Source organism: Chenopodium album, chromosome 7, assembly GCF_948465745.1.
Source record: "Chenopodium album chromosome 7, dcCheAlbu1.1, whole genome shotgun sequence".
Lineage (NCBI taxonomy): Eukaryota > Viridiplantae > Streptophyta > Magnoliopsida > Caryophyllales > Amaranthaceae > Chenopodium > Chenopodium album.
The window spans coordinates 45100600-45172688 of NC_137840.1; the positions used below are offsets into that span (position 1 = coordinate 45100600).

Genomic DNA, 72089 nt, shown 5'->3' on the forward strand with positions numbered 1-72089 from the left:
TGGGTGGAGGTTGGAGTTGTTGGTGTTGCGTGGTGGTGTGTTGCTGGTGGGAGCAGGGGAAGTGCAGGGGAGGTTAGGTGTTGTTGCTGTTGTGTTGTGGTGTAGGGTAAGGTGAGGTGTGTGGTGAAGGATAAGAGGAGGGCAGCAGCTAGGGGGTGACGTTTTGTGCCTTGACCCTTGACCTCCGAACACAAATAATGACTTTGAAAACCGGAACACCTACAACCAAAAACACGAGGGTATTACCACGAGATAAAATAAAATAAAATAAAGAAAAATAAAGTAGAATAAAATAAGATAAATAAAATAAAATAAAATAAAATAAAATGCTAAAACTAAAGAAATAATAAAATTAAATGAAATAAAATAAAATAAAATAAAATAAAATATGAAACTAAAATAAATAAGAAAACGAGATAAAAAGAGATTTTATTAAAAATAAAAACTAACGACTTAAACTACAAACATTAAAAGAAAGAAAAATAAAATAAAACACGAAAATAAACTAAAAACTATAGAAAATTACAAAAATACTCAAAATAAAGATAAAAGACGAGAATAATAAAATAATAGAAATAAATGATATAAAAGGTGAAATTATTGGAAAATAAGCCGGAATACGACTCAATAAACACCCTAAAAGTGACATAAAAGTCACTTATGAAACTCCCCCAAGCTTACCTTTTGCTCGTCCTCGAGCAAATTAACATGAAACACGGGAGAAGGAGAATGATTTATTCAAGCCAAGCTAGAACACTAAAGGAGACAAGAATGTACACTAACTCACTTTCGTAGGAATCACGGTCAGTTTTAGCAACTAATGACAAGCCCTTTAAACCCCTAGATCGCCCTAGAGGACAAGTGAGCTCTCGTGAGGGTGTCCTAAGAGTTTAACCCACAACTCTAGACAAAACCAAGGGAAAACAAAAAGAAAAAGAAAAGCAAAAACAAAAAGCAAGCACAACCACGACCAACATGACATGACAAGGCTTAAGAAAGCCAAATAAGCTTTTAGATAGAAAATGCTCCATTTGGACTCAAAACATAGAAACATGCACCAAAGAATGCTCACCTTTCTTAATTAAATAAGGGAATACACGTTCCGAGATGCTCATGGTTGAAAGAGACAAACCTAAGCTAAGCATAGAGAACTAATGATTTCACTCTCCGCCCTAGCCCCATCCAAGACGGTCCACGTTCTCTCCACTAGCTTCAAATCATCCCTTAGTTAGCTCCTCATGATTCCTCGAGGGAACCGGAAAAAGAAATTTTTATGTGGAATCATAAGGTCATCCTGACATCTCAACTATGCATACTCTCTCCATAGGGTTGAAATATATCTCCCTCCACCGGTCGTTGACCTCACCCCTCTAAAGTCAAAGGGTCTTTACTATGGTTGTAACGTAAGGCTAAGGGTCAAGGCGGGGCAAAAATTTGAAAATTTTGGTGATATTTCCTAAATGAAGCAAAAGGGTGATCAAACCTCAAAAACAAACTCAAGAAATCACCAAACATCAAACAAAAATACCAATAATGTCATCTCCCCCAAGCTTATTCGACACCGACACTCAATAAAAACAAAAACGAAGTAACGCTCCCCCCAAGCTTGAACAAAGCATTGTCCTCAATGCTTAAACTAGGGAAGAAAACGAAACCAAACTAATTTTAATTTTTTTTTTATATATATTTTATTTGTTGTCCTTGCCTTTTTTTAACTTTAGACGGCTTTTTCTTAACATTTGCTTTATTTCACACAATATATACAATTTACTTTTCTTGCTTGGTACAAAAAGCATAATACTTTCTCATTTTATTACAACACAAAACAAACTCTTAAACCGAAATGCTTCACAAACTAAGGGTTAGAGAAACGAAAGGTCATAAGGCTTGTAATGTGGCTCATAATCAAGAAAGGGAATAGGCTCAAAGGGTTGGCAAGAGGAGCAAATGCGAAATAAAAACAAAATAAGTAACAAAACAAAAAGAAGATAAAGAAAAATGAGAAAAGTGGTGCCCTTTTCCTCCCCTAGAGTTGCTTGGTCACGATCTTGGGAGCTAGAGAACAACACAAGGATTAAGTTATGCATAGTTAAGGATCCTAAATGCCGCTCACAAGAATGATGAAGGCTAGAACAAATGACGCTCACACGGGATAAGAAATAAGCAAATACCAACCAAGGGAATCCTATTCACCATAGAGAGCAACACTATCTTACCACTTTCCCGTGAACTAGGGGTTCAAACGTCCTCAAAAGTTCTAAACCGGGCTACCTTAGCTTACAATGTGTCTAATTCAACCCTAAGCACTCTCAAACCGTGTAAACCCTCATCAACTAGGAAGATAAGCATTCAAAGACACATTATCATGAAAGGCACACAAATCCAAATGAATGAGCAATTCTAAATCAAAATCATTGCAACTTGTCATAGTCATGTTTGTCACACAAAAGGGAAAAAAAACAACACAAAAGCAAGAGGAAGAAGTTAAAAAGGTTTACAAATGAGGCAAGTAATTCAAGTAAATCCCAATCGTCATACAAATGACCGTTGATAACAACATCAACGATCCCAGGTTCCTTAGAACCAATGCAAACAACCTCGAACCATTCAACTTCTTCCTAAACTAACCTTAAACTAAGCACTCAAAGAAAAATTAAGAGAGTGAAAACAAGAAAGGTCTCACCGAGAGGTTGGCTTAAAAGAATAAAGGAGCATAAAATCGAGTTCACCAAATGTCACTCCGCTCCAAGCTTCCAAAATGCAACCTACAAGGCAAGACAAGACATAAAAGAAAACATTAAAAGAAAACAAAGAAAGAAAACAAAAAAGAAAAAGAAAGGAGGGGGAGAAAAAGAGGTAGAAATCCTCCGAGTTGCCTCCTGGGAAGCGCTTGTTTATGGTCTCTAGCTTAACCCTTCACCTCCTTCAAGGTGGAATAAAGAACATCACCCTCATCAACTTGAGGATTGAATCATAGATGCCCCCAAGCTTGAGAACTAGCATTCCTTGAGGTCTCAAATCACCACAAGGGAAAGGAGGGAATGAATCAAGAGCCAATGGTGGCTCATCTTTTCTTTTTCTCTTCTTCTTGTCGTTTCTTCTAAAAGGGCGATGAAGCTTGGAATCCTCGATATTAGGAAGGGCAACCTCACCTTCCTCAAGAGAGCCTTCAAACCAAGCAGGAACTTTAAGAAAGTCATCATACCTCATTGTCACCTTACCATCACATGGAGGTAAGCTCTCATTATCCATCACACCATCGACCACATCAACTCTACATACGCTCACCGCCATAGGGCTCTTCAAAACAACATTCTCAACTAGCCTACAAGGGAAGGGAACCGGGCCTTCAAACTTGTTTGGTTCACTAAAATCTAATGGCTCCTCATTTTGTTCTTGAACCTTCTTCTCAACCACATCCTCCACAACCTTGTCTTCCTTACTTTCATCCTCCTTACAAGTTTCGAGATGATAAGCATATGAAGGGTTAGTAGATGATTGTAAGGGGAGTTTTGCGGTTAAATGGAAAGAAGAAATGTTGGCTAGTTTGGAGTCAACAACTTCATTGTGAGATTTGATCTCTTTGAATTGTTGAGTGAGAATTTGACGTTGTTGAAGAATTTGGGTTTGTGTGTGGTCGGGTGGGGATTGTTCTTCATACGCTTGAGGATTTTGGTCATGATGTTGACCTTGAAAGTTCCCCATTTGGATGGAAGGGTAAGAAAAATTTTTGGTTAGAGGATTGGAAAGAGGTTCATCTTGGAGGTAGGAGTTTTCTTGTTTTGGAGGTTGTTGAAGTTGTTGAGAATGAGCTTGGGTTACAAACTCTCCTTCCCTCAAAGTCAAAGCCTCACCTTGCTTGGGATTGAACTCTCTACAATACGATGCATCATGATCCGTCCCACCACAACAAGAACATGAGAAATCAATGATTTGTGACAGTTTTGAACCCAAACCAACACTTGAGTTCAACTTGGAAAGACCTTCATTCAAGAGTTCAACTATGTGCTTAAGTTGACCGACTTTCTCCAACTCATAAAGATCACCTTGCTTTCCTTGGGACCTTCTTTGACCTCCCCAAGAATAGCTAGTAGCCACCTCTTCAATTATAGCTTCAGCTTGGCTTTGAGGGATCTTAATCAATTGGCCACCAGCACTCGCATCTAGATTGGTTCTTTAAATTGGCTCTAAGCCATCATAAAAGAATCTCATGAGCAAATTATGGTTGAATCCATGGTTAGGACATGCTCTAATCATATCCTTAAACCTTTCCCATGCTTCCCCAAGAGTTTCATCTGGTTCTTGGTCAAAAGAAGTTATCTTCCTCATCATTTTTGCGGTTTGCTCATCGGAAATGAACCTCTTGAGAAAGGCCTTCGCAACATCTTTCCATGTGGTGAGAGAGTTGGGCTTCAAAAGCTTGAGCCATTTCTTTGCTCTTCCGGTGAGAGATTGTCGAAAGAGATGCATACGAATGTAATCTTGGCTCACTTCATTTGTTTGCATCATTGCACACAACTCAAGAAATCGATCCAAATGCTCAATGGGGTCTTCACTTGCACTTCCGGAAAATTGCTCAACTTGTACCATCCTAGCATATTGTGGATGGATTGTGAAATTAGACTCGGTGGTTGGGAGAAGTATACCACTCGTGAGCTCATAGACTTCCGGATTTCCAAACTCCCTAAAAAGAAGGTCATCCTCTTGTCTTGTCATATCTCTCTTTGAATACAACAAAGATAAGCACACGATTAGCAATGACAAGTAGGATTAAAAAAAGGCAAAATAATAAAAAGAAAGCAAATAAAATGAATCTAACAATAGCAAAAAAAATGCTAAACAAGCCGCTTCCCCGGCAACGGCGCCAAAATCTGATCGGGATTAAGTAGGTCGTTAAACTACCCCACCCTAATCAAATTAACAATTTATAATACCTAAACTACCCTAATACGAGTATAGGGGTAAGTAAAGGGTCGAACCACTAAGGAAGCTCACTCGTCTAACATCAATATCACTACTGCAAGAGTCAAGAGGGGAAATGTTTTTGTTGATATATTGGATAAAAAGCACTAAAACTACGAATAAGTAGAGATAAAGATGAGTAAAATCAAGAAAGAACAACGCTAGGGATACGAGGGTGTCAAACACGACTAGAAAGAGGGAAATAATGATAGTTATCAAGAAGAACATGCCAAAGAACACAAGATCCTACCTAAACAATTCATTCTCATGCAATAGTCTAGGCAAATCAATGAAAGAAGTCCATGCTAATTAGGATCATTGTCATGCATCCTATTAGACACAAGCAAATCAAGAGAATAAAGAAACACAATTCATAAAACTCAATTTTAATAACTCATTCTCATGCAATCATTAAAATAGAGGTGATCTTAATCTAGTTCAAATCACTTTCATGCATTTAAACTAGAGGGAAATCAAATAAAGTGTAACAATAATCTCAAGCCATCAAAAATCATATATGTCATCAATTTAAGGCATGTATTCAATCCAACCATCATCATTAATCCAACATTCAACACATATTTTCCACCCCCTTCCCCTAGCTAAGAAATTAGCCTAGAGAAGGGAGATTAAACATAATAGAAAAACCAAAAATATATTCAAGAAACACAAAACAAAACATGATTAAGAACAATGAAAACAATAATAAATAGATAAACTAAAAGGATAACAAAAACAAGCAACAATAAAGAAAATAAATAAAGCTAAAGGAAAGAATTAGAGATTACTAGAGAGAGGATTAATGAAATATGAAAACTTGAAGGAATTGCTTGATTGGAAATTAAACTTGACCAAAATTGATTACTTGGAAGAAAATTGAGCAATAATCTACTTTATCTCTCTAAAAACTATCTAATCTAACCCTAAGAGAGAGAAGCTCTCCTAAACTAACTAAGAAAATAGCATAATGGCCCCCTCTCTAATTACCCCAAAAATGGGTATTCATACAAAGCTCATAAAACTAAGAAAAATAAAAGAAATAAAAGAATGAGAAAAAAAAGGAAAAACAAAAGAAAAATAAAAGAGAAAGGAAATAAGAAAAGGAAAAGGAAAATATAAAAAGAATTAAAAAAAAAAATAAGAGAAAAAAAAATGAAAATGGGAAAAAGAACCAAAAACCCACTAATTTCCCCCTAAAAACCCACGAAACAATCAGACCCCCCCCCCCCCCAAACCCCTTTCACTTTCGGATTCCCTTGCTCCAATTCAAGCAGCCATTCAAGCATCATCCCAAACAACCATCATCACCGTTCATCAGCATCATCGTCATCTAGCATCCAAAATCGTGGCCGTCCAATTCTCATTAAAAATCACGTGAAAAGCTCGTGATTGACCCACGATTGCGCGTCCGCACAGTAGACGCACACACGTCGCGCAAAGCTTCTTCCTCGAATCTGATTTAGGACTCCATTTTGTGCGCTTTCTGACAGGGTTTTGCGTCCGCGTTTGAATGAGGTAAGTAATTTGGTGGTGATTTGGGTGGTTGTTGGTTGTTAATTGTGGCGGGTTGTCGCTGGTGTAGCTTTTGTGATGCGGGCTGCGACTCGAATTGGTAGCCTGGTGGTTGTTGCGTGGCTGATTGGAGTTTCTGGTGAGAGGGGTGGAGATGCGTGGGAGTTTGGTTTGTGGGTGTGATTGTGGTGGTGCAATGTGGGGTTGCGTGGTGGAATTGATTGTGAGCTGAGGGAGTAGGGGAGGTGCGAATTGTTGCTATTGCAATTGTTGTTGTTGTTGGTGTTGGGTTTGTTGCGGGGTGAAGGTTGGTGCTGGTAGGTGGCTGGTGTTGTGTTTGTTGATGCTGTTTGTGTTGGTGGGTGGAGGTTGGAGCTGTTGGTGTTGCGTGGTGGTGTGTTGCTGGTGGGAGCAGGGGAAGTGCAGGGGAGGTTGTGTGTTGTTGTTGTTGTGTTGTGGTGTAGGGTAAGGTGAGGTGTGTGGTGAAGGATAAGAGGAGGGCAACAGCTAGGGGGTGACGTTTTGTGCCTCGACCCTTGACCTCCGAACACAAATAATGACTTTGAAAACCGGAACACCTACAACCAAAAACACGAGGGTATTACCACGAGATAAAATAAAATAAAATAAAGAAAAATAAAGTAGAATAAAATAAGATAAATAAAGTAAAATAAAATAAAATAAAATAAAATGCTAAAACTAAGGAAATAATAAAATTAAATGAACTAAAATAAAATAAAATATGAAACTAAAATAAATAAGAAAACGAGATAAAAAGAGATTTTATTAAAAGTAAAAACTAACGACTTAAACTACAAACATTAAAAGAAAGAAAAATAAACTAAAAACTATAGAAAATTACAAAAATACTCAAAATAAAGATAAAAGACGAGAATAATAAAATAATAGAAATAAATGATATAAAAGGTGAAATTATTGGAAAATAAGCCGGAATACGACTTAATAAACACCCTAAAAGTGACATAAAAGTCACTTATCAGTATTTGGCACCAGTGTATTGGTGACAAACGAATTTTGCAGCTTCCTAAGCTTGAAGGAATCCACCGCTCGACATTTGTTGAACGCTTTCCATGCTTGAGGAAAGCCGAATGAAGAGTTTGGTAGTTTTCTAAGCCTGAAGAAAGCTACCGGATAATACTTTCCATGCTTGAGGAAAGTCGACGAATGAATTTGGTGTCATTCTATGCTTGAAGAAATCCACCGATAATGCCTTCCATGCTTGAGGAAAGCCGACAAAGGAATTTTGCGGTTTTCTATACTTGAAGAAAAATCCACTGATAACGCTTTCCATGCCTGAGGAAAGCCGACTTGGCGGTTTTCTATTCTTAAAGAAAAATCCACCGATAACGCTTTCCAAGCCTGAGGAAAGAAAACTTGGCGGTTTTCTATACTTGAAGAAAAATCCACCGATAACGCTTTCCAAGCCTGAGGAAAGCCGACTTGGCGGTTTTCTATACTTGAAGAAAAATCCACCGATAACGCTTTCCAAGCCTGAGGAAAGCCGACTTGGCGGTTTTCTATACTTGAAGAAAAAATCCACCGATAACGCTTTCCAAGCCTGAGGAAAGCCGACGATTGCGGAAATTGGTAAGTGGATGATGGTTCGGTTATCCCCGAACGTGGGCCGCAGATGATTCACAATTTTAAGCTAATTATCCGACCATATTAAGTGCTTAAAATGCCGAAAAATAGACTTTGATGCTTTCCAGGGGTAAAATGGTAACTTTAGTCCCCTTTAAGTATCAGTTAGAATTTTCCGCGTAATTTCAGAGAAAAATAACTGCCCAATAACCTCGAAAAATCATTCAAACTAGTCAAAAACGCCAGGAATATTCTCTGACAATGTGCAGAGCTGCCGTGCCACGTCACCCTTTTGCCGTGACACAGGAACTTTTCCCGTCAGACGAGATAAAATCCCGTGTCACGGGAATATTTTTTTCCCTTTTTTTTTTGTTGTTTGAATCGGTGAACGCATGAACAATTGTGCTTTTTATCAACGAATACCAGCGCCCCACGTCATAAGTGTACCGTTACACAATAACGGCAACCGTGGCACGGTGAACGGGGAACGTAACGGTTATATTTTTTTTTCTTTAAATTCGCACTTCTGCTTCACTATTTCGCCATTTCTCATCTCCTCTCTCTATACTTCTCCATTTTCATCTTCTTGCTTCTCACAAATCGCCGCGCCACGGTTAAAACAATCCGGTCACCGTCCAGCCTCACCGTGACACGGTAACGGCAACCGTGACACGGCGGTTCCTTTTTTTTCTTTCTTCTTTTTATTTTTGCTTCTGCTGCGAGCTGCTGCTACTGTTATTCGCTGATGTTGTTTGTCGGTGCTGCTGCTGCACAACAGGGCTCCGGCAACCTCTATTCTTCCCGTGACATGGAACTTGGTCCCCGTGACACGTCGATCTTCCACCGAGTCGCGGCAACGCTCAACCGCGTCACTGCGGCTGCGCAGATCTTTGAAGTTTTTTCGAGATTTTGGAGCTCAAATTCCCACCAATTTTGCTCTACTTTCTTGCTATTTTCCTCATTTTTGACCCTCTACAAGCATACATGTAAGTTTTCTTTGATTTTTGTCTCGAATTTGCTTCAAATAAATAATTTCATAAAAAAAACCTTAAAAATCAATTTGGGGATTTTTGATTTTGAGATTTTATGTTGAAATTCTTGCCATGATTTTACTTGTATACGTATGTATGTGTGTTTGTGAGAAATTTGAGACAAAAATTACATGATTTGATGGAGAATTGAGCAAATCACCATTTTTGGGTACTACTTTGTGAAATGATGTTCACGTTACTTCTTCGTACTTGAAATGGTGAAAAAAATGGTGGTAAACCTTGTGAAATGATGTATTGATTCATATCTTGCATATGTACTACATTGTCATGGAGAACATAGTATCATGCGGCTAGGAGAACTGTAGTATTAGTTTGTCATGAACCATAATTTTGCCAATTTTTAGCCTGGAGGTAAAAATTTAGCATATAATTCAATAAATAACGAACTGTAGTATTAGTTTGTCATGGAGAAACTAAATACCATAATTTTGCCAATTTTTAGCCTGGAGGTAAAAATTTGGCATATAATTCAATAGATAACTAAATAACTTAGGAAATGATGCTAACTATATAGATTTTTATTTTTATAAATATGCAACTTGAATTAAATGTCTTAGGAAATGATGTTAAGCATTTAGATTTTAATAATAGCATGCCTAGACGACGAGATTGCGATCTTTCTACCCACGGCCGGCGTCAAGCTTTTCGGGAGGACACTCCCACCGTTCCTAAGGGCATGGACGACGATGTCTTAGAGTCCGAGCCTCGGACTTCTACGAGTAGGGGTAGGTGGGTTCCACCTACGTGGACTCCAGACCAGTTGGTTTTCTACCGTGAAAACCATGTCTCTCATCGCCCACTCTCTGGCATAGCCGATGGCACGCTTCGCCACCATGGTTCTGGAGCCGGCGATTTGATCCCGTGACTTCACCAGATTATTACGAGGGATCCTGCTACGAACGCCCTATGGGAATCGCCTGGCTTAGTAGATTTCTACACGGCGGTTGTAGGGTTTTGCAGCCCCCGAGGTTGCGGCGCGACGGTCGTTCACGCATTTTTGGAGTATTTCTGGGATACTACCAACACTTTTCATTTTGCTTGGGGGGAGATGACGATGACCCCTCTAGACTTCAGCATGATTAGCGGGCTGCGCTTCACCGACCGGGCTGTAGGTTAGATGTCCGATCTATCTTGGGGATCGGCTGAGGCAGCTGATTTGTTGGGTCCGATCGTTCAGCACATCAGGACCCGACCAGTGTCTCGAGGTGGTCCAAGGAGTGGACGATTGGAGCTGGCTTCAGTTTTAGCTCGTGGCTTCTAGATGGAGGATACGACGGCTGAGCAGCGGGTGCGGATCTTCATCCTGATCCTGATCTCTATGACCCTCTCTTCTGATAGGAGTTCACGCGTACTCCTTTACTACCTCCCCTCTTTGGCCAGGATCCCTGAGATAGGATCCTATAGCTGGGCTAGTCTTGGGTACGCGGATCTTCTTTTATCGCTACGTCATGGCTGTCGGCAGCTGAATGACGAGTCTCCCACCACCGTCTATGGTCTGTGGAGAGTCGTAGAGGTGATGATCTTTTCCCTCTGTGTTTCACTTTAGCCTGTTCGACTCATGTGCTAAAGATTACTTTTCATCGCAGCTATGGTTCTACGAGTACTTCTCAGGCTTGGTTCCTCGCCGGCGTCGTGGAGCGGTCCATGATTTCCCTGTCGGGGCCAGCTGGCGTGATCGAGGAGAGTCACGGGTGGAGTCCGTCCCTGCACTACGTGGGCTACTACGCCGAGGCACCTCTTCTGTTGGCGTAAGGATTAGTTTTGTTGCGTTTTTCCTTCTGACGTTGTTTCACGCCAAATTTTTATGGTTTCCAGGTTCCCATTGATGTCCAGTATCGTCCTTGGGCCGAGATGACTGATCTACCTGAGGCCTTGCATCTTTCAGCGTACCGTACCATTTTGGTTGGTACCGGACGCTTTGTCTGGTACTTGGGGGAGCGAGTCGTCCGTCAGCATAGCGGCGATCGTTTTGTGGTGCCCTCATCTCCACCAGAGTCGATGCTGGACTCTCGCTTGATCAGAGAGTTGATCAACAGGGGAGAGCGCTATACTTTTCCATGGCAGGAGCTTGTCTACATGGAGAGTGACTATGCATGGGACTTGCTTCCCTCTCTGGCTCCTCCACCCCGTCTTCTTGAGGTATGATTTCTTTTGAGGATCTTCTTTACTAGTCTCTGTTTTAAATAGTCGAATAACTTGATTATTCGATCATATTTTCAGACGACCATCCGCCTTGTGGGGAGGATCGAGATTCCTCCTCAAACTGTCCGTTATCCAGGGCCGATTGGTATCACCGAGGACCATATTTCCGACGCGCCAGAGGGTTACAGACAGGCGCAGGAGTCTCTGCCCGAGGTCTTTGAGCCGATGAGTTTTCTTTGATGCATTATTCATCCTTTTAACGCCGCTTGTTACTGACTTTTCTTTGTTTTATCCTCTGCCTAACCGCCCGGAGATGATGGGATTCATGAAGCTGGTGGACGCCCTGAAGTATTGAATCATCAAGCTTCAGCGTGGTGCGAGTTGTCGGAGCTCTAGCGGCGTTCTTGAGGTATCATTCATTTTTTTTCACTTCTACCATTTGTTTTATTTTGCATTGTTGACACTTTTGATTTTGTATCTTTCAGGAGCGACGGAGGTCCCGCTCGCGCTCGAGGCCTAGAGGCTCGGACAAGGAGGAGCTTGGTCGTGGTAGACGATCTCCTGAGGTTCACCGGCGTTCTCATTCTCAGCGAGAGCCTCAGACTACTCAACCGTTTCAGGAGGCTCAGTAGCAGCAGCCTCAGTCTTCCCAGCGCTTCCCGGGCTAGAGTCAGGGGCAGCGACAGTCGTTTTCACAGCCTCCACAGCCTGAGCTTGAGTCTGTTCTGACTCCCTTGGATCCTGGTTCATTTTCAGCTCCATTGTTCGGGATTCCTCCACCGATGTCGGGCTTGTTCTCGGTTCCGATGTATGGGACGATGCCTTCACCGACGATTCCAGTGTCTTTGGGCCAGTCTACACCGTTTTGCGGCTGGACGGGTCCCGCCTTGAGTTTGACTACTGCTGGGGTTACAGGGACTAGTAGGGACACTACTCCCCGTACTCGGATGGTGGAGGGACTCTTCGGCTCACCGTTCCCATATGCGCAGGGTGGAGATGATACTGACTCTGGCTCTAGAGACTTTTGACCGAGGGTTTTTATTTGTACATACTATGATGACACTTGACATGTTTATTTATTACGACTCTTTGTACATTATTCACGGTTTATGTATTTATTATTGTGTGTTAGTGTGTGCTTGAAACTCTTTGTGTGTGATTGTGTATTTATTAACGACGCGACGAAAAAAAACATAAGTGGTGTAATGGAGGGTACCGACCTTCCCCAAAAGAAAAAGAAATAAAAAGACAAGGAAAATAAAATTACCTTCCCCAAAAGAAATAAAAATAAAATGATAAAGAAATAAAATAAATGAAATTACCTTCCCCAAGACAAAAAATAAAATGATAAAGAAATAAAATAAATGAAATTACCTTCCCCAAAATAAAAAGAAATAAAAAGACAAAAAATAAATAAAGTGATAAAGAAATAAAATCTTAAAGTGATGAATAAATAAATAAATTAAATAAAGATAATAATAATAACAAGAATATAGATAAAAAAAGTGAGAATTTTATTAGAAATAAAACTCTCAGGTAAACTGAAAAATAGACGGTGAAGATAAAATGCTATAAAAATCCGGATAGATACGGGAAAAGATGAAAAAAGAAAACGCGTGAAGTGCCGTGACACGGCACTGTGTACCGTGTCACGGCAGAACTTGCCGTGTCACGGCAAAAGTTCCCGTGACACGGTGGAACTTCCCGTGTCACGGGACGCGTATTACTCAACGGTGTGTTTTACGCGTATGAAAAGATAAATTCTGGGCAGTTTCGAGTGCTTTTGCTATAAAATAAGACCAGTTTATTCATGATATGCATAATTACGAAACACAAAATAATTTAGAATTTCATATTTCAATAATCATGTCTCAGAATTTTGATAATACATTGCGCGACTAGTCTTATTCTTTGACCAATGCTGAAAAAAGAGAGTTAGAATTATTTCATGTCAAGGGTTTGCTAGCCCTGCGACACGTAGCTATTGAACATGATTTTCTTAGGGCAGCATTAGATTATTGGAGTCCAGAAACACACTGTTTCAAATTTGATTATGATGAAATCTGTCCCTTGCCGGAGGAATTCGGCGCAATCTTTGGATTTCCTGCTAGAAATCTTATTGCCATGCCTACCCTACGTGAATATTATTACCAAGATTTTGAACGCCATCTGAATCTAACAGATCCAGATTTGAATAGAATTGTTTGTGGTAATGAAGTAGACTTAGAAAAACTTGCTAATTTATATTTTAATCGCCCTATCTCTGAGTCTTATCATGTATATCGTAGAAGGGCATATATTTTTTGCATGTTTAGCAAGCTCTTATTTACAAACGGTAGGGTAGGACATGCTTGTCTAGCGTCTGTGCTTGAACATGTCGAATCTGGAAGATCTCCTATGCTGACGTGCCTTGGAGAGACATTTCGTGGCCTTGACGAGGCAAAAGTTGACCGGAAAGCCATTAGGAAGGGCTCTCTGGTACTACTGCAGGTAAAAATACGCTCCGAGTAGCCCCCGTGACACAAAACAGGCACCGTGTCACGGTGGGTGTCTGCCGTGACACGGCAAAACCTGCCGTGTCACGGGAATCTGCTTGATAATTTTTTTTTTCTTTTTCTCAGGGCCACCGTGTCATGTGAATAGTACCGTGACACGGTGGGATGTATCGTGTCGCGGCAATTTCCCTTCTTTTTTTTATTTTTTTTTTTTTTTACTCAGGCCCACCGTGTCACGGTGAACAGTACCGTGACACGGTTAGATGTCCCGTGTCGCTGCAATTTTTTTTTTTTTTTTCGTCGTAACGCAATGCTGAACTGACGCGCATATTTGATCAACAGAGGGAGGATTTTTATTTTAAAGTGGTCGGGCCCACCTTGAGGGGTTGCCCTCGTATCCTAAAAAGGAATCGGGCCAAACGTAGCTCTATTGGGTCATGAACCCATGCGACTAGGCATAGAATTTCTTGAGTTGATCCAAGTTGGTTAAATTATGGAAGCCGTTACCGTCCATGTTTACCAATTGTGCCGCTCTGCCAGACAGGATGGCTTTAACAATGTACGGGCCTGACCAGTTCGGTCTGAATTTTCCCCTTGGATCTAACACATTTTTACGAAGTGCTTTAAGCACTAGGTCACCCTCTTTGATATTTGTGGTCTTGACTTTTTTATTAAAATGTCGTGTCATACGCTGTTGGTAGGTTTGGACATGATGCAAAGCTGCCAAGCGTTTTTCATCAAGCAAGACCAGTTCGTCGTATCTTTCTCTAATCTAGTCGACTTCATCTAGTTGGCTTTCCAATGCGATTCGAAGAGAAGGGATTTCGAGCTCGATTGGTTGTACAGCTTCAACTCCGTAGACCAAAGAGAAAGGGGTAGCCCTCGTTGATGTACGAACAGAGGTTCGATAACCCCAAAGGGCGAAATGTAGCTTACTTGGCCAATCTTTGTAATTTTCTGTCATCTTTTCGATGATAGTTTTCACATTTTTGTTGGCCGATTCGACTACTCCGTTTGTTTGTGGTTTGTAAGGTGATGATCAGTGATGCTTGATATGATATTTCTGTAATAATTCCACGCATTCAGCTTGAAAATGTATTCCATTATCACTGATCATCTCATGTGGTATACCATAGCGGCATATGATATTTTTCTCAATGAATTGAGCTACGTGTTTTTCCGTCAGCTTGGCATATGAGGCAGCTTCGACCCATTTGGTGAAGTAGTCGATTGCTACGAGAATGAATTCATGCCCCCCTTGTCATGGTGGTGTTATTTTTCCAATGATGTCAATGCCCCAAGTGGAGAAAGGCCATGGAGAGGTATACGTGTAGAGAAGCGAAGGTGGAACATGCTGTATGTTTGCGTAGACTTGACACTTCATACATTTCTTGACGTATTCGTGACAATCTCTCTCCATAGTAGTCCAATAGTAACCTTGTCGTTGAATCTTTTGGACTAACATCTTTGCATTCATGTGTGTTCTACATATACCGACATGGAGGTTTTCCATGGTTTTATGTGCTTCTTTCTTGGCTATGCATAAGAGATTTCTTCCCATTGCAGTTCTCTTGTGGAGTTCTCCTCTAATGAGCACATACTGTGAGGCCAGGAGCCTCAAAGCACGGTGTGCCCTTTTATCAGTATTAGGAGGGTATTCTCCTCTTGTCACATAATTAAGAATGTCTGTATACCATGGCTCTTCATCTTCTTCTTGTGGTTCTTGTTCATCGTCAAGTGCATGAACATAAGCCGGCTCATATCTTCTTTCTATGGTCAATGGCATTCTGATTGTATCTGTTGGAATTCGCACCATTGATGCTAATTTAGCTAGTGCGTCGGCGAATTGGTTTTCTTCTCTTGGCAAATACGTATACTCCACTTCATCTAGTTGCTCCGTGAGAGTTTCTAAATGAGCTTGATACATAGCGAGACTTTCACTTCTCACTTTCCATCTCTTGGAGATTTGGTTAATGATTAGTGAAGAATCATCATAGATTCTGAGTTTCTTAATTCCCAAAGCGACAGCTGTTTCTAACCCCAAAATGCATGCTTCATATTCTGCGGCATTGTTGGTGACATCAAAGTCGAGCTTCATGGAAATTGGGATGTGCTCTTCATTGGGTGATACGAGCAAGACTCCTACGCCACATCCCTTTTGGTTTGAAGCTCCATCGAAATAGAGCGTACAGCTATCATCTTCGGTCATGAGTAAATCTTCGTCAGGGAAATCGTACTCATCTTCTTCTTTTTCGGCTTCTTCTAACGGAAAGTCTGCTAATAAGTCAGAAACTGCAGAACCTTTGATGGCTTTTTGTGGCACAAATCTCAAGTCAAACTGAGCAAGATTGACTATCCATCTTGATAATCTGTCGTTGAGTGTTTCTTTTTCGAACAAGTATTTGAGAGGATCCATCATGGACACGACATGCACTGTATGAGTGAGCATGTAATGTCTTAGTTTCTGTGCGGCCCATACAAGTGCGAGACACAACTTCTCAAGTGGTGTGTATCGCGTCTCATATCCTTGAAGTTTCTTGCTCAAGTAATAGATTGCATTCTCCTTGCTTTCGATCTCTTGTGCTAGCATTGCCCCCATCGTTTCTCTTGTGACCGTAAGGTAGAGTCGAAGAGGAAAGTCAGGTATTGCTGGCGCTAGAACGGGTGGGTTTGCCAAATACTCTTTGATATTGTCGAAAGCCTTTTGGCAATCTGTAGACACCTAAAAATGTCTCCCCAAAACCAAACCCGATGATGAACAACCTTTCATCGCCACTATTGGTCGGGTTTAGTATTTAATCCCGAGAGTGCTTAAAATATCATATTTTATTAAATTCATATTTTTGAACAGTCCATGGATTAGTCTTGATGTTTGGTAAAAGCATAGTTTTAATTTCATCCCAAACTTATTAATTAATTTTTAGCCCAAACCTTTTTTATTTTATTGTTTTATTATTTATTTTTGGCCCAAACCCTTTATTTATTTTTATTTAATTATTTTCTTATTTTAGCCCGAATAATAAAAAGTCAGAAAAGTCCCGAAATTGTCAATCGGCACTTAAAATGCCGAAGGAAATTATAGTTAAAAATGTATTTAGACGGAAAAACAGGCAGGAATTTCCCGCGCCACGGCAGGTACCTACCGTGTCACGGGAATCCTTCCCGTCTACCGGTGAGATTTCCCTTGACACGGGAGGTCTGTCGTGACACGAGACATTCCGTGTCTTTTCCGCGTAAACCCTTGACGCGTTTTCTATCCCGTTTTCTAAAAATTTCCCGCGTCACGCCAAAAGTGTACCGTGTCACGGGAAAGTGTACCGTCTGACGATGGAGCTTCCCGTGTCACGGTACAATCTGACCGTGTCACGGGATACTTCTATAGGGTTTTTATCATTTTAGGGTTTCGTGTGCTTCCTCAGCACATTTTCCCTATAAATACCCCCTCATTTCTGATGTACGGGGCACGGAGTAATTCTATTATTTTATTTTTTTCTCTTCTATGCTTTAGCCTAAACACTAGCCTACCCCTTTTTATTTCAAAATTCCTTCTTCAAGTACTCAAAGGAGTCCATACTTTACTCGTGGTTCTATCCTTAAGCCAAGACGTGAAAGGTAGAATTGTTTGAGAGTTTGGCCCCAAAATCAATTTTACTTTATTTAATTTAATTTAATCATCGTTTTATTATTTCCTTGAAGTTACTAACTCATTTATTATTTTGTTGTTGCAAACAAACAGAATCAAAGTAAGAGTCATGCTCCTTTTATTTTTATTATTTTTCTAACGATTTTATGTTGTTGGAATTGTGATTAATTTGGTATTGATATTAATGTTGTTCTATTATTTTATGATCACTATATTGCATGTTTAAAGGGAATATGTAATTGAAAATCACGCCTAATAAGATAATTTGGACAACCGGTTTAGGTTCCTTTTTAATCTTGTTGTTTAATTCAAGTGATCACTAATATTTTAGAATTATATGTTGCATTAATATTCAACCAATTTAGCTTAATAATAGTTTGGAGCGAATTGAATATTTTGTTTGTATGCCTTTGAGAACACATGAATGCTTTTCAATATAAGAATCGAGTGGAGGCCAATACGGGCGAATGTGACTCTATGACTCACTTCGTACCATCATCCCCGATCCTCCTTTCGTGGTTCCAAACCATATGGAGTAAGTAATCTCATGGATTTTGAATGGGGTGTAACCTTCACGGGTCAATCGTTGTTGCCTATTGTTGTCCCTTATCGTGGTTGCCTTTTATGATCCGTGAACGGTTTACAAGTTCCTTAAAAACTTGTTGGCGGCTCCCTACTTTCCTTGTCCCTAATCGTATATGTCAATTCCCACTTCCTATGAGTGTCAAGCATATTCACCACATGCTTTTAACGTAGGCGCACTTCGAGCGACGCCTACATAATCATCATCCCATGTGACTGGGACATTCTTCTTAAGCTTCTTGAATATAGGTTCACATATCGCTGTGAGCTTTGATATGAACCTACTTATATACTGCAACCTTCCAATGAAACCTCGAATCTCCTTTTCGTTTTTGGGTGGTGGCATGGCCATGATCCCCTTTACTTTTGTAGGATCTATTTCAATCCCTCGAGAACTGATCATGTATCTAAGTAATTTGCCTGACGTGACTCCGAATGCACATTTTGCTGGATTTAATCTCATGTTGTACTTGCGGAGTCTTTCAAAGAACTTGCGAAGTGCAACAATATGACCTGGGCGATCTTTAGACTTAACGATCATATCATCGACATATACCTCCACCTCTTTGTGCATCATGTCATGTAACAATGCTGTAGCTGCTCTTTGGTAGGTGGCACCCGCGTTTTTCAACCCGAATGGCATTACCGTATAGCAATATGTACCCCATTGCGTGATGAATGTGGTTTTCTCCATGTCTTCTTCAGCCCTCAATACCTGATTATATCCGGCGTAACCATCCAGGAACGACAGGAGTGCATGGTTTGTTGTATTATCGACCAGAATGTCAATGTGAGGTAGAGGGAACCCATCTTTTGGCCTTGCTTTATTAAGATCCCTGTAATCAACACACATTCCGACCCTTCCATCCTTCTTTGGAATTGGAACCACATTTGCTATCCATTCCGGATACTTGGATACTCTGATGAAACCTGCGGCCAACTGCTTCCTGATTTCTTCTTTGATTTTGATAGCCACATCCGGTTTCATACGGCGCAGCTTTTGTTTGACGGGCTTCATACCTGGAATGAGTGGTATCGTATGCTGAGCTATATCCCTGTCAATTCCTGACATATCTTGGTATGACCAAGGAAATACATCAACAAATTCACTAAGCAAGTTAATTAGCTCCTTGCGTTCATCTTGACTTAGTGTTAATCCAATTTTTACTTCTTTAACGGTCGTATCATTGGAAATGTTAACTGTTTCTGTATCTTCAATAACTGCTGTTTTATTTTCGTGTTCTTCCATTGCTTTTATTATTTCTTTGTCATTTTTATCATTAGCAAAGCAATATTGATCAGGGCTAGGGGAATGGCACACATCGTAAGCAAAGACACTCATTTTATTGAATTCATTGGCTAATACATCAAGAGAGGCAAGGTCGGCTGCGACCTCACCAGAATTATTAGAACTAGAAAGAGAGGACTCAACAAGAGACTCAGGGTTGAACTCTATAGCAGAAATAGGGTCGGCCTCAGACTCTAAGGACTCGTCTACAGACTTAGACTCAGACTCGGACTCGGACCCAGACGACTCAGACTCATCAAACATAGGACCCTCGCCAGCGGTTATTTCCAACTTCTCTCCACTCGGCGTAGTGATCCTCAATGTCTTGCGCCATCCCCTTGAAATGTTGTCAGCTTGGACGATTAACTCGGAGGGGTCAAAATCCTTGTTTGCTATGACAGCTTGAACGAGCTCGGAGTTATCATTGCGGACCGGCTTGGACTCATTTTTCTCCATTCCAAAAAGAAGGTTGATTCCCAGATCATCAGAGTTCAAGCTAGCTGGCTTCTCGGCTGTGGAGAGCTCTTCGTCTTCATCAACAAAGTCACAATCGAGGAACACCTCAAATCCCGGTTCACGGATCCCATAATGGACAAATGGCTTAGGGAATTCATAGCATGGGAAGTCTTCCCCTTCTTTGATGTACTGGCCATTGAGGGTGAACGGATATGGATCCATGGCCATTTCCGTCTTCGTGATTCGAGCATTATTGCGAGCCTTCATCTTCAATGCAGCTCGTTTCAGATCTTCTTTTGTTGGCTTGAATCCCAAGCCAAAAGTATCCTTCTTGAGTGCACCAGGATGGCCCCAAGATTCATCCATTTTCTTCTTGAGTCCAAGGGTCATTCTAGGGAAATGACCTTGCTTCTTCAGAATGGCATTGATACTGGTGTTTGAATAGGGATCGAAGTCGAGATGGCACTTCTCTTCCTCTTCGATCACAAGAACATCATCTAGTGAAAACCCCCAAAGATCTTCATCTTCTTCGTCATGTTCAACATGGACGATAGGAGTATCAATAACTTGAATGCGCATAGAAGAAGCATCGATAGTAATTGGAACCCCTCCAACTATAGCTTTCACTTTCTGGTGAAGCGATGATGGAATCGCCTTTAGCTCATGAAGCCAAGGGCGTCCTAACAACAAATTGAAAGAGGCCTTAATGTCCACCACCTGAAATTTGGTGCGACGTTCAATGACCCCAGTAGTTATATTCAGTATGATAGTACCCACGGCTTGACGGCGAGTATTATCATAAGCGCGAATCCCTTGAGTGGAGGGAGTCAATTCTTCATTCTTTATACCCAACTTCTTTGCAGTACGGAGTGGGTACACATTGACTGCAGAGCCGTTATCAACCAGGCTCATGGGAACATTCATCTGCCTACACACCACAGTGAGGTGTAAGGCCTTATTATGTTGGTCCCCTTCCGGGGGTAGATCCTTATCAGAAAACGAAATCAGATTGCTAGTACTTGGCAGCTCAGTAGTGAGAAAGTTGACCAATCCTTATGGAGGCATGTCATCATCAACTCCTATTTTTACCAGAGCATTCATCACAGCCTTTTGATGCTCGTGGGAAGTGGCCAAAAGCTTCCATACATTCATCTCCACCTTGGTCTTTTGTAGTTGTTTGACCACATCGCTGTTCACAGGGTCGATGGGATCAACTATCGGATGTGATTGTGGTGGAGGTGGAGGTGGGTTAGGTTGTTGTAACCGTCCACTTCTGGTGAGGACCTTGACCTCAAAGTCCCCCCAAACATCTTCACTGGTGCCAAGAGATGAACATGCTATATCCTTGAGATAGACGTTTTCATCATCACTATCCCAGATCTCATTCACTTCTTCAGTACTTGAGATAAATACAACTTCCGGCAGAGGTTCATTCACAAGTCAAATGAGTATTGACGGATCAAAGGAGACTTCATCTCCCATGATAGCCAAAGCATCAGAAAGAGGACATGTTTGAATGTTAGGCTTCTTGCCCCCTAGAGGGATAGGAAGTTGATTAGCATCGATCAGGTCTTGGATTGCATATTTCAGCCTCCAACACTTCTCAATATTATGACCCTTGCCTTGATGAAACTTGCAATAAGCATTGGGGTCATAGCTAGCAGTTCTATTCTCTGGCCGAGGTTCTGGAAATGGTCCGATTGGCATAATCAGTCGTTGACCATGCAAACGGTCATAAGCAGCATCATAAGTCATTCCCAAAGGCGTGTAAACCCTCCTTTTCCTTTGAAATATTTGGGGAGGAGCATTAAGGGCCAGCACATCATTAATATTGATATTATTGGTAGCATTATTGGGCTTAGAAGACGAAGAAGAAGGAGTGTCGTTCTTCTTGTTTTTCCAAGTGCTGTTGCTATTGTTGCTACCAACAGACTTCATCAGTTCATCTTCGATATTGATTCAAATATCGTATACAGCTTCAAAGGTACTCAGAGGCAGAAACTTCAAGTGTTTCTTGTACTTATGAGTTAGATTGGCAATGAACAAGCGAACCATTTCTTTCTCCTTGGGGGGATCCACCAAGAGCGCAGCTGTTTCCCTCCACCTTCTTAAGTAAGTGGTGAAGCCTTCATTCTCTATCTGTTTGAGAATGGAGAGTTCACGTTCAGAAGTCTTGGCCTGGATGTTACACTTGTAACAATTCATAAAGCTTTCAGCAACATCCTCCCAGGTCGCGACATGCTTGGATTCCAAAGAATAGAACCACTGTTGACAGGCATGCTCTAAGGAAAGAGGGAACACCGTAGGGAAGAGTGTCACATCTACTCCCTTAAGAGCCATAGTTGCAGAAAAATCCTTCAAGTGGAAAAGCAAATTATCAGTAGGCTTGAATTTGGGGATGTCAGCAGTGGAAAACTTCTCAGGAAGCTTCTCTCTTATGGACGAAGAGGTGACAGGCTGTTCCACATAAGTGAACTCTTCAGAAATCTTGCTCATCTATTCCTTAATCTTGTCCATTGCAGCAGTAGTGACATTGTTTTGATTGTCTTGTTCTACAGTGCTGACTCTAGTGGTGAGTGTCTGCATCATGTCAGACAATCTTTCGATTGTCCTGTTGAGGTTCTCAATGTCTTCCTTAGTGGCCATTGGTTGAAAGTAGACTGGAGATGGATCTTGTGGAGATGATTGAGGTGGTTTCCTTGTACGCCTCTTTGGTATAAGAGGTTGTTGAGGTATGGACTCGAACCGTAACAATCTACCCCTGCTTCTTGACCAAGTAATGTGACACCGAAACAAACACACCTTTAATGACCAAACTTAACCTTGACCCATCCGGAAAAAAAAAAAAAATATATATATATATATATATATATATATATATATATATATATATATATATATATATATATATATATTAAAAATCTATAATTTTGAAATTCTACTTGTTTATTTTTTTTTTTTTTAGAAAAAAACATATGTGGGAGGATACCATTCGACTTACTCCAAAAAAAAAACGACACAAAAAAAACAAGTCTTCCCTAAAATACTGTCAAAAGGTGGTGCACGACTTTAAAAAAAAGTGTGTGAACATTATGTGTGAGTGATTAAGTGAGGTTATAGACGCGTGTTTTGACCGTATAGCTAGACACGACACAAAACAGGACACAGCATTCGCACAAAAATCGAAAAAAAGACTGATAGGACACTTTCCTGGGCACCGTGTCACGGTACAGATTGTCGTGACACGGTGCAGTCTACCGTCAGACGGCAGACAGCCCCGTGTCACGGCACTGTTCACCGTGGCACGGCAGAAAATGCCGTGACACGGTGCGCAGTTCCAAGTCAGTTTTGTGATTTTTCCAGATTTTAACCGATTTTAGGTCTGTGCTAATTACTATGTGAGAATAAAAACCCTCGGTCATGGGTTAAACAAAAGAGCAAACACATAAAGGTTAGCACCAAACAATCACATAGCATTTAAGCACGATGATAAAAAAGTTCGCAGCCTAGAGTCAAGATCTATGTTCAACTATTGGTCAAGCTTTGGGTGTCAAAAGGGTACCATGGTTAAGAGTTTGGACGTGTTAGCAAGGCAGCCTCCCTTGAGGGTGTATGCCAACGGGCGGCACCGCGAGTTCGTGATAAAATCAAACTCGACTCCATGGTTTGGGTGCATTTAACAACTCGGATGAACCCTTATTGCCATCAGCGTTTTTGGGTTGATAGAGCTTAAATCCCCCGGGGCTAAGACGCATGTAGAACACATACGTTTTTTCAGAAAAATCGAAGGAAGTCGACTGTGAGGAAAGAAAATAAGCCACCGGACTGATTTTAGGACTGCCGTGACACGGCAAAAATTCCCGTGTCACGGTACTGTGCACCGTCAGAAGGTACACTGTACCGTGACACGGCAGACTCTGCCGTGGCACGACAGTTAGAAGATCTAACTGGTGCCCTGTTTTCCTTCGCGCGCAATCAAGTTATCTAATTTTTCCTACGGGACAGACCTGAATGCGGCGTTAAAACGTCTATGCAAATGCAAAAATGCCAAATTAATCACAGGAATATTTTTTAAAGAATCTTTCAAGTCTCATCCACTCATCTTAATTAAATACCGATCACTCAAATCGATAAATAATTAAGAATCCTCCCCAGTGGAGTCGCCAAATTGTAGGCGTCGTTCGAAGTGCGCCTACGTAAAAGCATGTTGTGAATATGCTTGGCACTCATAGGAAGTGGGAATTGACATTACGATTAGGGACAACGATTAGGGACAAATAAAGTAGGGAGCCGCCAACAAGTTTTTAAGGAACTTGTAAACCGTTCACGGATCATAAAAAGGCAACCACGAATAAGGGACAACAAAGGCAACAACGATTGACCCGTGAAGGTTACACCCCATTCATAATCCATGAGATTACTAACTCCATATGGTTCGGAACCACGAAAGGAGGATCCGGGATGATGGTACGAAGTGAGTCATGGAGTCACATTCGCCCGTATTGGCCTCTACTCGATTCTTATATTGAAAAGCATTCCTGTGATCTCAAAGGCATACAAACAATAATTCAATTCACTCCAAACTATTATTAAGCTAAATTGGTTTAAGATTAATGCACACATAATTCTAAAATATTGGTGATCACTTCAATTAATAATAAGATTAAAAGGATCCTAAACCGGTTGTCCAAATTATCTTATTAGGCGTGATTTTCAATTACATATTCCCTTTAAACATGTAATATGGTGATCAATAAAAATTATATAACAACATTAATATTAAAACGGTACACATTCCCGTGACACGGTACATAATTGATGTGACGCGGAAATTTTCAGAAAACGGGATAAAAAACGCGTTAAGGGTTTACGCGGAAAAGACACGGACTGTCCCGTGTCACGGCAGACCTCCTGTGTCACGAGAAATCCCACCATCAGACGGGAAGGATTCCCGTGACACGGTGGCAGTCTGCCGTGGCGCGGGAATTTCCAGTCCGTTTTTTCGTCTAAATACATTTTTAACCCTAATTTCCTTCGGCATTTTAAGTGTCGATTGATAATTTCGGGCCTTTTCTGACTTTTTATTATTCGGGCTAAAATAAGAAAATAATTAAATAAATAAAAATAAATAAAGGTTTTGGGCCAAAAATAAATAATAAAACAATAAAATCAAAAAGGTTTGGGCTTAAAATTAATTAATAAGTTTGGGCTGAAATTAAAACTATGCTTTTACCAAACATCAAGACTAATCCATGGACTGTTCAAAAATATGAAAATATGATTTTTTAAGCACTCTCGGGATTAAATACTTAACCCGACCAATAGTGGCGGTGAAAGGTTATTTATCATCGGGTTTGGTTTTGGGGAGACATTTTTAGGTGTCTACAACTACAAATAAACTCCCTCACCTCACTCACTAATAGCTCCCCCAAGCCAAGCTAGGGACTAGTAACCAATGGGGCAAAATAGGCTTGTAATGCGGCTAATAAACAACACAAGGTCAAGGCAACAACATGGGTAGCAAGAAGGGAACAAATGTATCTACAATATCCGGAGGCTACCTAAAAGAACAAATGCCTTCGTCCTCCACAATGTGCATAATAATGAATCATATAAACATTACTAATAGTTGCAAACCAATACTCAAATTCATTGACGTACCAGGAACTATGGAACTATCACACATTCCTTACCAAATCAACTAGTCAAACACTATATTCACAAGTAGTTAAACAAAATTGACGCAAGTTAAGGTTTCAAGGCAATCAAACATCAAATCATGATCAACTAATCCACAATGCCTATCATCAAATACCAAGAATCAAAACAATTTTCTCAAGTAAGGGGCACAGGAAAGCATAATTTATAATTCATTGGAACGTATTTTTGGATTTTTTTATTTTTCAATTTTTTTTGTATTTTTATATAAATAAGAAAGCAATAAAACTAACCTAGAAAGTAAGAAATCTAACCTAAGAAAACGCACCAAAAATAAAAGGAAAGAGAAAAAGAAAAATACCAAATCAAAATCTCCCCCAAGCCAGAATCAGACAATGTCCTCATTAGCTCGGAAACTAGCCCAGCATAGCTAGTCCTCATCATCCTCATCTATTGAGCCGAAACCCGCACCTCCACTGCCACCTGCACCACCTGCACCAAAAGAGCTACCACCAAAATAATCAGCGTGAAAACTCCCCCCCGCCGGTCCCCCGAAAGGAATGTCCTGCCCGTACCCGAAGAAAGAAGAATAGTCGGTGTAAATACCACGGGCAGTGGGATCCCTATCGTATCCCTGGGGTGGTGGCTGAAACCAGTCAGGGTGAATAGCGTCGTCGAGAATGTTGCCCCGACGAGCATAATCATCGTACATAGGGTAAAGAGCTCTACCCTGGTTCCTCTCTAGATACCCTAACCTCTGGTCTAAGGAGCCTACCATCCTCCTAAGGTTAGTATGTGAATTCTTAATACGTCCTAGGGCCTGACCTATACTCTGAAGATCCCAAACTGGGTCAGAGTCAACATGAGGGACGGAGTGGGACATACGAGGTGGAGAGAAAGCCACCTCGGGCTGAGGCTGGGGTGGTGGAACTGGTGGTGGTTGTGCCTGCCCCCTAGCGTTGGCAACTAAAACATCAAAAGTGTAGGAAGGTTGCCCTGGGGGAAAAGCGGTCAAGTCAGGACTAGGTAAGGGAAAAATAGGCAAAGGTTGCTCGTTCCCAGTCCGAATACACCAAAATGGTGTCTGCTCGCTATCCGGTCTAACCCATCCCACATCCTCAAAATACCTAGCAGTCATGTAGGTATCTGGTCCACAGTTGGTCAGCTGGTGGGGTCTGTCTACTACAAAACCGACCTTTTTCACCGCTATTCGAGTGATAAGGCCACCTAAACGGATAGGGGACTTGGAAGTGGCGCTGGCTGTGGCATGCCTACTCAAATGGTGAGCTATAAACCTACCAATGTTCAATTTCCTGTACCCGTACACATAATGTCCTATGACAGCTAGTTCGTTAGTTTGAGCGTTATGAGGCTCGGCCCTACCTAAAAAACACAAACCCGCAAATCTTTGCCAGATTTTTGGGACAGGGTGGTGAATAGGTTTGGTACTAGCATGTTGGGGGTCGGGGGTAGGTGAACCAGTCAAAGCATAATATAAGTCACCCATTTTATAGTCCGCATGCCACTGGTGAGATAATTCAGAATTTAATTCAAAAATTTTACAAAACTCTACAAAGTTAAACTAATATTTCTATTATTTAAACTGAAAAATAAATTTGGCCCATTTCTACTACTAACAACATGAAAAGTGGACAGGAATTCACAGGTAAGTTCTCGGTATGTAGGATAGTGCATGTCAACAAATTTTCTCATGCCAATGTCATTCAAAAATCGTTTAACAAAATCATACAAACCAAATGATTCGATGCCATGATCAAGAAATGGGTTTGAAAATTTATTGAATTAAAACTGAAAAATTTTTATATGAAGGTGAAGAGGATGAAGAGAGGATCACAAATATGTAAAGAGTTTTGAATTTGGGTTGGTAATGGAGGAGAAATCTTAGAGAGAAGTTAGAGAAAATTTGAGTTTTAGAGAGAGAAAGTTATGGAGAAAGAAGAAATGGAGGAAGAAAGAAGAAAAGAAAGGAAGAAAAAAGGGGCGGATACGCTCGCACCCGGTCGGGCGGTGGGTCACCTGGTCGGGCGATCTGAGATATTTCCTATGCTGGTTCTCGCGCCCGGTCGGGCAATCTGATGTGTTTAAATTCGTAACCTTTCGCGCCCGGTCGGGCGCCACTCGCCCGGTCGGGCGATCTACCGTCCTGATATTCTTCTAGCTCTCGCGCCCGGTCGGGCGGTTTTTAAGTCAAAATTTTCGCCCTTCTCGCGCCCGATCGGGCGAGGCTTGCCCGATCGGGCGGACAATTAAGTCCGTAAACGTCAAGTTTCGCGCCCGATCGGGCGCCACTTGCCCGGTCGGGCGAAATTTCTTATTTTTAGATCATTGCTCTCGCGCCCGATCGGGCGAGCTTCGCCCGGTCGGGCCCGAGACTAAATCGGCGAAATATTAATTTTCTTCTTTTCTCCAAAAATTAGCTAACTCTTTTCCTTCAAACCTGTACAAACACTCATAGAACTCATTAAATTCCCTCATATCTCCTTTCATAAGAAAAAGAAAAGAAAAATTAGACTAAAAATCATTAAAAATACGGGTTGCCTCCCACAAAGCGCTGGTTTATCTAGGTCCCCCACGACCTTCTTACCAAGTACAATTTCTAGGATCCTTGCCCTAACGCTTGATCGGGTGGTTTCTCACCCGATCTAGCGATGTTTAGGCTCCGATGCGGCTTCCTGACATAACCTGTGAGGCACCAAGTCGCCTTATCTGGTGGATCCTCCTTGACTTGGACTGGGGGATCTTCAATGCTACGCACTAAAAATCCTTCTTTGATCGAATGTTGCTTCAAATTGTCATCGCGTTCAACACTTGCAACTCGATCTGGCGGAACACTTACCGTAGGCTCGATTCGCACAACTTGCTCGATCGGTTCCACTTGTTCATCCTCGAAACCAAGACCAACATTGTAGATTGCTCTTTCTATTGCATCGACTTCCTCCTGCCATTTGTCTATCTCATCTGAAAAGGATGCAACAAAAGATACCGCCTCCAAGGGATCTTTTTCAAGAGCTTGGGGCTTGTTAGAATAATTTACAACCACATTAACACTGAAACATTTCTCCTCAGTCATGGAGCTTTTAGGGGTATTATTCAGATTAAAAACAACTTTATCATCCCCTAGTGATAGTGTTAACTTACCACTTCTTACATCTATGACTACTCCTGCAGTGTTAAGGAATGGTCTACCCAAAATAATTGGGGTTTGCAGATCTTCAGCCATATCAAGAACAACAAAATCTACAGGTATATACAATTTACCTACTCCGACGGGGACATCCTCTAAAACACCTAAGGGGTATTTGAAAGAACGGTCAGCCATTTGTAGAGTTATATTGGTGGCTTTTAATTTACCCATATTCAACTTAGAGCACACAGATAATGGCATGAAGCTAACACTTGCACCCAAATCACATAATGCATTATCAATCAAGAGATTGCCAATATGACAAGGGATAGAAAAACTACCCGGATCTTTTAATTTAGGTGGAGACTTATTCTGAAGTACGGCACTACACTCTGCAGTGAAAGCTACTGTCTCTACCTCACTAATAGACCTTTTTCTTGTCAATATTTCTTTCATAAATTTTGCATATGAGGGGATTTGCATGATCAATTCAGTAAAGGGAACTTTTGCCTTCAAATCTTTTACCACCTCCAGGAACTTACCAAACTGCTTATCCAAGTTTGTCTTCAATTGACGATTGGGGAAAGGAAGTTTGATAATTGGCTTTGGAGCATTCTTATTCTTGTCTGGAGTAGCCACCTTATCTGGAGTTATACCCTGCAATGTAGAATTAGATATGTTAGTATTATCCTTTAGCCCTGCAGGGCTATTAACTACATTGTTTGGTTTAATGGAATCAAGATTAGCATTATTTGATAAAACAGGTTCATCAACTTTGGGCATAGAGGGCCCTTCATAGTTTGAACCACTCCTTAGAATAATTGCAAATGCTTGATCCGTAGGCCTAGTCGGCTGTGCCGGCAGGGCTCCCTGTTGGCGGGCTTGTAGAGTAGTGGAGAGTTGCGCAATTTGATTATCCACAATTTTATTATACGCTAGAATTTGATCAATTGTCGCATCTCTACTCTCCATGTGCTTTTGCATATTAACCAATATTGCTCTAATTTCCGCCAGAGAAGGGTCGGAAGATGTGGAGGGTTGTTGTGGCTGGTTCTTCTGGCTAGCATTGGGATGATAATATTTCTGCTGCTGTGACGCCTGTGGTTCTTGTGGTGGTGGTGGATTTTGAACATTAGTGCTCCAGTAGGAAAGGTACGAATGATTCCGATACCCAGGATTGTAGGTGTTGGAGTATGGGTTATTCTGCCTATAAGCTTGGAAGGCATTAACTTACTCCATAGAACTCCTACAATCTTGCTCCCAATGACCTACAATACCACAATTTTCACAGAAAGCCTTATTAGAATTATTATTAATTGCATAAACATTAGCTACATTAGTAGTGCTCAGATTATCTAGTAATTGGCAAATAGAGGTTAGTTGAGCTTGCAAAAAGGATACATAGTCGACACTATGCTTCCCCTTGTTAGCAAATCCTCTGGGATTCCCATATTGGGAATTGTGTATCGCCATATCTTCAATAACCTGACCTGCATCATCAACATTAAGATTCATAAATCTCCCACTAGCTGCAGAGTCTAAAATTATTCTAGAGGAATTTCAAATGCCGTTATAAAAGGCTTGGATTAACTGTCATTGCGCTAAATTATGGTGAGGGCATTCTCTTTGTAAGTCCTTTAACCTCTCCCAAGCCTCATATAAAGATTCATCGGCTTCTTGGGCAAAGTTCTGAATCGCACTCCGTAGTACCGCTGTTCTCTCTGCAGGATAATACTTGTTATAAAAATTCAAAACAAGAGTTTCCCAGTCAGTTATACCAAGTGTAGTTCTATTTAAGCCATTAAACCACAATTTAGCTTTTTCAGTTAAAGAGAAGGGAAAGAGAATCTCCCTGATTTGGTCTTGAGTAACCCCGGCTTGCCTGATGGTGTTGCAATATTGACAATAGTCGGCAATGTGAAGATTCGGGTCTTCACCCTTGGCTCCACTGAATTGCTTCCTCTCTATCATCGTTATAAATTGAGGTTTGATTTCAAATTGAACCCCATCAAGAGCCGGAGTGGGGGTGAGATGTGGAAAATCCGTAAGCTTTGGTTGTGAATAATCACTAAGCTTCTTTGGAGCCGTCATCTATGATTGTGCGTCTAATGATGTCTCTAAGTTGCTAGAATCAGTTGGAGGATCGCGGTGATTATTATTATCACCAGAATCCGCCAGGATTTGCTTGTAGAAATTTTTCTGTCTATGGAAGGAACGTTCGATCTCAGGATCGAATGGGATGTAACTTGATCTAGAACACCTGGGCATAAACAAAAACTAGAAGCAAATATGAGATTTGTCTCAGAGAACTAACGCTCTCTGAGACAAAAAGGGAAATAATCTAGACTACAAAAACAATCAGAGATAAAACTAAAATCGTTTCCCCGGCAACGGCGCCAAATTTTGACAGGGTAAAGTCGTATCCTCTAATCAAAAGTAAATACCTAAATCCTCTAACTAAAGTAGATAGGGAAGTAGGGTCGATCTCCACAGGGAAACAAGTCTTTTTACTCCTAATTAATTATTATAATCTAAATTATCTAAGTAACCAATATTTATGTTTGAGTATGAAACTAAACTACAAAGAATAGGAATAGGGAGAAAACAATATATAAAAGGATCTAGGGCATAGGTTCACCAATAAATAATACTCCAGGGTAAAACATAGCAATCAATCATCGACATTGCATAAATAACACGATTAATAGGCTCTCGCAATTTATTAATCAATATAGATCTAACAGGCTCTCGCAATTTACTAGATCTAAGTTCTTATTGAAAATAGCCTTTAATATCAAATTAACATCTGCTCGATTCATCAATTTAATATTGCTATACTTTTACAAGCCGCAATTGTAAAACGTTAAAACAATTCAATAAGAAATTATCATGCAATACCAGCAATCAATAATAGTCAATCATCAATGCATCAATTAACCAGATTGTAAAGGGCTTTCGCTACGTATTACAATCACACAGTTAATTTTATCGGTATTAAATCTCATCTCTCGAATCTCGACTTAACCATTTATAAATTAACCTGCCTAATGAAACTAGACCTAAACATCAATTCTCATCTCTCGCATCTTGAATCAATATTGTCAAACTCATGCATAAAAGTTAGGCCTAATCTAGTCACAGAGCATTAAATCAATCAATAGGAAATTAATCTAGCATTGATAATTAACAACAATAAATTACCCCTTCATATTATTTATTAGATCCCCATAAACCTTAGAAATTAAACTACTCACAAATCATCATGACTAAACTAATCAAACAAATAAATAAAAGCATAATCAAGGGAGTAAATAAAAATAACTGAAATTAAAGGGGAAGAAATTGTTACCAAAAAGTAATCTGGAATTAATGGAAGAATTAAGGACAAAGGTTTAAAGAGAGAATTCTAAGAGAATAATTAAAAGAGTAAAGAAAGAGTAAAAAGGAGAAGAAGAAGAGATCCTAAAATCGTATTACGAAGGAGTATTTATACTTGGTACAAAAATCCTAAACTAAAACAAATTAGAACTACGTTAAACATCAACTAATAAAACACGCGCCCGATCGGGCGAGGCACCGCCCGATCGGGCGAGCCTTTTTTATCATAGTACAAATCTCGCGCCCGGCCGGGCGCGTCACCGGGCGCCAGACTAAGCTTCTCCCGCCTGGCCGGGCGCGCCTCCGGGCGCCAGCCTCTTTGGCCGGGCGGCTCATTTGGGCCACTATTTGGACTTCGATTGGGCTCCAATTCTTCGGGCCAATCTGGGTTTCCTCTTTGGGTCTTGAATACTCGGTCCAAATGCCCCGGTATCACCTATATCGATCCCTTAATCACCGGTTCGATGGCTCTAACCGGCCCTAGGCTATTAAATCTGGTCGTGCTTCTCCAATGCTCGTGATTGCTCCAAAATATCTCGGGAAAATACTCCAAAAACATAAATTCCTGCAAAAGTCAACCAAATCTACGAAAACACTAGAAAACACCAATTAGTAATAAAAGTGGCTCTAAAGAGCCAAAAACGCTACCAATTATGACCAAGGGACGGGGGTAAAATACTATATAAAATGGACACATCAGTAGGGTGATCTGGTTTAGTATTCGAGCTGTTAGAGTGAGTTATCATAAATTCCTTACCTTTCTTGGAGACAAGAGAGAATGATGTGTTTTGGTTTTGGTTGTTTTGAGGTTTAAAGGGGTCTAAGCCTGTGTTGATTAGCATGAGGATTTTATCCTGCTTCTCAATGGTGACTCTTTCGTTCAGGTTAAAGATAAAGGTGGCTTTATGGTGGTGGCCCAGTAGAATATCCTTTGGATTTTGTTTGTTATCCATGAGGACAAAATCAGGAAGGAAGGAAATGATTAAAGGAAGAGTAAGTATGGAATGGAGGGATGAGAAGATGGATGTGGGTATAAAAAGGATGGGTAAATCATGCTTAAATAGTAGGGATTAAAGTAAGTAAGGTGGTTAGTTGGGTAGCTTATGAAGAACAAGGTTATTAAATATTCACGGTAAACTAAAATAGGAACTAAGCATACTTTACTAGGGACTGTGTAAGTATCCTCTGAACTATGAATATTAAATGCGCATGGGGGGAGGGGAATTACAAGAGATAATGTTCGGGATAGGGAAAAGCAATCTGGAGAAGAGAAAGTTAAGTACCTTTTGGCAGGTGAGAGGAGAAGGGTATCGCCAAATCCGTGAGTCATACTTGAAAATTGGATGTTGCTTATTCTCGAGAAAGGGGTGGCTATGTGATCGAGAAAGAGCTCTTTTCCGGCTTAACGGAAAGTCTAGCTCTTGCATTTTCCGTTTCTTGGTAATGCCAACTGATCTGGGAGCAGCAACGAAAAAAAATGGAGTTTGTTTTCCTTCTTTTTTGAGGGGGATCTGGGTCAAGGAATGTGCTGGTACGTTTAAGGCATGGTTTGGGTGAAGGTCTTAGTCTTTTTCGGTGGTGTTTGGGACAGTCTGGTTCAAAGTGATAGTTCCTTTTTCGATGGATGACGTTGAGGTATGGTGGGCGATGGGGTGGTTTTTATTATGAAGGGTGAGATTAGTTCTGGTTGTTCTAAATTTTTCACAGTTTTTGAGAGTTGCAATTTTCTTGGGTGATCTTCCAAAAGCAGGAGAGGGAAGATTAATTCCCAAATTTCCCTTTTTCCTACAATAAAGGGATTGTTTAAGTCCTACCCTGCCACATAAGGTACAAACCAAGAAGATATTTTCATATTGAATTGGGGCTGAACACATTGACTCAGGTGGGGATATAAGGGAAGTGTCCAAGAGGAGTGGTTTGTTTTAATTGAACAATCATCTTAGCCTTGATTGAAGTGCATGATACTCTGGACAACACTTTGAACACACACTTTTTTGTGAGGGTTAAATTTCTGAGCAAGATATGAGAGTGAGCTGGGGGAAAGCCATTAATCGAGATCCATATTAGATTAAAATATGCTGATTTCCTATGTGGCGCGTGAAGATTGCCCATATAATTTAGGACATGAATCAATCAAAATTCCAAAGTGACTTCTGGTAAGTCCAAAGTTCCAAAGTGACTTCTGGTAAGTCCAACAATCCTTAAAAAAACAAAACCTATGTACATACTGAAGCCAAATTATGGACTAATAAAAACCGGTTAACAAATGTGGCAATCCTCCAAATTTCAACCATTGACATCCCAAGACACATCATACTTCCAAGTTCAAGAATAGGGGTCACCACTTGAGACATTGGCATTGATGAAATGAAGCTAAAAGGTGCATAAAAAAATAATATCCAGCAAAGATAGAAAATAGTTAATTAATACTCATCACATTTAAAATCCTACTGGTTCTCTTAACAGTCCATCGCCAAAAAGGCTCATTAAAATCCTAGAGATAGACGCAATCTCATTCTTCCATGGGAGCAGCACCGAGATCAGATGCACCCTGGTCGGCAGCTGCAGCAGCCCCCTCCTCTGGAGCAGCAGCTGCTTCTTCAGTTGCAGGGCCTTCTTCCTCAGCTGTCTGAAATGAGTTAATCAAATCTTGGACCATCTGCTGATCTAACACTTGGAATGGCTCGTCGACTCCCACCACAGCAACTGTGCATATGGAGCTTGTGAGCTTATCTCCCTGTAAAGTTTCTTTTATTGCAAAGAGTGCATGTTTGATCAGATCTTCTCGTGAAGCACTATCAAACGTTTCAAATTTGCGTTCCAAGTACGTTTTTGCAGCCTGTGAGCGCGACCCAATAGCAAAAGCCTGATACTCAAAGTAATTTCCACTGGGACAGTTGTAGTAGAGATGGGCTCCAGATTCATCCAAACCACCAACCAACAGACCAACACCGTAAGGCCGCTTCCATGAACGTTGTGTGCAGACCTGTCAAAAAGAAATTGGATTTAATCAGTGTATTTTTGCACAATTATGATACAACCAACAATCACAAAAAGTACAAAAAAGGTAGGTTACTACAGTTTATTAAAAAAAAAAAAGGGCTAATTTATCAGCTTCCTCTGCAATGAAGCAACAGGATACTTTAACAAGGAAAAAGCCTGCTTAACTCTTGCTGTTAGAATGGTTGTCAGTAATTTTTTCAATACCATATTAGAGTAGTAGCCTTGTTTTTTCCCCAATCAATCTGACAATGTTACATTTCAATTCTGACCAAAATTAGCTGGCCTGGCTGCTACCATATAGTGATTTTAGGATGTCCATGATGTACTTACTGCTAAGTATGCTAATTAGGCAGTATTTGTACTTGATACATGTAAAAAATTTGTTTTATCTTCCCCTGTGCCAGTCCCTATTACTAGTTTACTACTACAAATATGTCAATTAACAATATTGTTAGCAATAGCCATTAACAACGGTTGACAACTGCTGCAGATGCAAGTGATGTACAAGGGGATCATTCTACAACAGTTGGGAGGAATTTTGTCACTTGTATTCATTTTTCTTTCCTGGATGGCCACTGTCTTCCCTTCCCTATAATTAGTGACAAACTAAGCAACTTAGTATAATCGTTTGTGCAGTACTAGTAGCACTTTATTCTACCATATCAATCTAATGGGCTTGAATGCATGGTATGAAGTACAATATCCAACTCCCAAGTCTGAATACAATACCACAAGTACATGAATAGAGTAGGGAATTATAACCAGTTGTTAAGCTTCAAACTTATGACTAAAGTAAGAAATTGGATTATCATTTTTCTCCGTAGAGAATCGTCTGATGCTAATAGCCTAATAGGGATAGTGTTTGGTCTAATCTAACAAACTAGATAAATCCTCAACACCTACCCTTTCAATTGGGAATTTTAAGCAAGTTGCAAAAATTGGGGATAAATTTAGTAGTAATTGTTCCAATATAAGTGGCCTTAATAGTTTTAATGGGCACTTGTAGGATTTAAAAGGTCGAACAAAAATTCTTCAGCTGCATGATAAAAGCCTATGGAAACTTCAGAATGTTTCGTGGCTATTATCAACTATATAAGCAATATAAATTAGCTATTCCAATCACAAACAGAGAGTTCATAAGAAAAGTAGGTAAGGCTAAAGGTTCTATGCAAGCAAAAAGGTCTCATATTCTACTTGAGTAACTACCAAACAGCAGCAATTATCAAGCATGAACTCCATACAATTGGTACAAAGCAACAAAATTCATGAATCATAACTCCCAAACCACTTTCTTGCCATAGTACTAATGGGTAACAATAAATAAAGAAAGGGTACTGTTTAAAATGCAGAAAGTCATGCATCATGATAAACTAGAAGGGAATATGAGAAATTTAACGACATAGATAAGTTGGACCACCTAGCGTTTTTTTCTGCAATGGAAAGGATTTGGCACTTCAAAAGGTATCTTTACTATTGAGTTTTACACACAATTCAATATTATTTAAAAAAAAAAAATTTAAAAGAGCTAGTTACAGTGTTTGAGCCCATCACAGAGATGGACTATAAGTGAGTTGGGATGAGAAAATTGAAAGGGAAAACAAGGAAAGGAAGACATATGAGGGATCCAGTTTCTCTTTCGAAGGTATGGAAAGTGTGTTGGGATGAGAAAATTGAAAGGTAAAAGAAGGAAAGCAAGTGGAAGGAATAAAAAAACACACAATTCTCCTTTTTAAGTAATCAAATCCTTACACTATTGAAAAGGCTTGGAAGAAAAACAGTACACCCCATCCCTCTCCCCCCCCCCCCCCCCAACTTTCTTCTCTTCCCTCCATAAATGCCAATCAAACACATTATATAAGAAAAAAATATATCTCTTGATGTCCATGTTAGATCTTAGTCAAGTCTAAAGAAAATATAAAAGTTAAGAGATCTTCACAAACGATTGTCGCGTAGACTATAATTGCCCAAAGAGCCTCAGCATATGTTGATCAGCAATCTGAAAGCATAGTAAAGGGTAGTGACAAAAGCAATGGAAACAACATAACATGGTACAACATCCAGATGGTAGCAGGTGGAACACAAAAGCACACTCCTAGTAAATTGTCAATCCAGTAAGCTTCAGATGCAGTACAGGCTTCAAGGCCTCCAAAACCATATGACACTTCACTTACATTAAAACCCTTGTGAAATTTCAATATATAATTATTCATAATGTGTATAGACAGCTAATAGGTCATGTTTCATTACATATTAGTCAGATGATGCACAAAAACAGAGTAGCTTTTACCTATATTCTCACAATTACATCACATGCCCTGCATTCATATGTGGTGAACTACTGTTAGCAACGAAAAAAAGGTTATCAGTAATATTTAAGACAGTATCAGTGACATTCTGACATCTTCCTAGCTAGATTATTAACTAGATTTTATGACTAAGAACTTGGCTTCCATAGATGATAGATCAATCCTCCAGAGTAACATCTATGAGATTACATTGAATATTAATTCTAATAGAGCTAATGATCTTTTCTGCTGTATGCATATAAACCTATTCTTTAACTATGGATTTATATGTATTATAGGTAATTAAAAAAAAAATGAAGATCTACACAAGGGGTGAAAGATTTGAAAGGCGTACTTGTTGATAATAGTCTGATACAAATTATATGCCAAACAAACTCTCTTCCTTGGTTCCTGCTTATGTTACTCTTTTGCCTAGGCTGCATATAACAATGAGAGACCATAGGTAATTGTTCAGACCTCAGAAAATAGCGGTGGTGAGTTGACTGCCACGGTGTAGCAGTGGTGTAAGGAGTAGGTGTGATGAAAACAGCTGATTATGTTAGACCCACCCATCCCCACATAAATTTGATACCGCGAGAGATAAGGCAGCAACATTTTGAGGGAGGGGAAACAAACAATCAAATCTATTTCTTTCCCCTGAAATTATCAAACCAAACAAACTCTAATAGTGGATAGTTTAGTCATTGCGCTGGAGAAAGGCATCATCCTAAAAGCCGGCTACTAAAAATCAAACAAATCCTAAACTACACCATCACTCAGTCGATTTCACGAAACCTCATGCTCAAACATTCATCTTTGCATGAGCCACTTATCCAAGAACAATGTAACAATTCCAACCCTCTTTCCTCTCATCAACAAATTGTTGAAATGGGTTTCCAACCCTATTAATTACACAAATTGTAGTAATGAATATCACTGATTAAACCCAGATTGCAAATTAACACATATTAGGAAATCCCAATAAATACAATTCCGAAATCAAAACCCTAAAACAATCCTGAATACCCACAAACCCATTTCACAATTTCAAATACCCAGAATCACAAAAAACATTCATAATAAATCAACAAACAAATCAATCAATTCAATTAATCGAATCGAAATAAAAACCTAGAAAAAAATCTGAGCAAACCTGAGCCTTATCAGCGAGTTGAACAACAAGGCGACCAACAGGAAGAGAAGATTCATAGGTAAACTTATAGTTAATAGATTCGGATCTCATATATCTGGAAAGAACACGACCATCAGCAGTAAGACCAGCAATTGCAACACCAATATGGTCATCAACCTTAAAGATCTTACGTTGATGAGAAGAGAGTTCGGATTGAGCTTTGTTAACACAAGCAAGAACAACATGGGTCTTAGATCGGAGACCAATCGAAGCAGAACCTTGCTTCACTGCTTCCATGGCGTATTCTACCTGGAATAGCCGACCTGCTGGACTCCATGTTGTAACGTCGGTGTCGTACTGGTTTCTGAACATCTTTAGGAGAGAGAAAGAGAGAGTGAGTGAATTGTGGAGTTTTGAAGGTTTGAGACTTGAGAGTTGGAGGGAGGTTTTGAAGGAAGTAAGGAATGAAATGGGGGTTTGGTTTGGGTTTCTTTTTGTGCAAGGAAATTAAAAGGAGGAGTTGATTACTGGATGGAAGAAAGTAAATTTAAAGAACTGAAGGGAAAAAGTGCTCTGGACTGAGGGAAAAAGTGGTCACTTCCCTTCGTTCTCCAATTGTTTGTGAAATAGGTTAAAGAAAAAAGAAAAAAGAAAAAGGAAAAAGGAAAAATGAAAAATGAATAAGGGTCAGTTTTTTTCACCTATAAAATAAGTTCGGGTTTTTCTATATATTAACCCTGTTTTTTTTACATTTCTACGTTGTGTCCCAACATGTATCACTTTCTACACTGTAACCCCAATATATTTTTTGTTTCCATAACCTTGTCGTTATCTTGCCCTTTAAAAATTCCGTTAGTGAGGCCCACTCTCCATTATTAATAATTTAATTATCGATTTACGCGTTGAAAAATATTCCGGCAAAGGTTTCAAGGGCTACTTAGTTCTTAGGGGTCCAAATTGAGCTCAGATTTGTCAAAAAAATAACGTAAATGCCTCGTTTTGCTTATTAAGAAATGTCTCGTTTTACGTGTTCACATTTGAACACACAAAACGAGGCATTTACATTATTTTTTTTTTGTCAAATCTAAGCTCAATTTGATCCCTTAAGAACCAAAATAGCCCTCAAAACCTTTGACGGACTATTTTTCAACGCGCAAATCGATAAAAATATTAATAATGGAGAGTGGACCCTATTAACAGAATTTTTTAACGGCAAGATAACAGCAAGGTTACCGTGTGGAAACAAAAAAATATATTGGGTTTACAATGTAGAAAGTGATATATGTTGGGGCACAATGTAGAAAAGTGAAAAAATAGGGTTACTATATAGAAAAACCCAATAAGTTCTAATAAGGGTTGTTTATATTCAAATTACAATTAAAACAAGTTCAGATAAGTCAAAATCAGGTGAACATAATACACCCTAAAACATAAAACATGGTATTCAACTTTGGCAATTGTTGTACATTAGGTACTATTATGGTAGATTTTTCCCGAAGCATCATTCTGTTGCGTCGGCATGAAGCGTTAGCAAAAGACGTTGTCTGTGGATGTCAGTGGTTTCAATTGACGTCGCTACAATAAAGGAATGAGCTAGTTCAAGTGAGTCCACCAAGCGTATTTTCTAGGAATCAATAATACCTTGATTAACAGCCAGAGTAGATCAATGGTAAATGATGTTTCCAAAGAGGTTAAGTCAGCAACCGAATTCCGCTCTTCAAGGGAAGGATTAGTGTCAAGTATGACGGCTAACACAAATTTTTATATGTGGTTGGGGGTTACTCGAGTCACTTGGTCAGGGGTTACTCGAGTTACTCGATCAAGGGATACTTTAGTTACTCGGTCAGGGGTTACTTGAGGGGTTCGTTCAAGAGTTACTTGAGGGGTTTGGTCAAAGGTTACTTGGTCAAGGTTTACTCAAGGGGTTAATTAGCCAAGTGTTACTTAAGGAGTTACTCGGTCAACTCGGGTAACCCCTGACCGTGTAACTTGAGTAACCCTATCACACGGTGTTGCTGGTCACAATTCTCCGACGGCTAAATCTAAGGGAAAGATTCATTAGGTTTATTCTAGCTTATACATAAGAGTTGTTTATTCTAATAACCACACACTAATTCATACTCTCAATTATTTTAAGCAATAACATTCAAGATTATACTCTTGTACTGGAATTTTATATTCTCCACATAGTGAAATCAGGGGAAATACTCCCACTCAAGGTTTTTCCCACTTTCATTAGTTTTTTTTAATCAAAATATTGTTTGTTCTATTTTCATTTAGCTTTCAAGCATTAATCATTCAATCATATTCCAACCGTCAACGTCCCAACCTTACATCATCCTTAGGCAATTTTTTGCATAAACTATTTGGTGCCCATCGTGAGGCCGGCGACTAGATCTTAAACCAGAAACATAAACACCTTTCAAATACCGCCATGGTTTCATCTAGAGACATGACTCTCAAGCAAATAAGGGAAGAAATTAAATCCGAAAGACTCAAGAAGAGCTCGCATAGCAAAGGGAAGAAAACATACGGATTGTTAGCAAAAGCCAAAAGGTCGTGGGATCCTTGAGAAAAGAGCTTAAGACCATCCACAACAAGACGTCTAAGCAAAGCAAGAACAACAATGACATCTCCAGCATGATGACCTTAGATTCTTCAGGAGAGGAGTCTGGTCTTGAGGAATAAGATTAGGAAATGAACGAATGGGAAGCCTAAAGACAAAGACACTAGAGACGCTGACCCAACGACCGGAAGGAAACATGATTGTAGCCAAGAACATGAAGCTAATGGGGCTGTAGAAGAGGTTGCTCATAGCTCTAGTGCCAACCGTGATGGAGGACCCCGACGGATTTGACGCTTCATCGTTCAGGGAGAGCATTGCATGGCTGACATCCCCAAGAGGCTCAATATTTTGCCACCTACGACGCTCTACGATGGTAGTACCTACTCGTTAGAGCATGTCAATCACTACAAGCAGAGGATATAGCAGTACTCTATCCCACACAACTTGCTTGAGCTAGTCATACGCAAATCAGTCGGAGCTATGTGTTGGGGTTTGGTGAGTCCGACTCACCGCGAAAACAACCCCAAAAACAAGACCGCACTCGCAATAAATAAAACCATAAACATAATTAAATTAAACACAAGATTAAGATAAAACGATTACCTTTTGGAGCGTGCTACGCCCAGCCAAATGGGCTCTTACTTGAAAGCTCAGCCTCGAAAACACGAGAGCCTCCAACGGAAATCCACCCACAAAAACGACTTTTGACTTTTAGGTCTGTTGCCTCGAGGTTAGCAAGGCCCGACCAAAACCCGAGTATTATATGAGTTTAAGGGTTTTTGCAATTGCAATGCCCTATTGAACTCCTACTCACGCAAAGAATTCTCAAGCCATGCTTTGGCTATTTATAAGGAAGGATAGCTTGTGAATTTCACTCATCTTTCAATGTGGGACTTTTTCACAAAAAGATCCTACATGGAAAGATTGATGAATTCAACCCTTAGTTAAATAAACCAAGGAACAAGTAACAAGTGTCACATGGTTAGGTGAGGACCACTTTCTCACTTGGTCCCCAAGGCATTTCACATGCATTGTGAACTAACCATGTGTTACCCAACCTTGAGCCCCAAGTTGGGTTCGATTGGGCCACTTTCTTTTGGCCTGTGTCCATGACCCATCACCCAAGTCCATGGCCCTTGCCACATGCGCTGCCACTGTGGCGCGCTGCCAACGTGGCACGCTGTCACTAGGTGGCTGCCAACATGGCGGCTGCCAACGTGGATTCCACGCGCGTGCCACATGGCATTTTGCCATGTATGCTGCCACGTGGCACGCTCTTTTTTGGCGCGCTTTCCTAGCCTTTTGTGTGGCTAGGATTTTACTTATTACTTGAAGTATATTCTCGTCTCACCAAATCCTTAATTTTGGCTCCGACATTTGATATTCTCCGACGCTCAGTTTGGACGCTCCAAGCTTGAATTTTCGACGTCTAAATATTTATTACTCGGGCGACTCATTAATTCTTCCGAATTAATTCGTTGTGTCGATTCGTTCATTGCTTGGGCGTGACCCGAAGGATTCAGTCAAGATTAAGCTGTAATATTAATTATACATTAATATTACTGATCGGAAGCGGCCTCCACCTAGGCATTCCGATCACTTGACCTTACTTAATATATTAGCTTTCTAATAATTCTGAACCCAATATCAGAATAATACACTTGTTCGAAGGATACCATTCCTTTCAATCTCCCACTTGTCCTTCCGGACAAGTGAGCATTCAATGTATAGCCTCTTTCCTATGTCTCTTCATGTCTCTTCGTGAGCTACAGGGTAAGATTATTCGTCATCCCTATTACGTCTAGAAGTGTTTCTCGAAATCCGAGTTTGACTGTCAATAAGCAGATGATTTCTAAAATTCATCTGAGCATGGCCATGCATTTTCACAGTCTCGCTCTTCGAGAGGCCTTGTAAACAACAAGACATGTTCCCTATTATTAGTAGGGGACATTCCCAGTCTTGTAATGTAGCTTCTCTTACTAAGAGGACCTAGTCGCCTAATAGCCGTCGTTATAATCCCCAATCACGGCAGACGTTTGACCGACATCAAAAACGGACTAGTACTCAAACAAGAGACCTCACAATACTCATGGTCAAGGAAAAGTGTTCCGATAGCAATAATGAGAAGTATACTTATGACGATTTTTAATCTCTTAAAGTATTCTCATAGGTCGATCCAGTATGGTTCTAAACCAATACCTGTGCAAATGATTCATGACAATCATGTCCTTGTAGCACATGAAACGGTGCTATAAATCAAACTACACACTAATCTCAACTGGTCATTAATCGTCCATCGTTTAAATGACCTTGATTAGGGATAATTTTCGATTATAATATTCAACGTTACCTTAATAGGTGTTTCCTTACCAAGACTGGTCTTGATACCCTATTTTGAATATTCCAAGAATCGAATGGACTCATTATTTAATTCTAAACCACAATTAAATAGCAAACGGAGTGATAAAAAATTGCATGAAATTTTAAATTACTCCAAAACCTGAATGGTTCATCTTATGATAAATGGTTTTTCCGAATGTTTTAAGAGTATCACTCTTTATAAAACTGTAGGGAATTATAGGTACTACGTAGTGGAATAAACATGAATCATATCCATAAAGCCCCTAACCAAGGATCTCATGCATAACACATAGAGAGTAAGAATTATACCTTTGAAGCGTGATTCCACTAGTAATCGAGAAAGAACAAGGGAGACAAAGAACCTCAAACGTGATTCCTCTACTTGGTCCACAGGCACGGATTAAGACCTCCACTAATGCTAGTTAGTCGCGATCGAACTCTTCAATCGACTTTCTACGGAGAAGCATGAACAACGAACTAGTCACGAACCACCATGAACGCCACTAAGAGTGACCGGCCGTAAGTCTAAAAGGGGGAGAGGGGTGCCGTGAGAGAGAGAGAGAGGTTAGGGTTTTTGAGATTTGGTTGCCTTGATTCACAATTCACTGTAAGTTAATTGTGACTTCTCTTTTCAACCCTAGGCATGGATCTTATTTATAGATCACATCTCTAAATAAGAGTCCATGACAAAGCCCAATTCCTAATCCCAATCAAACTACACTAGCCCAATCCTATTCATGATTAGTTAAATGTTCATAAGGCCCATTAATGGGCCTCTTACTTGCTTAACCCAATACCTTTGTGTGTGACCTCATAAGATCCATTCTAGCGAGCTTTGGACTATTTTACTAGCCCAAAGATCATCTCTCATAGTCTAGCAACAGATGATGACGCCCCAAGAGAATGTACTTATTATCTCCATAATAGTGATCCTTGATATATCTAGTAATTGCACTTATTGAAGACAAAACTCCTTTAATCTCCCACTTATCTGAGACAAGTGTGCAATATTCAAATTCCTTAAGTAAATTTGTGTCGATTTGATAATATGATTGCATCTCATGTCGTGATCATATTAGTCTACAAATCTTTTCTTGAAAAACTGAGTGAGATTCACAGAACAAATGATTACTATGTAATGCATTTGAGCACGGCCATGCATTTTTCTGAATTCTCCCTCTTCAAGGGGCCAAGACACATTCCTAATTAAATAGGTAGACTCAATCCAATCTTGTGGCAACCAAAGCTCCCACTCAACTTTTGAAGTAACCGGGAAACACCCTTTATAATCTCCAGTTACGGGCAGACGTTTGAGTGTACCACAGCCATAACATCCATTGAATGAAATCAATGTTCCACTCATGTCAAAGGAATCCACTAATATATCTGGAAGCTCTATACTTGAACTTCAAAGTAGGTCTATAGTTCGGATCATGCATCATTCATGCATATCCATGTGATTAACCGAGCTTCACTACGCTCCTATAGCCCATGAAACTGCGCTATCCAATCAATCTTACATGCTAGTCCATTAATTGAAATCATTTATTTCCAATTTAATGATTCCGAACTAGGAACTTCAATAATATATGAATTTAGTTCACCTGTGGGGTTTCATTCACAAGGTCATTAACCTGATGAGCCCATCAATTCATAATTATTTTGGACATTTTATTTAATCTTGAAACCACGATTAAATAAGATTGAAACTTTGTTTCAATTGATAAACATAATTCTGCAAATGAATGTATTACACATGTAACTTGTTTTTCCCCAAAAACAAATACAACTTCTAATTACATCATTTGCCTCAATCCAATTTCATTAGCATGTTTCTCATGCTTTGGAAATGGAAGGGGTCTAGTAAGTAGAGTTCATGAGACATTCTCATAAACATGAATTTTGCAATTTCTAAATTTTAATAATATTCATCTCCATACACTAAGAATCTTCTTTAATCCCTTTATTAGGAATTTTGAAATTTCTAATTTGTATTCCAACATCACATTGGATTTCAATTGAAACCTATTATCACTTGTTCTAAAAACACGTGAATCAAATAGACGAGTATAGTCCATGGCATGCATGATGAATCCTTTGCGAATTGCATAAGGATTATCACTCAAAACCTTAGTTTCATCAACCTTTCTCAAAGTATTGAATCATTAAGCATTGTGCCATGTTACATGGGATTGAAACTCCTTTCAATATAATGTTGAACCTTATAAGAATCTTATCAATATAAGCTTCTTAACCAAACCCAAACATCCTTCGAGACCTATCACTATAGATCTTGAATCCCAAATGTACTCATCATCCTCTTCAAGGTTTTTCATACAAAATGCACTACCCACCACTTGACTCTTCAAGCAATGAATAATTTGCTCTTTATACTAGACCAAGAAGACTTCATAGCTCCCACTAAACCTCTTGTACACACAAGACCTTTTCTTCATTTTACGAGAACATCAAACAATTTGATTAACTCAAAAGATTAAGAACATTAATCAACTCCATGATGCTAACTTCAATCCATTAAAGGATATTTTATGCATCTTTAGGATTATTGGATTTTCAAACTTTTGATTGTATCATATACAAATCTTATTTCATGAACAATTTCAAGAAAGCGTTTTGAAATCCATCCACCAAATCTTATAAGGTAGAAATCACTAAAATATCTTTAATAGATCTTTGCAACATGACTAATGTAAAGGTTTCATCGTAATCATAGTCATACTATAAATTTGTTGAATCCACTAACAAGTCTTTGCTTAGTTAGAAAACATTTTTCTTTCTTGTCTGTTTTGCTTATAATGGGTCTCACCTAATTAGGCAAATTAATCAAGTGTCATACACTTTCTTACAGACTTAGAATCTATTTTAGATTTCCTGGTTTTTAAACCACTTGGAGTTATAACTTGTCAAATCATCTTTGTTACTTGCATAATCATCATGTTCCAAAATAAATATTTTAGAACTCTTAGTCAATATGAAATTATATTTCTTTGGCTAAGTTTTACATATTCTAGTCATCATTGTGGGTTTTTATGCAACAATTGAAACTCATACAACAACTTTGTTTAGCTTTCAATGAGAAACGACAATAGAGGATTTGCACTTGGAATGTACTACCTTCGACACATGGTTATTATTCCCATTACACTTAATGAGACCACGTGTTGTCATTTGTAACATAAGGTGAATCATGCTCATATTGTTACTTTGATTCGATTACTTCTCAAATTTCTTCAAGATTTTCGAAATCACTTTTCTTGAACTCTTTCAAGGCTCTCAAACATTTCGAGATTATTATACTCCCACTTGCCTTTTGAGGAGGCACATTTAGCATAGGGTGAACCAACCATGGTTTGAACCATGTTTGTTTGTTGCTTTTCTCGAACGCTTCCAAGATTTACATTACTCCCACTTGACCTTTTGGAACAATTTCCATAAGGGCACCTACTTGAGCAACAAACATTTTGTGCTAAGTATTATTTGTGTAGTATTACCCTGTGCTCTGTATAACGTGCATCAAACGATTTAATACATCTCTTATTCATTGCTTTGTAGAAAGACTTAATAAGAACTTTTCTTATCCATATCACATATGAAACCTTTGCTACATTTTGATTTGACCTATGTTTCTTTGTTTAGTTTTGTAGCTTATCTTAAAAGTATATCCCTTGAACAATGGTTTGAAGATAGGTAATTTTCATCCATTATCAAAATATATCTTATATATATTGATAACTCCCTTCATAAACACTTCATAAGGTTTTCTTTCGGAGTTTGTTGTAAAACGATTTCACAACTCTTGGATGTTCATCAAGGTCTTGGCTTAAATTTTCATTATTACGATCATATCGCAATATTTTGAATGTGTTGCCAAGTATATTTCTTGACTTAAATTTTCACAATTACAATCATATTGTAATGTAATCATTATCTTGTCAAGTTGATACTGAACTTCATACTGAACATTTTTGAACTTTTTAAAAAATTTCATACTTATGCTTCAACTAAGCATAAGTAGTGATCGTATCACAAATGAAGTTTCATTGTCCGTCTCTAGCCTTTGAACCTTTGGTTTTCTTACATCGATATGTATTCGACCTCGAGTTTGCATCATCATTTCTCTAAGTGTTGACTTTGTCAATAATTTCAAATTAGAATGATATTTACATATATCAATGGACTCATAATCTAATTATATTGAAAGTCCATCCCTTTGTATTTTCCGCATGCAATGTTCATTTTCGTTCGAATTAATTGACATTTTAGAGACAATTTATATATATAGAAATGGTTTAATTATTTCTATCATATAGAACTTTGAACCTATTTAGCAATCTCAAAACATTATGACTCAATGAAGCATAGAATAACATTTATTCCACATTTTTGAATCTTTGATGCTTAGTCATTACTAACATTGAATGGTGTTTTGATAATGACAAGAATGAATAACATTTATTTAATTCTAGCCAATAACAAGGTAAGGTGAAATATAGGTTCTACTTGTAAAGTTGCAACTTTTGCTTCCAGACTTGTAGATTCTACTTGTGAAGTAGCAACATTTGCTTCTAAACTTGTAGATTTATTTCTCCTTTAACCATAACTTCTTCATGTAGTTCAACCACATTGTGCAATGAGTGATCTAAACAAGACATCATATGTCCAAGAAGTAGCAATATGCTAAATCAATTTCTATAATACACTTCTTAAATTTGGAACATTTCCATTCTTTTACCTTCTAACTATATGAGGTAGTTTCTAATCAATTGGAATTGGTCCATTTAATTAGAAACATTTGCTGTTCATAACAACTTTTAGCATGTAAGTAGTTCTAGGTTTGAGAAATAGCAACTTGTTTGCATTTCTTGGCCTATAACTTCTTAATGAAATCCTCATATTTTCTTAAACCTTTCCATTTGAGCCACTTAGAACACTTCTCTTAGGTTCAAAATGATACTTTGCTTAACTTCTTTAAGCAATTTTCATAATTTTGCTAAGTCTATTCAATCATTATTCATATTAGAGTTTAATCAACCATTTAACTCTATATGAAATGGATGAAGAATAATGGCATTTGATGAACTTTTGATCATAGAGATTTCCAATCACTTTCTTATATTCAATCATATTGAAAATAAGATATTTTATTGGACTTCTATACTTGTCTTTTAGAGAGTTTGTACCTCCCATCTCATTGTATCCCTTGAAACGCTTTTCAAAATGAAGATGTGTTGGCATTTTACTCAAACATTTTGAATAAAACCAACCTTAGACACGTGACATGGATTTCTAAAACTTGCCTTTTAGAACCATCTTAGCAAAGTTGGAATATAGGTTTATGGATTATCTTTTAACCTTTTGAGAACATTTCTCAACTTTATTTTCAATTGAGGAGATTATATATAATAATATAATTAGAACGACATTTTACTTAAAAGTAAACGCAAAATTCAATTATGTTTAATAAAAATTTAAAGTACCATAAGCGGTTTTAAAACTGGTAACTTTAAAGCATTTATTCAATTTTAATTGATCCCTATTGAATAAAATGATTCCAAGATCCTTTATTTGTGCAATGGTTGACCTGACTTTGGTCCTACCATCAACCATTACATTTTCAAGGTGAGTAAACTCTTTACTGATTACAACTCTTTGTAATTCTTGGTTGAATAACTAACCATCACATGTTTAATTATTACCCTTAGCTTCAAGGTTCTAAACTATTTAGGTAACCTTGTTGAGTATAACCAATCAAAATTGTAAAATTTGTTTTACCCCCACTCCCCTAAGATATAATATGACACCCTGCTTTAGCATGACCCATCATAAATATCGAAGGTTTCATCGGGTTTTTGATTGGAAAAGCAACCTCAATATTACTGGGACCTAGATTTATTATGTTGTGATTAAATAGTGAACTCTTGCGCATCATCACAAAACATCAATAAAATCTAACATGCATAAAATACTGAATGCATAAACAAGACATAGCATGACCCCTAATCCTAAGAAAACTAATAAAGTAAATGCTCCCACTTGAATCATCATGGATCTCATCCACCTTGCTCCTTTGGGTCTTCACTTCATGGGCTTCTTGGATTAACTGCAACTTGTAATTTTACTCTATTCTATCTACTACTTAAATAAAATGAAATAAAATTACAAAGGTACTTTACCGGTACGTAGACCGTACTAAGATTACAAAAATACATCACGATGCGCAGATCGTATTTAGTAATCTACTGGGCCATACTAGTCATTATATAGCAATAAACAACATCATATATTATAAAATTGCCACATAATAAATCACTCACCATGCTTTCCTAAACTACAACATAGAATGTTCACAATTAAGGAAACATGGCACCAAAATATCTCATATTTTTAATTAATGTAATTAGATAATATCATATATTATTCATGACCATCAATAAAATATCAAATATTCTAAATTAGTCATGAGATAGAATCAAATCATATTTTAATCTTAAAAGATAGATCATATTTATCCTTAAAGATTATCCTAACAAAGTTAAGAAATTCTATCCTAATTACTAGCCAATCACCAAATTTTAAATCAATTATATCCAATATTAATTATGGGATAATCACATTATTTAAATCAATTATTATCCTTTTGGAATATGCTCAGAATATCCTAACAAATCTTATCCAAATTAACCACTTTAGTTATGGATAATTATCAAAATAACAACTTTAAATATGGATAATATCAAATATAACAACTTTTGAATATTTGATTTTATCCTAAAATAAATGATTTTATCCAAATAAAACCGATTTTATCTTTCAAAATAAAAGATCATATTTTCAAAATATTTTATCTCATCCAAAATAAATCATATTTATCTTGAAATTTTTTTAAAATAAAATAATAATAACAAATTTTTTTTTGAAAACCATGCACCAGCCACCGTGGTGTGGCCAGCCGAAGCCGGCCACAGTGGCCGTACACCATGAGGTGTACGCTGCTTTGCAGCGGTGCACAGCAGCAGTAGTAGTGTCGTGCAACTATTGCACGGTGCTGCTGTTGCTGCACCCCTGACCTGACCTGCTGCCCTGCCCCGCCCCTCCCTCCAGACCACCTGCAGTGGCAGCCGCCGTGGCTGTGCCAACCAGCCGCGGTTGCTGCTGCTAAAAACCTTTTGTTTTTTTTTTAATTTAAATAAAGCAAAACATATTTTGTAAAATTAAATTAATGTTAATGTGGTCCAATTAATTTCAAAATTAAATCACATTCAATCTTGAAATTAGGGGTTCTTCATGAAATTAATCCCCAATTTAATTTAACACTTAAATTAAATAATTTGATCATGAAAATTCATAATTTAGCATGAAATCAAATAGATTTAATTCTTTAAACACATAACTATTGAATTAAATCAAAACCAAAACACAAATTTTACAAATTAGGGTTTAGGATTTCGAAATTTTCAAAAAAATAGGGTGGGGGTTCGAAATTTTTGAGTGATCTAGGGCAAATTTCGGATCTCTTCATGGCTATTTTGAGCATTATTAAATCACATTTAATCAATTCCAAGAGTTAAATCACATTTAATATAATAATTGACCAACCCATAATTAAATTATTCTCCCTCCTAATTGAATTAATATTATGGACTATCAAAGAATTATAGTCAATATGCGTAAATGCAATAGGCTAACTGATACCACTGTAGGGAATTATAGGTACTACGCAGCGAAATAAACATGAATCATATTCATAAAGCACCTAACCAAGGATCTCATGCATAACACATACAGAGTGAGAATTATACCTTTGAAGCGTGATTCCACTAGTAATCGAGCAAGAACAAGGGAGACAAAGAACCTCAAACGTGATTCCTCTACTTGGTCCACAGGCACGGATTAAGACCTCCACTAATGCTAGTTAGTCGCGATCATACTCTTTAATCGACTTTCTACGGAGAAGTATGGACAACGAACTAGTCACGAACCACCACGAACGTCAATAGGAGTGGCCGGCCGTAAGTCCAAAAGGGGGAGAGGGGTGCCGTGAGAGAGAGAGAGGGAGGTTAGGGTTTTTTGGGTTTGGTTGCCTTGATTCACTATTCATTGTAAGTTAATTGTGACTTCTCTTTTCAACCCTAGGCATGGATCTTATTTATAGATCACATCTCTAAATAAGAGTCCATGACAAAGCCCAATTCCTAATCCCAATCAAACTAAACTAGCCCAATCCTATTCATGATTAGTTAAATGTTCATAAGGCCCATTAATGGGCCTCTTACTTGCTTAACCCAATACCTTTTTGTGTGACCTCATAGGATCCATTCTAGCGGGCTTTGGACTATTTTACTAGCCCAAAGATCATCTCTCATATTCTAGCAACAGATGATGACGCCCCAAGAGAATGTACTTATTATCTACATAATATTGATCCTTGATATATCTAGTAATTGCACTTATCGAAGACACAACTCCTTCAAAAACATCTATAGAAATCACACCCATATCTAATATGCTTGATGCAATTGTGAATGTTGTCGTTCACTTATTGCATAGGTTTAGTTATAAATACGTTGCTAATCTTAGCATCTTCATTACTAATCACTTTCATAATAAGATGATAAAATTTGAGAGTGTCATGGATTATATGTGATTTAGGATTTATTGTCCAAGTGATGGCTCCCACTCATTTTCATGATTGAGATCTTCAACTTGACAACCTACAATCATTAATGTTCAACAACGAACTTTCCATACAACATCTTCTTTATTATCGCCTTTAAGGCAACAATATCCTCATCATATATTTTAGTAGACTTCCCGATGATGTTTTGCTTGGATTTCACACCAAATGACTCACAATGATTTGGGATACCCCAATCACTTGTGATCATGGAAATTTATTTTAAATTCTCGCACATTACACATGGATGCACATCCATGTTACCATTTTCAAGCCATGACTCATTGCTAGCTCGTGCTTATAAACGACTTCCTTGTTAAGGATCTAATCCTTGTTAAGGTTTGTTCTTACAACATCAATTCTAAAATTGTATTTATTTCCACAAGTCAAGAACTCATCCTGTTACTTATCTAAGTACTTTGGATGTTCTTGGCCACAATCTAACGATCTATTACATAGATTCAGGTTGATTGGTACTACATACATACTTCACATGCTCTAAGAAAGTATGTCGTGCGACAATTCCATATCATAGCATACATGATGGATTAAGTTGCAGAGTAATTCTCAATCTTATTCCATCCATGTGACATTTTAGCTCATTTAGTTTCACCGAGTCTTGCTTAAATTGTTCGCTATGTGATACGGTTGAAAGTCTCTTACTAGAGTCATTCTTGTTTGACTTAGTATTTAGCCTAGCTTATACTTAATTCAAACATTTACTTAGTTTTATACATACGGGTTGAAAGTCTTTTAAAGTCCTTCAATTCATGTTTAACACGGTAAATTCCTTTACACGTTCAAACATTTTATTAGGTCTATACAATAGATCTTAATACCAATATGTACTAAGTATCGTCTTTTGCTTGGTCCTTTGTCGAAAGTACTTTCAAATCTAAGCATTTAGCATTTGATAGTTATTTCACAATAAAGTTCGTAATCTTCTCGTTGGTCCTTTTCTTTTGCTCCCACTAAACTTCTTATTCACAAGAGTTTCTATGTTTCTCCATAAGTCAATCCTCTTATTAACTTCATGAGAAAACATGTTCCAATTCTTATATGCAATGCTTCCTTTAATCCCATAATGGATTCCTTGAGTTTGATTTCAAATCTAGCATTTACTTAGATTTTCAAAACCCTTAGACTATTTCCATAGTCACTTCCAAAATCCTATTTTAGGAAGGCGGTTTATTTTGGTTTCTATTTTGTCATATTTCATATGTGCAATTTTGCTAGAACAATCACGAAAAGACTTTATCATTCTGATTGGTGAATAGGTTTTTATTAAAATCAATTCCGTTAATTTAATTGTATCCTTTTCAACCAATCTAGCTATGTATATATATACATTATTTCTACATTTGTTAGTTTTCCCCTTGAAAACTTATTTGCAATAGATGGGTCGTCGTTTCACCCTTTATGCAAATTAATCAAGGTTCAAACATGGAGTCTATCTCGGATTTTTATGGCCTCTAACCATTATTCGAAATTTGGATTTGTCGTAGCTATCTTACAAGGAATTATTCCTTTACTAACTAATAGTAAATAGTATGCTTGTAAGTCTTAGTTTTATTTCTAACTTAATAGAAAATTTATAGGATTTAACCCAAGCCTTTGGTGAATTCTATACGGGGTTATTGCATCAAACACTAAGTTTCAAGGCGCTTTCAAAGCCCTTTAATTTTCTTGATCTTACTCTAACTTTTCAAAAGTATTGTGAGAAACGAATTATCTTTTAAGGCACTTGTAAAGTCCTTTTGAGTATTCTTGATAAAGTATTCTCATGAAGCCCTTTTTAAGGTCTTATGAGATTCTCAGTTCTATTTTGTTGCTAAGCTCGATTGTCATCGAGTTCATTTTCCTCCCACTTGTCGTTTTGGAAATGTTTTACTTTCCAGAAAGACACCACTTAGAGAAACAAACACTATGTTCTCAATTAGGCTGTGGAGGTAATGCCCGTGGTCTCACTTGAATGCTTACAAAGAGACTTGTATATTGTCTTTGGGTAAAAGTTCGTTGTAAAAAAATAAAACAATTAGCTCCCACTTGAGCTATCTTAGCCTTTAATGATCCATTAAGCTCCCACTCAACCACCTAGATCTTGCTAAGCCGGTGAGCTTTCACTGAGTCACTTAGCTCCCACTGAGCCAGTGAACTCCCACTGTGGCTAAGAGTTTTAGACATATACTTGAAAAGACATTTAGAAGTTAATTATATCCATAACTGAATATGGCGTCCTTTCTTAGCTTCGACATTTTGTTTAGTGTAACATTAATCCTTCGTGCAAATCTTAAGAACATTATAGGAAGGGATGTGATCCATCATTGTGCGAGTCATTTTAAATGGCATCGAGGTCTCCGTGAAGACACACTATGTTCTTCGTGGAGTTTATTTATTCAATTTCATAACTTTGTGATGGTCACGCTTGGCTCAAGCAAACATCGCTCGATCTAATCTAGACGCTTTGATATCTTGCCAAGTCGATTCTGTACTTCACTGAACTCTTGAACTATTCAAGGTCAAGTTTGTTCACATTTGATGAATATAGCCATATTCTTTCAAATTCTTTGTGAAACGTTGAAGTAAATGAATCTTCTTTAGCTTTCGGAGTCAATTTTCTATACCAAGAACAATAGCTCTTTACTTTGTCGGTTTCAACAAGTAAGACTTGCTTGTCTTAGAACGATTTCGAATCGATCAACTATCAAGAGCATATCTAATAGAGCCTTGAGTATGTTCTTGTCGATGTGACATTGCTTAAGATGTTTTGAACGCAAATCATGCCCATGACTTTGAGCTTTTGCCAGTTTATCATGTTAAGAAAATATTTGTTTATAATCAAGCATTCTTGACTCATGGTTAAGACAACCATGCCATTCAAATAAATTTGCAACTATTGCTCATTGCTTTGAATGTGAGTCTTTCCATGTGTAAACAAATCAATTACTGATTATGGAACATAGTAACCATTTATTTTATTCAGCCTTAGCTTAAAGGTTTTTAAATAAAGCATACGACCTTACAACTGATGTAGCACCACTTGCTTCATTCTAAGCTTGTAAGTCGATAACTTAGCTTATCTTCAATAGTTTGAGGTCACTTTCAAAGTGGTACACTCAAGCAGTATCCGATACTTTGTGAAGATAATGAGTTGCTAAGTTAACTTCAATAACATGAATTCTAGAGTAAAATGGAATCTCATTTCTTTTCTTTTTTCCTTGTTTCCTATATTTCATATCATACTTTATCTCATAATCTTTAAGAACCATTTCTTTAAGAGTCTTTGACTTTTATAATTTGTTAGGCATAATTAAGCATCTAATGCACCATAAAACAAAGTTCCATCTATCTTTTCCTTTAATTTACGCTCGAATTACTAAATCAACGAGTCCTACTCATCTATGTATTAAGCGAAAAGATATGTTGGTTGTCAATATTGACAATTTGAGTTTACAACTCAATACTTCATGTTTTATCAAAACTACCTAGTATTTTGAATACATGTTGTCCAACCGTCCTTAAAAGTCATTTATGAGAATTGTATTTTAGAAATGCTTCACTTTTCTTTGAGAACCATTCTCAAAGATTTCCTTTACCAATCATGGAAAACAATATAGTTTGATTTGGAGTTCTACAAATATAAGTGCAAAGTATAACCATTTATCAAGTAAATAACATAATAAGTTTGAAAATTAAAAGGTATTCATGCAAAATTTTCAATCTTATTAAACGTCTTATCCACGCACTAAATTTGTCCCCATTTGGCGAGAATGAGACGATTCCAAGATCCAAGGAAATAAAGAGTGGCTAAGCATGCTTTGGCTTGTCTTAGCACTCAATATCCCAAGGTAAGCAACGCTTTGCTTATGGCTCTAAGCCACTCTTGGTTGAAATAAATAATTCATATATAAATAATCATGAATATGTAAAGCATAAGCATTTTGATGCATATTGGAAACTAGCATGACCCCTTGAATTCTTCAAGTCTTCAAAAGGTCTTCTTTTGCAACTTCATGGCTTTGTCTTCCAAGAACCTCCATCTTCAAGACTTGACCATAATTATGCAATACTAGTATCTACGATTAGGACTAATCTAAATATTAAGGTACAAAAATACTCAACGGTACACAGACCATATTTAGATTTACAAAAATACATCCCGGATCGCAGTTCGTATTTTCTATCCTAATCGGGCCCCACTAGTTGCCATTTTTATAAAACCTGTGAGAGAATATACATTCCATTCACCCATTCACTATATGTGAAAGGCCCATGCATTTTACAACAATAAACAAGTAACAATGCATAAACACGTGATAACTAGTAACTAATCTAGGCGGTTAATCCAATTAACACGCCTAATTAAAACTAGTCAAAGTTGTTTTAACCGATTATGTAAATAGCAATTAATAGTTGAAGCTCTCACTAAATTCCGCATCCATCTTAAATAATCCAATTAATTAAGCCGGTAGAACCCAAAATTTGTCAAAATAAATTTTGCCAATGTCGCTCAAAAACCGAGGCCTAGCCTCCAAAAATTGTAATTAAAATAAACAAAATTAATTTAAATGATTAAAAAGGCTTAAAATGCAAAACGTAGCCCAATGATTTTGTGTGTGTGCCTAGCACCAAGCAATGAGGCTTGGTTTGCTAGGCACTAAGCCTCGGCAGGAGTGCAAGCTGCTGCTCGCACGAATTTGCTGATGTGTCGGGCTCGTGCTACCTTGCAGCCATAGCTCGCACAGCCCATCGCATACCCCGCCTACACGCACCAAGCAACGCACTACCTCCCTTGCACACATCGCACGCACAGACTGCTGCCCATGCGCACAGCAACACGCACACACCATCGAGGTGCCCAGCAGCCTCGGCAGCCCCATGTGGGTTGCGTGAGCAGTCCAGCTGGCCGAGAGCTTTCTTGGGGCTCTTAGGCCTCGATTTGTGTGCTCATGCCTCGGGAAAAATTCTCGATATTGTGTGACATTATTAATCAATTCTAAATTAATTTTAGAATTAATTTATTGAGGAAAAATGAAAATAATAACAAGTCTAACTTAAAGAAAATTCATTCAAGTGCATTTAACCAAAATAATTTCCAAGAACCATTCTTTAATTAAATTGGTTTAACTTGGTGCAACAAAATTAATAAGGCAATTTCTCATTATTAATTTAATTAATTTAAATTAATCTTGAGTTTTTGACAAAATAAAAGGGAGTTGGAAAAATGAACATAAATTCAATAAAGATTCCAACTTTAATACTTGTGAATTTTTGAAAAATTATATCTATCACAAGTTTCAAACTTTATGATTCCAATCAACTAAAAAATGATTAAATCAACAAAGTTTAACAAAAATTCATGGAATTTAGTAACTCAAAGTTTCAATCACTTAACATAATTAAATATTGAATCTTTAGTACTTGGAAGCCTCAAAGAACAACAATTTCACACTTAATGCAATTAATTTGTAATTATGTGAAAAATAAAACCAAGCTTTCAAACACAATTAATTTTCATGAATTGCGTAAAGAGGTTTAAAATTGCATATAAAATATGTATTGAACCAAATACATAACCACCATAAATATGCAATTAATTTTCAAGGTTAGAAAGACTTAAAATTTTTCGTAAAAACGAAAACCCCCTCGAGAAATGCATTTCTGGTCGTTTTTTTGGCTAAAAATCGAGTCCAAAAAGGGTAGAACCATTTCTAGAATGCCTTTTCCACCCAAAATTCACTATTTTTAGGTCGAAATATGGGTTCGGAACCTGAAGTCAGCTTTAATATGAAGTTAAAATGGAAAAAATGAGCTACTAATCTAATTAGCAACTTATAACCAGAAAAATTAAGCCATAAAAATACCTTGAAAAATATTAAGATTTTAAAAATAAATGAGCGAGGCTCCAATACCGCCGTTGGGGTTTGGTAAGTGATGAGGGGAAAACTAGGTCGTTATCTAATCTTCCCTCAGTCAAACTAAATTTATAAACACTTAACAAACCTAAATACGAGTATAGAGGCAAGTCAAGGGTCGAACCCAAAGGAACGGTAATGTTCAAGCACTTTCAATTATGCGCCTAAGCTAGGTCGAAGACGAAGATAAGAGAGAATACTAACAATAACAAAACAAGTAACCAAGGAAATAAAACACTAGGAACGGGGATTAACAAGTAATCATGTCAATTGCAACAACTTGGGAAGAGCATGCCAATCAAAGGTTGTGAGGACTAATGATAAGAGCAATCAATAGGAATCAAAGAGCTATCTCCTAATTGTTAAGCTAGGGTTCACTATGAATAACAAACTAAGAGAATCACAATCAAAACCAATTGATAATTGCAATTCCTAAATCAATTGTTCATGTCATTAGCAATTACAATGCAATCTAGCATAATTCTCAAGGCTTAATTGAATTACACACATGAAAACCTTCACTAATCACTTTAATCTCAACAATCAATCAACATAATTACCAAATTAATCACAATCAATCAATCATTTCACCCAATTCCTAGCCAAACAATTATTCAAGAATCATCATCTATCAACTAACAACTATGGAAATCAAGAATCAACAAAATATTAAGAACAATTACACTAATCAAGCATCAAACATCAAAATTAAACCAAACAAACATGAAATTAAACAAAGCATTAAGGAGAGATAGAGTTAAGAATGCTCATTGATAATAGAGAAGATCTTGAACACAATTGTCACCCTTGTATCTTCAATCTCTCAATCACCATTGAAATCCTTCACTTTCTCTCTCTAAAACTACTCCTAATCTAGCCTAATCTAGAGAGAGAAGCTCTTAACCTAAGAGAGAAAACTATTCTAAGACTAAGAATTATGTGAATGAATGATAATAAAAACCTCCAAAAACAATATATAAACAAAAGGAGAAAAGAAATTTAAAATCGTAAAAGACCTAGAAGTCCGCGCCCTCGGAAAAATTAGCCGTGCCCGCGAACACCCAGAAAGCCACGCCCGCGGCCAAAGCCCGCGCCCGCAGGGCCAAGGCCCGCGGCCAGCCCGCGGAGAGTTACTGCCCAAAATGGCAGAAATGGGTTACGACAGATTTGCAGGGCCAACTTTGGAAAGCTGTAACTCACTATCTAGGAATTGTATGAACACGTGCAATCTATCATTGGAAAGCTCTTCAAGTCTAGTTTCTAACCCAACTTGAATCACCTGAATCCAATCTGTAGAACACGAGATATGGCCGAAACAATGCACAAAGGTCCTTTATGATACTTTGTAAGCCTTCATTTCCCTTTGTTTCTTGGATTAGCTAGACTTGCGTGCTTGGCTTCCCTAACTTGGATCCGTTAAATTCCTTGAATGCAATTGAGCTCCCTCCTTGATGATTAAATCCCGAGAAGCTCGACACACCTACAAAACAAGTCAAACAAACAAAGAAGCGAGGGAAAAAGCCGAGAAATGAATAAAATAATAAGAAAACCACTAAAAGCACGCATTTCTCTAAACTAACACACAAACACGCAAATCAAGCATTATTCCCTAAAAAAACGACATAAACGATTAAAAACGAGCATAGAAATATAAAGAAAACATAGCCTAAAGGTGCCATAAATGGCACGGATCAGTAAGTCTGACTCACCGCGGAAACAAACCAAAAAACAAGACCGCACTCGCAATAAATAAAACCATAAACATAATTAAATTAAACACAATATTAAGATAAAATGATTACCTTTTGGAGCGTGCTTTGCCCGACCCATTGGACTCTTACTTAAAAGCTTAGCCCCGAAACCACGAGAGCCTCCAACGGAAATCCACCCGGAAAAACGACTTTCAACTTTTAGGTCCGTTGCCACGAGGTTAGCGAGTCCCGACCAAAACCCGAGTATTATATGAGTTTAAGGGTTTTTGCAAATGCAATGCCCTATTGAAATCTTACTCAAGCAAAGATTTCTCAAGTCAAGCTTTGGCTATTTATAAGGAAGGATAGCTTGTGAATTCCACTCATCTTTCAATGTGGGACTTTTTCACAAAAAATCCCACATGGAAAGATTGATGAATTTAATCCTTAGCTAAATAAACAAAGGAACAAGTAACAAGTGTCACATGGTTAGGTGAGGACCACTTTCTCACTTGGTCCCCAAGAAATTTCACATGCATTGTGAACTAACCATGTGTCATCCAACCTTGAGCCCAAGTTGGGTTCGGTTGGGCCACTTTCTTTTGGCTCGTGTACATGACCCATCACCCTGGTCCACGGCCCTTGCCACATGGGCTGCCACCTTGGCGCGCTGCCACTTGGTGGCTGCCAACGTGGCGGTTGCCACTTGGCGGCTGCCAACATGGCTGCCACGTGCGCTGCCACATGGCGTTTTTGCCATGTGTGTTGCCACGTGGTACGCTTTTTTTTTTGGCGCGTTTTCCTAGCCTTTCGTATGGCTAGGATTTTACGTGTTACTTGAAGTATTTTCCTGTCTCACCAAATCCTAAATTTTGTCTCGACATTTGAGATTTTCCGACGCTCAGTTTCGACGCTCCAAGCTCAAATTTTCGACGTCTAAATATTTATTACTCGGGCGACTCATTAATTCTTCCGAATTAATTCGTCGTGTCGGTTCGTTCATTGCTTGGGTGTGACTCGAAGGGTTCAGTCAAGATTAAGCTGTAAAATTAATTAGTCATTATTATTACTGATCGGAAGCGGCCTCCACCTAGGCATTCCGATCACTTGACCTTACTTAATATATTAGCTTTCTAATAATTCTGAATCAAATATCAGAATAATACACTTGTTCGAAGGACACCATTCCTTTCTGATGAGTGTCATTTATGGCACTCATTTGGTTCTTTTTAGGGTGAATTTCATGCTTTTCTATAGCTCTTTTACTTAGCTTTTCCTTAATTTTACTCTTTATTTCTTTTAGTTTGCATTTTCTTAGTTTGATTCCTTTCTTTATGCATTTCTTGATTTATTTTGTTATTTTCTCTTTTATTTGCTTGTTTTCCTTTATTTTTCAAGTTAAGGTCGGTATCCAAGTTTCCCGACGCCTCTTCCCAAGTTTGGCATTGATTAGGATGTTTAGTGTTCTCCATTTGAAGCTCAAGCATGGAGAAGTGCAAGTTTCTAAAGACCTTAAGCTATGCATTCAAGCCGAGGGAGCATGATTTCTAGTGTTGAACCCACAAACATGGAGTTTAGAAACTGCAAGGTCTCGTGTTTATCAAGAGCATTAGGTGGAACGCACGAGGAGCAACAGAATGATAGGGAAGATAGCTGCCCTGCTCCCAGGCGCGGGCGCGCACGGCTTGGGGGCGCAGGCGCGCCTCTCTCAGGAGTGGGCGCGCTTCTCTCGGGCGCGGGCGCACCTGTTCAGCTCCCTGTTCTGTACCCAAATTTGTGCGGCCGCACTCTCTCTTATAGTTGGCCGCGCCTATTCGGGTTTATTTAGGGATGATCTAACTAATTTCTCCTAGTTAGTTTTACTATATATAGATTTTCTTTCTCTTTTTAGGGGGAGTTCAACTTTTCAGAAATTAGAATAAACTTGGGTAAGATTTTTAGAGACAGAAACTCTAGTTTGTAGAGAGAGAAGTTCTTGATTGATGATTGAAGATTGATTATTCCAAGTGTTTTTCTCCATTAAATTGAAGCAAGTTTGTAAGGATTTCTTAACTTTAATGCAATCTTAGTTTTGATCTCAATTTCTTTGTTAATTGTTCAAGTTGATTGATTTTTGAATTGGTATTTTTTTATTAATATGATGATGAATTTGTTGTTTAGTTTAGTTTTGATAATGATTTCCATGAATAATGAGTAGTTTTCTTGTTAGGGAATTGGTGAAGCATATATGAGTAATTGATTTATGCTAATTGGGGGAAATTGATGGAGTTGATGTTGTGATTAAATTGGTTGATTGATTATGTGCATGTGTGTGTTCAATTTAGGAGCGATCAACCTAAGTTTCTCATACTAGATTGCATTGTAGGTTCGCATTAATACGGAATATTGATGTGTGACTTACATTTGTCGATTGAGTAGGTTTGCAAGTTTCCTAGCTAGAGTCTCTCGTAGTTGGCGCTAATTTGACCTCTAGGAGATTAGCCTACTGTATTCTCTTGATTGCCTAATCGATTTTCCCTTGCAACACTTGACTTAGTCATCTACAATCCCAATTAGTTTAATTAATTACGAGTATATGTGGATCCATACCCTAGTGCTTGATAAATTTGATTTTTGTTTCGATTGTTTGATTAGTAGAATAGACACACCTCACCTCATTTGCTTGAAAATAGCTTAGCTTTGACTTTAGCATTCACCTCCCATTCCTACTGGTTCCGACCCTCAACTTACTCTATGCTTTGTATAGGGGTGTGTAAAGAGATTATAAATTTTGTTTTAACCAAGGGTAGATTAGTTTTCAACGACCTAGTCTCGCCCTAGATCACTTTCACTACGTACATTGGTAGGCTTGCCCTTTGGATGTGTTATATTAAATAGGGTTCCATTATTGTAATACCCCGTATTTTTTATGTATTATGTAAATTATTTATTTATTTATAAAGTATATTTTTAGTCAACTTATATTAGTTATTGGATATTATAGGGAATATTTCAAGCATTACCCAAAAGTTGAACCCCACTGTGATCATACACTTAAGCATAGTGGCGTCTAAAGGGAAGGAAGCTAGAGCAAAAGAGTTGCCAACAAGTTTTAGGAACTTGTAAACCGTTCACAGGGTGAAGGTTACACCCCTTAACGATCTAGGAGATCGTTAACTCCAATAGGTCTGGAGCCAAGACTGGAAGTTCGGGGACGAAGGTTGTAGACACCCATTTGTGTCTCCCCAAAACCAAACCCGGTGATGAATACCTTTCACGTCGAATCATAATCGAATGAAGTGAAAGTGTGGAAAGTATAGGGTTGCGGTTAGTTTTTATTAAAATTCTCTTCTTTCTCTCTGTTTTTGAAAATCTATTTTATGAAAATATCCAATCCAGTTTAGTTTAGTCCATGGCAAGGTTCCAATAATAGTGTAGTTGGATTGGGTTAAAAAAGAGTTTTCCTACGATATATTATAAGCCCAATTCCGAGGAATAATAAGGAAGTTATGGCCAAATTACTAAACTGGGCCCGGTTTGATTTTTATATGCGGCCCAATGATCTAGAGGAGGGCCTATTATAATTTATAATTTCTAATGCAATTAGGATTGATTATAGTCTTTTAGATCTTCTAGAAGGTTCTTTTGAGTCCTAAGGTGATTAGCATTGATAATTGAATTTGTTGAGTTTTTTTTAGAATAAAAGAAGTAGTTTAAATGAACGTACACTTAATTTTATCAAAAATATGAAAACGTGTGAAAAAAACTACCTGCAGCGCCGCACCGCAGGCTGTCGCGCGGCGACAGAGGCGTATGCGGCGCCAGCGTCGTGTTTTTTTCTTCTTGAAACTCTGATTCTTTTTTATCATATTCTGGCTTATTTTCGTTATAAATAGCCTCCTTAAACCTCCGTTTTGAATTACAAACTCTCATCAAAAAATTCTTGATACTCTCTCTCTTTTTGTAAACCGACTTTTCGCAAACAAAATTCTGCATTCACAAGATCTAGACACACCTAGCCAAGTTCGAAGTTGCCTTCGTCCTAGACGTGAAAGGTTTGATGTTTCTTAGGGTTTGGTCCCAAATCTAGACTAAACTTTCTCAAATCTCTATTTCAATTATTTAATTTAATTCTTTAGTATTATTATTTTCCTTGAAGTTACTAACGTGTTTATTTTGCTATTAGAAAGAGATACGAGGCATCCAAGTAAGTGCTTTTATTGTTTCATTGATCTTATGATATAGAAATCATGTTTAGGTTGTTATTTTGATTTCTAGTATCATGTTAGGATGCTTTTCTTAGTATGATGTTTAGGGTAAAGAATAAGTTTCTTAATTATATCAATTATGATTTCTATGAAGCTTCCTATTTTCTTTCCTAATAGCATGTTAATATCATGTTAGGGTTAAAGCTTGGATTTTTATTGTTTAGTGACATGCTAGGGTTTGTTATTAATCTTGTTAGTATCATGCCTAGGATTTTACTATTATTATGCTTTAACATGATTATTTTAATTATTATTATTTACATGATTATTTTTATTATGATTATTATTATGTTGTTGGATATATATTTTTTGTTATTGCTTGATCACGCCTTTTATGCATGTTTAAAGGGAATTTGTACTTGTAATCACGCTTAATGAGATAATTAATAATCTTGTTTAGGGTTAATATTATTATGATTCAAGTGATCGCCAATAATAGTTTTGTTTGCGCATTAGTACTCAACCAACATAGATTAAACAGGTTTAGGGTAAACCTATTGATTGTATGTTAGTCACAAAGCGCACATGAATAGGAGAAGAACAAAGTAGAGGCCTATTATTAGGGAAGGTTCTTTCTCTTTTAGATTGGATTTGTACCTTCATCCCCGAACTTCCAGTCTTGGTTCTAGACCTATTGGAGTTAACAATCTCATGGATTGTTGAGGGGTGTAACCTTCACCCTGTGAACGGTTTACAAGTTCCTAAAACTTGTTGGCGACTCTTTTGCTCTAGCTTCCTTCCCTTTGGACGCCACCTTACGGTAATGCTTGAAATATTCCCTACAGGTGGGATTCCACCAACACCTTCCACTTTCCATGGGGAGAGATGACAGTTACCCCTTTCGATTTCTCTATGATTAAGGGTTTTCCTTTTGGAGGCGAGCCCGTAGCCATAGTGATCGTTAAGGGGCCAGACGAGAGACTGCACGACCTTGTGGGGGACCGTCTCGTGATGGCCCTTCACGTGTACGCGGAGTATTGTCCGTACTCGGTTCTTGCCAATGAGTTATCGGCTAACGAGCTTGATCGACAGTGTACACCTAAGCAGCTGGCTCGGATATACATTGCTCACGTTCTTTCCGTCAGTATCTTGAGTGATCGAGGAGAACGTTTCGCTATTGGCTTACTTATTTGCCTCAGTGATTTGGGGCAAGTAGCTAACCTGAGTTAGGCGGAGGTGTATTATGCCCGTATGCTTACAGCTATGGGAAAGGCGACCCGGGTGATGGATTCCGCGGCAGCTACTGAGGTTCCTCGGATCTCCCTTACGTGGCATGGTTGTATCCTTGAGGTACGTACTTTAAGCTTTTTTCAATTTTTTTTGCTTTTCTCCTTTAAGCTTATCATTTTTCGGTTTTAGGCTTGGGGATACTTGTACCTGCCTTTCTTAGCCCTCAGGATGCTTGGGGCTACCTGTTTTCCTATCGGCCATCGATTAGTCACAATTAAGAAGAGACGAGCCACTTCAGCCGGCGACTTTCTCCAGAGGATCCTTTCGGCGACTCGTGTGTCAGTAAGTATTCCAACTACATGTGCATCTTTTGATTTTTTTTATTATTAATTTTCTGATGATTTTTCATGTGGTTGTGTTTATAGATCGATCTCCGTCCTTGGAGTTTGATCGTCGGAGTTCCTGAGGCTATCTGTGCTGGCATGATTCGTTGTCGTTTCCAGGCCCTTTATTAGGGACTTCCAGTTTTACAGAGAACATACGCTTGGTTTTTAGGCGAGCATGTTCTCTGGCAGTATGCATTTAAGGAGCCCAGGGTTCCTGTGGATCCTCCGATCCGGATGTTACGTCCGGATTTGCTGTCTACCGAGGATCCAGCTCAGGCGACCCTAGGTTATCCAGCGAAGCAGCTGGTGCTACCGGATACATTGTATACGACTTTCATTGCATCTAGGCTGACTCCTTTCCCAGCTTTTGTTCCAGTTAGTACTTTAATTCTCTTTTGTTATTTATATTTATTTTTCCGGAACTTTGACCCTTTTATTGTTATTTATTTTTCAGTGGGTTGAGCTAGGTGATGGGTGCCTCCTACAGCGGAGATCACGTATACCGAAGCCGTTGGGTCGGTAATTAGTGAGATCCTTCCAGCTGAGGAGGATGAGGAGGGGATACCGTTTGTTCCTGAGACGGTTGAGTCGGTATGTTCCTTATGCATATGTATTGATATATATATTTTTTCATATACATTTTTTTGCTAACTGTCCATGTATTTTGGAACAGGTTCCGCGAGAGACCGCGAACGGTATGGTGAGGACTTTGTGCGCTTTCCGAGGCGCTTATCGAAGAGCTCTCATCACTTTGTCATGCCGTGACCATCGGATGGTCACGGTAAGTTTATTATATATTTATTTTTTTTTAACGAAGTTATCACACATTTTATGTATTAATCTTCGTTCGGATTTTGAAGGATGTACAGTAGCCGTCTGGGAGTTGCCGAGCATCATGACCTCCTTTGTACACATATTTTTTTATTAGGAAACAAATGTATATTTTTTATGTTGTACATATGACACGTTTTTTGTATATATATGTCATTTTTATTTGTTTCCATGGGTACATTATATATATATATATATATATATATATATATATATATATATATATATATATATTGCAATAATTTTCCGAGGGAGGGAAGGCTTCCCGACTTACCTCCTTCGAAAAAATAACAAAAAAGAAACAAAAGAAGGAGAATAGGAAAAAGAAAGGAAAAAAGGAAAGAAGAAAAGAAAAAACTACAGGAAAATAAAAAAGAAAATAAGAAAAATAAGAAAATATCAAGGAAAAGGACACAAGGGTTAGTAAAAGGTAAGCGTATGATTTGTCTTAAGATCTCGTGGGGGTTCGTCATTATGTAGTCCAAAATACGGAAATAATCCTAACTCACATGCCGCGACAGAGCAGACGCGCGCAACTGGAGGAGTTGCGCGCGGCTGTCGCGCGCATGTGAATTGGTTTCACGTGGACGTCGCGCGTAACTCATGAGTTGCGCGCGCCACCTGCTGATGAACTTTCCTTCGAGCGAAAGTTGCTAAAATTTTGCCCCTCTTGGGTCTATTTAAGTGTGGTTTCGTGTAGGCTTTTGAGTATCTCGCATTCATTTGTTAGTAATATCATAAGGTACTAAAAAGAATTAATCTCTCTAAATTCTCTCTCTCTCTCTCTTTTTTTTTTTGAACAATGGTGAAAACATTTGAACAACGTTTGAAGCAATGGGTCACTTCCCTCTCAACCGAGGACAAACTAGCTTTCATAATTTACCACCTAGACCCTCTATTGAATTATATGCAACAAGTAATTAATTCTGAATTTCTTCATGCCACTGTCAACCATTGGGACTCTAACCATCATCTTTTCTTGTTTAAAGGGGACGAGATTGTCCCACCTGCTGGCGAGTTTGAGGCCTTGCTAGGATTCCCTACAAATACTCTCCCTGTGACATATGCGCCTACCTTGTCGGATCCCAAAATTATATTCTAAAGATTTTTTGGTTTGTCTGACTATGATATGACTAACATTGGAACAGAAGAAGGCATGAATTTGATCCAATTTATTTAACACTTCGTCGCCCCTCGTGACAACATGACTAAACAACGCTTTAAAATTCGTGCTTTATGTTATTGTCTTGTTGTTAATTGTTTTCTTACGACAGGAAAAGAGTATGGAGATTATTCCATGGTGTCCATAGTAGAGCAAATAGAGGGATGTCATTCACCCTTTCCTTTGGCTTTGGCGGAAACTGTTCTATGCTTGAATCGCCTTAGGGGAGACCGTAACGAACACGATTTCACGGGAAGTCCACTCCTATTACACGTACGTTTTTTTTTGTTGTATTTCAGCGCAAGTCATGAAGTTGCGCTGGCATGACCAGTATAATCTTCTGCGCTGCGCGCAGTTCGCGTGCGCAACTGATTTTGATGCGCGCGCCACCTACTTGTGTGAAATCGCAAACTAATTTTTTTTTGCTTTGGCTCATGGAGCGTTTGTGAATTGTTGATCAGCTACAAAACCTTGAGGCTAATGGAGTGAGGACATTCCCTGGACATTGAATCCTTTATAAGCATAAGAATGAAGAAGAATGGACGTCGTTTTTCTATCACGAGGTTCCCAACATACGCTTTGTGATTCCTTGGTGGAACATAAGTAGTATGGTTGGAAATAGTTTTAATTGCCCTTATATTAGTCTTCTAGGCCTATCTAGTACTACTTATATCTTTCCTTGCAGGGTAATGAGACAATACGGGATGAAATAAATTATTCCCCTGTGTGAACACCTAAAAATGTCTCCCCAAAACCAAACCCGATGATGAACAACCTTTCACCGCCATTATTGGTCGGGTTGAGTATTTAATTTTTGGAGTGCTTAAATCCATATTTCCATTTCATAAACCAACCCTATTACTAGCCCATTTCCCAAAACCATAACTCATTTTCCTCTTTTCGTGCCTTTAAACCCAAAATCATTCATTTCGTGTCCTTTTTATAAAAACGTTTAATCCAGTTTATTTTGGTCTATAATCTGGGTCCAATGATTGAATTTTTGGATGGGGATTTAAAATAGATTTCCAACGATATATTATAAGCCCAAATCCGAGTTATAACGAATAAGTTATGGCCAAAATATTAAACTAGCCCAAACCGAACCTAAGCCCACCTTACCTACGACCCAATGATCATGTGGAGGATCCAAATTATTTAATCCCATTCCTAAACCAATTAGGATTAATTGGAAGCTTCTATAAGTTTCTAAAAGATCTTAATTATCCTTTTTGAAAAGATAAGATTAAATAATTTGAAATTGAATAAAACTCCTTTTTTTGAAAATCCTATTTATATCCGAATTGAAAGACGTTCAAAGATAGACAGATATTATTTTCGTGTATTATAGTTTTTATCCAAATTTTATATGGTTGGATAGCCCTTGAAATTATCTTTCCAATGATATATTATAATATCAATTCCGAGCTATAACGGAAAAGATATGAATAAAATGTCAAACTCTATCCAAAACTGAAACCGTCTGACTATTTCGGCTATTTCTTTTATTCTACAAAATATTTTAATCTGATTTTAATTGGGTTAGAAAGTAGACTTAAAGATCTTTCCAACGATATCTTATTAATTTTATTTCGATTTTTGAATCAAAAGATATGATAAAAGCAATAACCGCAAAAACTGCTGTCTATCGCAAGAGTTTTAATCCGATTCGAACTCGATATTATCTTGATTCTTCGACCTTCTTTTTTCTCTATAAATAGAGGTCATATCTCCCCTTTTCCAAGGATGAACAAGCTTGATCATCATATCATTCTCTTCTCCCTCTTTAGCCTAAACACTAGCCTCCCTATTCTTCCAAAATACTTCCCTTAAGCACTCCAAGGAGTTCATACTTAACCCAAAGTTATATACTTAAATCAAAGGTGTGAAAGGTATAAATAATTGAGGGTTTGGACCAAATCAAATCTATATTTATTTAATTTAATTTTCATTTACTTTATTTTTTTTATTAAAGTTACTAACAATTTATTCATGATGTAGCAATTTAAAGGAACGCGCGGAATGTGAGTAATTAATTAATTTAATTACTCTTATTTTATTTTCCTATTGCTAGTATCATGATTAGGGTTATTTTATATTTGATTTGACTAAAATTGTTATTGTCCAATTGCTTCCAATATCAATGTTGATTCTATTATTATTATGATCACCATATTGCATGTTTAAAGGGAATATGTAATTGAAAATCACGCCTAATAAGATAATTTGGACAATCGGTTTAGGTTCCTTTTTAATCTTGTTATTTAATCAAGTGATTACAAATATTTTAGAATTATATGTTGCATTAATATTCAATTAATTTAGCCTAATAATAGTTTAGAGCGAATTAAATTATTGTTTGTATGCCTTTGAGATCACAGGAATGCTTTTCACTATAAGAATCGAGTAGAGGCCAATACGGACGAATGTGACTCCATGACTCACTTCGTACCATCATCCTCGATCCTCCTTTCGTGGTTCCGAATCATATGGAGTTAGTAATCTCATGGATTATGAATGGGGTGTAACCTTCACGGGTCAATCGTTGTTGCCTATCGTTGTCCCTTATCGTGGTTGCCTTTTTATGATCCGTGAATGGTTTACAAGTTCCTTAAAAACTTGTTGGCGGCTCCCTACTTTATTTGTCCCCAATCGTTGTCCCTAATCGTAATGTCAATTCCCACTTCCTATGAGTGCCAAGCATATTCACAACATGCTTTTAACGTAGGCGCACTTCGAGCGACGCCTACACCCTGCAAGATTGTGATGCCCCTAAAGATTTGATCTTTAAACCCGAACGAATTCCTCGTGGGTTGGAATATTGGTCAAGTCTTCCTAGATGGGTAGTACAAAATCCTACCGCGAGTATTGTATTATTTTCCTTTTACAAAGCTTGGATGGATGCGGTGGATAAGGGCGAATTAAAAAAGGCTCGATCTCAACTTCAAGCCGCCACAGCTCGCAATCCACCAAAGCCTTTGATGCATTCGGCCACTACTACTCCTCCTAGTGGCCAAAACAAAGGAGTGAGAAGAAAATTAGACTTCTCATCCCCTAAGGCTCATTCAAAGGAAACAAAAAGGAAATCTCCCTTGAAACCCGCGCAACAAGGTGTGAAAATCAAAGAACCTTCACCAAATACTCGCAAGAAAGCTCCAATTGTCAAAGGGAAAGGAAAACAGGTTGCAAAGGCCCCAATCCCTAAATTGAAGAACAATGTTTGGGCGAAAAAGAAGAGTGCAGGGGAAAGCTCCAAGGCTTATGAAAATACTGCGATGGAAACTACTCCTCCATCATCCGTGACAATCGAGGACATAGTAAAACCTTAGAGTGTTACTGTAGAATCATTTGTGTCTCCCCAAAACCAAACCCAGTGATGAATACCTTTCATGTCATTTGATTATTGAACAAAGCGAAAGTGTGAAAAGTCTAGTGATGAGGATGTTTTTATTAAAATATCTCTTCTTTCTGTTTTTGAAAATATTTCTTTTATTACCCTATTTTTGCAAAACGTGCATTTCAGTTTAGTTTGGTCCATTATATGGGTCCAATAATAGTGTAGTTGGATAGGGCTTGAAAAGACCTTTCCAACGATATATTATAAGCCCAATTCCGATGAATAATGAGGAAGTTATGGCCAAAATACTAATTTGGGCCCATACCGGATTTTACCTACGACCTAATGATCATGTGGAGGGTCCAAAGGTCTAATCCTATTCCTAAACTAATTAGGATTAATTAGAAATTCTATAAGTTTCTAAAAGATCTTAAATATCTTTTTTGAAAAGATAAGATTAATGAATTTGAGTTAAATAAAAACTTTCATTTTTTAAAACTTTCCTTTTTCTTAAATCCTAATTCTATTCGAATTTAAAGATGTTCAAAGACAGTCAGATTTTATTTTCGTGCCTCATAATTTTTATCCAAATTTTGTATGGTTGGATAGATTTGAATTAATCTTTCCAAAGATATATTATAATATTAAATCCAAGCTATAACGAAAAAGATATGAATTAGATATTAAACTCTATCCAAAACTGACAAACTTCCACTATTTCGGCCATATCTTTTTATCTAAAAAATATTTTAATCTTATTCTAATTGGGTTGGAATTTAAAATTCAAGAGCTTTCTAACGACATATTATATGATTTATTTGGACTTCCGGATCAAAAGATATGATAAAAACAAAAAACGCGTGAAACTGATTATTAGCGCCTGACGACAAACATTAGCGCCTGGCGCTAATGACCATCGTCTGCCGTCTGGCGCTAATCGAGTCTTATTCTCGTCGAAACTCTGATTTGTTTTTTTTATCCATCCGACTGATTTTCTCTATAAATAGCCTCCTAAAACCACTGTTTTCAATTATCAATTCTCAACAACAATCAATTTCCACCAACTCTCATCAAGATTCTCTTGATTACTATCTCTCTCTCTCTTATTCTAAGCTAGCCCTTTTGCAAATACAATTCCTCATGCATTAGCACTAGACACACCTAGCCAAGTTCGAAGTTGCCTTCGCCCTAGACGTGAAAGGTTTGATATTTCTGATGGTTTGGTCCTAAATCTAGTCTAAACTTTCTTAATTCTTTATTTCAATTATTTAATTTAATTGTTTTATTATTTTCCTTGAAGTTACTAACATGTGTATTTTGTTATTAGAAAGAGGTACGTGGCATCCAAGTAAGCACTTTAATTGATTTTATTGATATCATGATATAGAAATCATGT

At 38.2% G+C, this 72089-nt stretch overlaps 1 protein-coding gene and 2 non-coding genes across 3 annotated transcripts; 2 read left to right on the forward strand and 1 right to left on the reverse strand.

Annotated features, from left to right (window-relative positions):
• Positions 1–4228: 4228 nt before the first annotated feature.
• Positions 4229–4335, forward strand: LOC145641116 (small nucleolar RNA R71). Its single transcript, XR_014115182.1, has one exon. It is a non-coding gene; the product is annotated as a small nucleolar RNA R71 (small nucleolar RNA).
• A 25805-nt stretch (positions 4336–30140) lies between these two features.
• LOC145641153 (small nucleolar RNA R71) lies at positions 30141–30247 on the forward strand. Its single transcript, XR_014115219.1, has one exon. It is a non-coding gene; the product is annotated as a small nucleolar RNA R71 (small nucleolar RNA).
• Positions 30248–34153: 3906 nt separating this feature from the next.
• LOC145639017 (proteasome subunit alpha type-1-B-like) lies at positions 34154–38859 on the reverse strand. The gene is made up of 2 exons (XM_081690115.1): positions 38357–38859; positions 34154–34901 (listed from the first exon to the last, which is right to left on the reverse strand). Exons 1-2 carry the CDS (start codon positions 38705–38707, stop codon positions 34428–34430), a joined length of 825 nt encoding a protein of 274 aa, XP_081546241.1. The 5' UTR covers positions 38708–38859; the 3' UTR covers positions 34154–34427.
• Between the last annotated feature and the right edge of the window lie 33230 nt (positions 38860–72089).

Bases quoted from the DNA above. Each gene is read 5' to 3' on its own strand.
- LOC145639017 (XM_081690115.1), bottom strand. From the start codon at position 38,707: ATGTTCAGAAACCAGTACGACACCGACGTTACAACATGGAGTCCAGCA. The intron at 34,902-38,356 runs GTTTGCTCAGAT...TCTTTTTGACAG, and splicing joins AACTCGCTGATAAGGCTCAG to GTCTGCACACAACGTTCATG.